The sequence below is a fragment of the Apodemus sylvaticus genome, chromosome 9, assembly GCF_947179515.1.
Source record: "Apodemus sylvaticus chromosome 9, mApoSyl1.1, whole genome shotgun sequence".
In the NCBI taxonomy this organism is placed as follows: Eukaryota; Metazoa; Chordata; class Mammalia; order Rodentia; family Muridae; genus Apodemus; species Apodemus sylvaticus.
Window position 1 is genome coordinate 26,674,312 of NC_067480.1, and position 68,765 is coordinate 26,743,076.

At 49.5% G+C, this 68,765-nt stretch overlaps 4 protein-coding genes across 11 annotated transcripts; all 4 read right to left on the reverse strand.

Annotated features, from left to right (window-relative positions):
• Positions 1–1,454: 1,454 nt before the first annotated feature.
• Positions 1,455–30,637, reverse strand: Eif4e2 (eukaryotic translation initiation factor 4E family member 2). 5 transcript variants are annotated; one of them, XM_052192309.1, is made up of 8 exons: positions 30,525–30,637; positions 24,573–24,687; positions 22,465–22,599; positions 19,277–19,381; positions 17,529–17,681; positions 17,299–17,435; positions 11,288–11,366; positions 3,708–5,983 (listed from the first exon to the last, which is right to left on the reverse strand). In XM_052192309.1, exons 1-7 carry the CDS (start codon positions 30,542–30,544, stop codon positions 11,321–11,323), a joined length of 711 nt encoding a protein of 236 aa, XP_052048269.1. In that variant the 5' UTR covers positions 30,545–30,637; the 3' UTR covers positions 3,708–5,983; positions 11,288–11,320. The 5 variants fall into 5 exon arrangements, with proteins under 5 accessions (XP_052048267.1, XP_052048269.1, XP_052048270.1 ...); XM_052192307.1 differs by lacking the exons at positions 3,708–5,983; positions 11,288–11,366 and adding an exon at positions 1,455–2,034; XM_052192310.1 differs by lacking the exon at positions 11,288–11,366 and having other exon boundaries at positions 30,525–30,636.
• A 2,493-nt stretch (positions 30,638–33,130) lies between these two features.
• Positions 33,131–38,771, reverse strand: Chrng (cholinergic receptor nicotinic gamma subunit). Of its 2 annotated transcripts, XM_052193363.1 has the most exons (12): positions 38,717–38,771; positions 38,385–38,524; positions 38,128–38,172; positions 37,872–37,981; positions 37,125–37,280; positions 36,389–36,486; positions 35,412–35,612; positions 35,051–35,165; positions 34,706–34,820; positions 33,850–34,066; positions 33,585–33,718; positions 33,131–33,304 (listed from the first exon to the last, which is right to left on the reverse strand). In XM_052193363.1, exons 1-12 carry the CDS (start codon positions 38,769–38,771, stop codon positions 33,131–33,133), a joined length of 1,560 nt encoding a protein of 519 aa, XP_052049323.1. The 2 variants fall into 2 exon arrangements, with proteins under 2 accessions (XP_052049323.1, XP_052049325.1); XM_052193365.1 differs by lacking the exon at positions 37,125–37,280.
• A 6,839-nt stretch (positions 38,772–45,610) lies between these two features.
• Positions 45,611–53,916, reverse strand: Chrnd (cholinergic receptor nicotinic delta subunit). 3 transcript variants are annotated; one of them, XM_052193330.1, is made up of 12 exons: positions 53,865–53,916; positions 53,466–53,611; positions 53,035–53,079; positions 52,308–52,417; positions 51,985–52,140; positions 51,668–51,777; positions 49,273–49,473; positions 48,669–48,780; positions 48,468–48,582; positions 46,916–47,120; positions 46,710–46,828; positions 45,611–45,793 (listed from the first exon to the last, which is right to left on the reverse strand). In XM_052193330.1, the coding sequence occupies exons 1-12, from the start codon at positions 53,914–53,916 to the stop codon at positions 45,611–45,613; spliced, it is 1,554 nt and encodes a 517-aa protein (XP_052049290.1). The 3 variants fall into 3 exon arrangements, with proteins under 3 accessions (XP_052049290.1, XP_052049289.1, XP_052049291.1); XM_052193329.1 differs by having other exon boundaries at positions 53,466–53,620; XM_052193331.1 differs by lacking the exon at positions 53,035–53,079.
• Positions 53,917–57,024: 3,108 nt separating this feature from the next.
• Prss56 (serine protease 56) lies at positions 57,025–62,154 on the reverse strand. The gene is made up of 13 exons (XM_052193212.1): positions 62,043–62,154; positions 61,257–61,364; positions 60,893–60,931; positions 60,601–60,790; positions 60,117–60,216; positions 59,869–60,028; positions 59,510–59,652; positions 59,114–59,276; positions 58,810–58,980; positions 58,531–58,695; positions 58,372–58,434; positions 57,935–58,041; positions 57,025–57,599 (listed from the first exon to the last, which is right to left on the reverse strand). The coding sequence occupies exons 1-13, from the start codon at positions 62,152–62,154 to the stop codon at positions 57,393–57,395; spliced, it is 1,728 nt and encodes a 575-aa protein (XP_052049172.1). The 3' UTR covers positions 57,025–57,392.
• Between the last annotated feature and the right edge of the window lie 6,611 nt (positions 62,155–68,765).

Genomic DNA, 68,765 nt, shown 5'->3' on the forward strand with positions numbered 1-68,765 from the left:
TGATTTAAAACATTTAAAAAATGTGTCCATGCCTGTTTTGTCTGAATGTCTGTCTGTCTGTGCACCATGTGCATGCCTGCTACCCTAGGAGACAGAAGAAGCCAATAAATCCCCTGGAACTGGAGTTATAGATAGCTGTGATCCACCATATAGGTGCTGGGAACCAAGTCCTGGTCTTCTGGAAGATCAACCAGTGCTCCTAAACACTGAGCCATCTCTCTAACTACTAAAGACTAATTTTGAAGTTTTGGAGCTAATTAATGTTACAGAGCATGTATGGATGTCAGAGGGCAACTTACATAAGCTGGTCCTCTCCTTCTACCATGTGGATTCTGGGAAGCAAACTCAAACTGTTAGGCCTGGCATTTTTTACCCACTAAGCCCAGAGGCTGCCTCTTCGATGCTTTATGTTTGTATTTACTTCACTTTCTCACACTTTTTTTTAAAAAAAATTTACTTTATTTTCTGTATACAAGTACTGTTACTGTCTTCAGACACACCAGAAGAAGGCATCAGATCCCATTACGGATAGTTGGGAGCCACCATGTGGTTCCTGGGAATTGAACTCAGGACCTCTGGAAGAGGAGTTGGTGCTCTTAACGGCTGAACCATCTCTCTAGCCCCACTTTCTCACAGTTCATGTATTAAATGTTTTGGGCCAGCAAGGTAGCCCAGTAGGCAAAAGTACCTGGCACCTATGTAGAGAACCTGTTCAATCCCAAGAACCCACAGTGGGAATAGAGAACTGATTCCCAAAAGTTGTCCTCACCGCCACACCAGCAAACATTCTCTTGCACTCACAAACACATGCATGATAAAATATTTAAATGTGACATTTTAGCCCTGGAGTGGCGGGAAGAGCCGTTTCTCTGAGTTAGTGAGACCCTGGACTGTTAACAGACACTCCCTTCTTCCTTCCCGTGCTTTCTGCAAAGGGGCACATTAAGGTAAAATAAGAGTGGAAGGCACAGTTCCCTGGATCCCTCACTGCCCCAAGTTCCCAGTGTACTCAGCCTTGCTGAGGCACACCTGCTGGACTTGATGAACATGAGCTCATGTCCTCGTTACTGACGATTCTTAGCTGCCATTAGGTTTCTGCTGCTTGTGTGCACTCTGTAATGTCTTGACAAAGGTGTACTGGCAGGAACCTATCATGCTGAGTCTACGGAATGTTCCACGTATTCCCCCCTGACAATCTCCAGCAACTACTCATCTCCTTCCTGTCTCCATGGCTTTTCCTTTTCCAGAGTGTCATGGGATGGCAATGGAGTTTGACCGACATTTTTGTGTTTTGGGGTTTTTTTTGTACTGATGAATCATATCTTGTTTTGTGGATCTATCAGTTTGTCTAATTTGGGGATTTTTTGTTTTGCTTCAGGGCAGTCTCAACATGTGGCCAAAGTTATCCTTGCATTTGCAGTCCTCCTGCCTGCCTCAGCCTTCTGAGGTGTGGGATTATAAGCATGTGCCACTACATCCTGTTTTGTTTTGTTTTTTTTTAATAAGAAACAACAGCCGGGCAGTGGTGGCGCACGCCTGTAATCCCAGCACTTGGGAGGCAGAAGCAAGTAGATTTCTGAGTTCGAGGCCAGCCTGGTCTACAGAGTGAGTTTCAGGACAGCCAGGGCTACACAGAAAAACCCTGTCTCGGGGGAAAAAAAAAAAAAGAAAGAAAGAAAGAAAGAAAGAAAGAAAGAAAGAAAGAAAGAAAGAAAGAAAGAAAGAAAAAGAAAAAAAGAAAAGAAACAACAATAATTAAAAACAAAAACCCCCAAAACAAAACTCTGCAGTTGGGTTTGGTTGTTCATACCTGGAATCACAGTACTTGTGAGGCTGAAACAGAGTCAAGGCCAGCCTAGGTTATATAGCAAGACCCTGTCTCAACCAACCAACCAGCCAGTCAATCAATCTGAAAAGCCGTTTAGAGAAGGGAGACAAATCTTGACAAGAGTGGAATGCTGTCTCTAGGTTTCAGTTCGGTCTGGTGAGCGGGGAAGCTTGCAGAGATCAGGAAGCCGGCAGAGAAGGGCAGTCCTGTGGGTAGCCAGAGTAGGTAATGTGAGCCCCAGGTCTGGGCTGTCTGGAAGGTTTAGGAGTGTGACAGGTACTGGAGCTCCTGAGAGCTGCTCCTGTTTTCTGTTGCTCTGTGCCTTCAAGACTCCCTGCTAGTCTTAGACACACACCCACCTACCCCCTTTCCACAGCTCCCTGGCAGGCACAATTAGGAAAGGCTGGTCACAGAGCCATCCTTTTATAAACATACTGAACCATAAACTAGAAATTTAGCATATCCTTTGCCAAATTGGCAGTCTGCTTGGTCATTGGAACCCAACTCACCAGCTGATGACATCTGTCTGATACCACTTGTGATGGTTTGTTTATGCTAGGCCCAGGGAGTGGCACTATTAGAAAGTGTAGCCTTGCTGGAGTAGGTGTGTCACTGTGGGAGTGGGATTCAACACCCTCATCCTAGGTTCCTTTTCCTAGCAGCCTTCAGATGAAGATGTAGAACTCTCACCTTTTTCAGCACCAGACCTGCCTAGATGTTGCCATGTTCCTGCCTGGATGATAATGGACCTGTAATTTTTGATCCTGTAAGCCAGCCCCAATTAAATGTCCTTATAAGAGTTGGCATAGTCATGGTGTCCACAGCAGTGAAACCCTAAGATACCACTGAACATCCAAGTGGCAGGTTCATTCTAAAACCCTGATACCATAGCTGGATGAGGTTTAAAAAGCCATCTGGTCTACCCTTATGATTGCTACTTGGGTCCTCCTTGGCAAATGCCCAACAGGTGATCTTCTGTCCTCCCAGGGCCAGCTAGCCAGCCCCTTCGTTTTGACAGCTCAAATGCTGAGGAAGATTTCCCGAAACTAAAGCCCTCCCTGTAGGGTGCTGCTTCTCTACCAAGCCATTTCCATGAGCAGCTGTACAGACATTTATAACCCTTGCTCTGCCACGCTGCAGTTCAGCTAAAATGCTGCTCTACAGGGAATCTATGCAGGTTTCCCAGTCTCCACTTGTGAACAACCCCATTTCTATGAGGTTATTGTTGGGATCTAACATCTCCCAGGTCCTTTGAATCTCCTTCTGTCTTCACTCCAATACTCCTTATCCCCAGTTGAGGATAATTAATAGCATTTTTGTAATGTTAAAAATGTAAGTTGAGGCTGAACACACCTCTAATCACAGCACTAAGGACCAGAGGTATAAGGTTCAAGGTAAATTCACGGCCAGTCAGCCTGGCCAACATGGTTAACAAAGAGTGACCAAATTAGAAGCTGAATTATGGCAATGGCTAATACTAATTAGAGGACTGGAGATGTGACTTAATTGGAAGAGCACTCAAGTAGCACACACGAAGTCCTGGGTTCAATTTCCAGCACTGCATAAACCATCCAGGTAAGATGGCACATGTCTGTACTGCCAGCATTTGGAATAGAGAGGCAGGAGACTCAGGAGTTCCAAGACAACCTCTACCATGTTATGAGTTTGATGACACTAGGTTACATGGAACTGTCTCTAAAAAAGAAAACAAAAACGCCCTAGAGACTATTTTCATACTGAATCTGTCAGTGCTGCCTGCATGGTCTATCCCTCCCCACAAAGTTCTGGAGTACACTGCAAATGGAGACCAGGACAGAACTAGGACCGCCCACGATCCAGTGTCCCATTTCCCTGGTATAGACAAGTCCATAGCCTGCTCTCTTGCTGATACTTTCCATTTATTACTGCAGTAGACAATCCTCTCAAAGTGCAACACTGAACACGCTGCCACAGCCTCTGCTCCTTCCCCTCCCGCACATCCCTGGAAATTCATTCTTGGGAGCACTGACAAGTTTTTCTCTGGATGAAAAAGTACCCCACTGCCACTGTCACAGGGAAAATACACAAATGTGAGCAAAAGAACAAAGAGAAAGGCTCTTGAGAGGAGTGGGTCTCGAGGGCAGAAGGGAGAAGAGCACATACGCCGTCCCCCTTGTCTAGCAGCAGCTATCGTGCTGCTCACACTGGCTCCTGTGGAGTCAAAATAAACGGAGAGATTTCTCCAGCTAGCTTGAAAGAGTGGGTGGTTTGGGCAAACTGTATTCATTCAATTTCCCCTTAAGCTGTTAGGCAGAGCACCTGGAAGAACACTGGGGTTAAGCTGCTGCCTGACAGTGAGAACCCCTCTAATGAGCACACTTTGGATGGGAGGGGGAAAAAAACCCAACTGTCAAATACTATGACCAAGAGGACGGGGAAAGACAAGTTGCTCTAGAAAACATAAGAGGTTCAATTATCTGAACAAATGAGATTAAAAAGGCAAACAAAACATCTAACCAGACCACTAGACCTGACACAGGCCTCACTCATAAACATGTATACACATACACACACACACACACACACACACACACAAGCCAGAGAGATGCCCATAGGAAGGCAAGTCCAAATGTCTGCTCTTTGGAATTTTCGAGGCAAAAATGAGGTTTCCTTAGTCAAGCCTCCAGAGGCAGCCTTTGCCTCCCCGACAGTCAGTGATGCTCTGGTGTTGCTGAGCCCTTCACAACCACCCCAGAATGCATCCTTCGGATTCCTGGAGCTTCAATCACTGTTGGACTTTCTTCTCAGATGGCTTCACAGCAGAAACACCTTCCCTCTTGGCCCTGTACTGTTCTTTCAGGGCAAAGCATCCCCAGACAGTGACTGGAAAGCTGGAAAAGTGTGATGGATACAAGGAGATGCTGTTATCTTCAGAGTTCCTGAGACCTGTAGCCAAGGAACCCCACCCAGGCGTCAGGGATATGCTTTAAGAGAGGCCTTAATTTAAGGTACTGCCATCTTGGCTCACAAGAGCCCAGAACAGAGCACTTGAAGCTGCTGCAGCTGCCCATTTTTGCCTTGATCTTGGCTGCTCTTTTGACCTCTCTGGCCTTAGGCTCCCAAAGTCAGCTTCTCTGATGAAGACATGCCTGTAGGAGCCTTCTGGGCATTGAGGGATCTGGACAATTTGTCTACATCCAGGTGTCACGGACCAGAAGTCTTCCAACCACAGCTGATAGACACAGCCATCAAATGGAGCAAGGTTGCCATTTCTTCCGTTATCCATTTCAGCTCTGTGGGATCTGCACTGTTTTAATGTGGCACTAACCAGCCATTGCTTCCTCCTCCATGACAGACAGGCAAACCCCACAGGGCATGTTCAGCACAGATGGTCTGCTCACATGGGAGACAGGTTTCAGTCACTGGCCTTGGCCCCAACCCTACACGCAGGACCTGCACTTCTGACTGAACTGCATTCTTCTTCAGCTTTTCTTAAAGGGCAGATGCCTTAGGTTTCCTCAGCAAAACCTGTGCTGCCTGCCCGGGATCACAATTTAAGTGCTGCAGTGCCCAAGAAGAGGAGTCCCATTGGAGGTGTAAGGCGCAAAGGGGCTGTCATCATATCTTAACACATGTTCAAAGTGCTGGGCTTAGGGGAGAGGAGTACACAATAACTTAACAGAAGAGCTGGGAGAGGCATTTGGTTCTCTTCAGCTCTAGGCAGAGGCTGTCCCTGGATGTGCAAGCATTCATAATACTGATAACGCTCAACCTAGACCCAGCACAGGGCACAGACATGTGGTCGGTCCTCAAGTCCCTCGCACAGCAGGAGATGCAGCAGGATGCCAAGAGGCATCTGGATAGTACACAGCAAGAAGACAGCTGTACTCCTGCACAGAACCCAGCTAACAAGTGTTTGTCTGTTACATAGTCACACTTTCCCCATTCTTCCCGCCTTATAAGGTCAGCAATGCTGGGAGGTGTCTAGCAGAGTCCATCTTCCAGGAACGAGTGCACAAGGGGAGCTCATGGTTTAGGCACACCCCTCAGTGAACAGACAGAAGAGCTGCCTGAGCCTCGCATCCAATGCAGACAAACACACAAACAGAAAAGGATTACTGCCAGCTTGTGCGCTTTCACAATGTGATTTTTGTATTTCGAAAGCTTGAATTGTCCCTGAAAGAGAAAATGGGAGAAAATAGTTTTTTCAATATATGGGCCATCTAGATATAAGCACACACATATGGGGAGGACTTGACCAGCTCTCCAGACCCAGCCCTTCCCTGCCAGTCTAAAGGCAAATGGTAGCCTGCCTTCCAAGTCTGTGTAAAAACTTCCAGCCTGTTGCTTGGCAAGGTAAAAGATTAGTAACTGCCCTAATGCAGGTGAAATATTAATGCATGCACATTCTCACAGTGGGGTACTGCAGCTTTAAAGAGAAAACAGGAGAAGCTCATATGGAGACATTTCCAAGATTGATTGACAATCTCTGGTACACAACGGCTATCATATGTATGTGTTTGCCTGTATATATAAACTTAAGATGTGCTGAAACACAGTTACATAGGCAGGACAGCAGGGACCCAATGGCAAGTGGGCAGGTGAAATAGGGAGGAGGAAGACACAACCAGACTGTTCAATCAACAAATCCAATGTCACCCACAAGCCCCATTTAAAACAGAACTGCATCTCCAGAGTATACCTTGGTACCCTGGATCAGAAAGTTCTTTCCTGAAAGAGAAACATGGGGATGTGGGATACTCCCAATGTGTCTTATGTGCCTTCTACTGGGTGCAGGCAGCCCTGACAACCTTTCTCACACTAGAAATTTAGCCACAGCTCAGCAAGTCACATTATCTGAATCTTCAAAGATCTCTTGGGTTTCCCAGGAGGGGACTTTAAAGTTCAATCAGTTGCTGCCCTAGCCCAGGGCTTTGCATTTAAATGAGCTAGGAACTCTCATTACTTTGGCTTCTGAAGTCAATTCCCTGTTCATTTTAAAGGGTCACTGTAGTGCCTGTGGTCTTAACTGCTCTCCCCTAACACTGCTACATTAAATTAGGCAACTGGTCCATAGTAAATAAACACTGAAGAGGGAGTTATCTTCAGGCAACCACATGGCCAGTCCCTCACGCTACTGGCTGCTTGAAGCAAGCGACTGAGAATTCCACAACCAGACATCAACTGTTCTGTACACCAAGAGATGGTGAGCTGCTCTAGGGGAACTGGAGGAAATTGGCATGATTTCCCAAGTCCACTGGTTCTTTTCTGACACATTATGACCTTTAACAACTATTTTTATTTAAGGAGCTGAACACAAGCCTAACAGGCAGCCATCTTTTTAGACAGTATATAAACCTATTACAGGACAGAGGCCAACGAAACATGCTATGGAATCTCAGTGGCACAGAAGAAAGAAAGCCAGAGGAGGTAGTGTCCAAGGGTTCTTTCTGAGCTCTTAGCTGGTGTGCTGTGTCACTAAGTCTGCATTTCGGATGACACCTCTTCTACACATGTTGAAGTGACCTCTCAGAGCCAAATCTATGCTCAGATAAAGCTTAACTTTATCTTTCTTGTTAGAAGGATGAACAGAAAGGTGGGACAGTGGGAAAGTGACTGGACTTTCCAACTTAGGAAGAGAAGTGAAAGGAGTCTGTGTCCTGGACAAGGTGGGTAGCTGAGGCTCTGGATCCAGCACAGCTATGGGGCAGGAAGAGGAGCACGGGTAAATACTGATTTGTGCTAGGGTTGGGCCAGAAATGGCTTCCCTCTGTGCAGGCGCACTCTCCTGCAGTAATCAGCACTGCTCTGGTCACTCCCCTCAGGAGCCTCTTCCTGTAAGAACACCTAAGCAGTCCCTCCTGTCACTTGGAAGTCCATTTGCAAGATGGAAAAGGAAGAAGAGTGGAAGGGGCCAGAACCCAGGAGATGCTTCCCAGTCAGTTAACAGGAAAACAAAGAGCAGTGAAGGTAGGTGGCCTGCTCTGTCAGGACTGTCTGAAGCGGGTGGACGGGAGGCACAAGGGCCTATGGCTGTAGTCCAGGCTTTCTAAAAACGGAAAGTTTACAACACTTAGTGCTAAATCTAGCCCGAGGCATGTTTTTCCCCATATAACAGCTAAGAACTACACTCAGTCAGGCCCTAGCTATACAGCAAGAAGTTAGGTGACAGGGAAAGAAAGATGGTGGGCAGGAAGTGTCAGAGGCCATCATCTTCTCCACTTCTGTCCTTTTCTTTATCTTTGTTGCAGTGATTACAGGATCTGTCTATGTGGTCCTTCCTAAACTGGAACTTACTATGTAGACAGGTAGACTTCAAATTTGTGATCCTTCTGCCTTAGTCCCTGAGTGCTAAGACTACAGGTGAGTGCCATCACACCTATCTCTGTGCTTCTGCTCTTAAACAAAACACCACCAAAAGAAAACAAAGCGAAGCAAAAACCAGCCAATCACCTAAACAACAAATCAGCAGTAGCTAGCTGTGATGTATATGCTCAGGGTATATCTGAATACATAGGACACCTGAGTGAGTACTCTGGCCCATAGCTCTAGGACCAATTGGAAGAATCCTTCCTAACCATAAGTTATACTGTCTTGAGATCTCAGAAACACCAGAGATCCCCACCCAAACTGGTTCCGAAATTCATATTCCCAGTTACCTCTGGGAAAACTGTTGTCCAAATATTCAAACGACTTTCTCATTACTTTGCTTCAAAACAGTCACTTTTTAATTTAAGTTCTAACTTTGGAAACAATGGTCCAAGGCAGGAATTAACTCCCTTGGAAAGAGGGGGAAAGTGGTTTCCTCAGAAGGACGTCTTTTTCTCTGAGAGTGTCGTGTAATACTCATACTCCCTGGGTCCTTGGGTGAATGCCGAGCCACCCGAGTTCCTGCTCTGGAAAGTGGCATGGAAGAGGTCACCGTGCCCTATTACCTCCAGTAGACCTGCCCTTACCCCTGGCGATGGGCAGTCTAATCTGGTGACCAGTTTTGGCTGCTTCTTCTCTCCCTGAAGATTCAGCACAATTATAAGCTAGGTTCAAAGAGAGTGACTTTGAATCTCATCTCTTACTAACAAGCATGACAGCTGCACTGGCCTACAGCCTCTGTCCACGCGAGCCTAGTCGTTAGGTAACCAGGATGCTCTCCTTCAGACTTATAATTAAAATTAAAAGCCATGGCTCCATAATGAAAGTTAAAGAAAAAAATCTTAGAATATGCAAACATATAAAACATGTAATTTGGGAAAAATACTTGAAGTTTAAGATGTATGCAAGTAAGGTGTTCTTACTTTTTGTGTTGAGGCAGGGTGCACACAACACAAGTTAGTTTTGAGCTTGCTCTGTAAGGACAATGACCCTGAGCTCCTGACCCTTGGGAGTCTACCTCCCAAGGGCGAGGATGCTGTGCACAAGCTACCATCTCTCTTTGTTACAGGGGTGGGGACAAGAGTCATACTATGTAGCCACACTAGCTTTGAACTTCAGCAATCCTCCTGCCTCTGCCATATTTAGACTACAGGTGTAGGCCACCCCGCCTGGCTAGAATTATTTAAATAGCAGTTTTTCTATCAAATTTCTCTAGAGAACATGATCCATTTGTACAGGGGAATTCACTTGAAGCAAGAAAGGGACAAGCTCAGGTCTTCATGCAGAAGGTGTCTACATCTGAGAACATGTTACCAAGAGCAAGCACAAACAACAGAGGAGGGATATGAGGTCCTTTTAAGCCAGGTAAGGTAATGCAGGGGTGGGGGTGGGGGTCTTCTGGGTATAAGTTAGAATGTTCCTCACAGACACCTAAAGCAGCAAGGGCATAAAGAAGACCAGGAGGGGCCATAAAGGGAGAAAATACATTGTGGTAATTATTAAGGAATATGTCTTCTCCAAACAAGTCAACAGTATTTTGGAAGAATTTAGTGTCTGCTAAAGAAGAAGTCATTTTAAGTTTCTAATGTAAAGGGCTGGAGGCAGGGGAGGACACCTAAGACTTCAACATAACCCAGGCAGGCCCTGAGCTCCCGTGTAGCTCAGGCTGGTCTCAAACTCGTTGCAATCCTCTTGCCTCAGTGTTCCCATTGCTGAGAGTAGAAAGCACTACGCCCGAACAAAACTTAACTTATAACAAAATCAGACTCTAGAGAAGTGATGGGGAGAGGGAGCTCAGTGTGGTGGCTTGTCCCTATAATCCCGCCCTCAGTGTGGTGGCTTGTCCCTATGATCCCACCCTCAGTGGCTTGTCTCTAAGATTCCACCCTCCAGGAGGTATAGGCAGGAAGATCAGAATTAGTGGTTCAGGGTTATCTCAATTACATGAGTTCAAGGCCAGCCTGTGCTACATGAACAGTCTCAATAAAACAAGCTTGGTGTTTGCTGTACAAGCACATGGACTCGGGTCTGAGTTCCCACAACATATAAAAACCCAGCAGATGACACAAGTCTGTAATCCCCATGCACCTCTATGGGAGGCAAACACAGAACAATCTCTGCAAGCTTTTGGACCGGCTAGCCTGGCACATGCAGTGAACTACAAAGAGACTCAGAAGGTTGGGGACACCATCTACTCTCAGGAACCCTGCAGCTGGTCCCCCTAAATCATAGCGGACCACACAGCACCCAGACATGCATTCACCTGCTCCTATTCCTCAGTGTCACCTCTGCTGGCTCATCTGAGGGTGGTAGGTCTCCTGGTCTGGAAAACCTTTACTTCCTTCCTAGGGCTGGGGCGGGAGTGGGGGTGGGGGATGGGAGGGGGCTTCTGAAGCAGTTACTACCGAGGCATACAGAGCTTGCTGTTTAGGAAGAGACTCTCTCTGAGGAAAATATTCCTTCAATTTCAGCTAAACCTACCCAAATTTCTCTGCTAGAGACAGACAAGGGCCAAATACTCCCGATGAACTGCCAATACTCAGGCAGGCAGATGCTGGAGCTGGCCACACCTTCCCTGCTTTGGATCCCATCTCTGTCATGTTGGCATGGTCTCTTATGTAGCCCTGAAATTCACCTGCCTGCTGACTTCCACTGTGGAAATCAAATTTACAATACCGTTTCCCCATAGCTGACAGGCAACAGCGCAAACGAGGTGTACCTCTCATCTAACCATACAGAGATCTACAGAACTGTCCTCTGGCCGCAAAACATTGGCAGATGGCTTTAAAAAGGGCAGTATCTGTACTAAACAAGAAGAGATGATGCATATTTACTCTTCTCATGAAACGTTAGCATCTCAAGATATCTCAGATCTGTTGGTGCACAGAGCCAAACGGGAGAATAGAAGCGTGAGCTCTGGTGACCTTTACAGGGTTACCATGAGACACAGAATCCAGGGAGACAGTTTGGAACTCACGTTTCCCTGAGGTGCAACGCTGGCAGAGGCAAGGCTGGAGGCAAATGGGAAGAGGGCATCCCCTTGGGGAGAGGGCGCCTATAGCTGAGAGAGGTATTGTCATGGGGTTACAGAGAAGGTAGACAAGGCCCTACCCTGAGTGTGAGAGACAGAGGGGGAGCGTCCGATCAGCGGCCGCTGCTGTTCACCAGGCCATGAAACTCCTCCCAGGCCCTGGTAAGCCAGAGACAAAAACAACAGCACATTCAGATCAAACGCTTAGAACAGAGCAGACCATCACCCCACCTCCCACCTTGATGCCCTCCATGCTGACTGGAAACACAGGAGCTGGGTTGAGAATGAGGGTCCCAGCAGGCTTTCTCCGCAGATGGCAGGCAGATGGCGCTTTCAGCTTGCTTTTAGGAAGTCTAGCCTTCACTGCTCCCGTGAGCACTTCCCAGAGCTCCTTCAACAGCAGTAAGGGAGGTCACTGAAGTCAGAGCTGAAGCTCAGCCGTGTCCACAAACATTGTCCATCTTGCTTCAGCAAAGGGCAACAAATAGTTCTTGCCTTTGCTGCATTGGGTTTGGGAAACAGCAGAAACCATCTTCGCCAGGGCTGACTCTCAGGGCAAAGGCAAGGATCCACCAGCATTATGTTGTCTAAAGATGCAACCCAGCTATATGCAATTTTCTCTGCTTTTTTTAAACTCAAGATGGTAAATATGCCAGATTCTATCAGCTTCTGAAAGCATCTGGATAAGTCTTATCTTTAAATTTAAGATGTGTGGGTCATAGTAGCTAGCATTTCCAGGTAACAGAGCTCATTGCAACTTCCATGCTGCTTACCATAAACCCGAGGAACTCAACTCAGAGCTGTGACTAAGGAGGAACTAGGTGTGAGTGGTGGGAGCACGCACACTCACAGCTTACAGCACAGCCAGTGTCTCACAAACAGGTCTCCACACTGCTGTGTGAAGGAGAAAACCAGACTGCTCCAGAGTTGCAGAAGCGCAGAACCTCAACTTCTCCCACCTTTTGCCCCACCTACTTTTCAGTTTGAAATCAATGCCTCTCCTGGGCACTGTATATCAAACTTAATGGTGGTCTAGGACTTGCTCTGCAGACCAGGCTAGACTCAAACCCACGGACATCTGCTTGCCTCTGCTTCCCTAGTGCTGGGATTAAATAAAGGCTTACACTACAGGCCAGGCAATTACTCTCTTCTTGGCTTCCGGCAGCAACAGCACTAACAGCACACCCTGCCTCTCACTATGCATTTAGTATTTTAGCACGAAGGTAGATCTCATTACCAGGTCCTCTAGGCAGCTTTCCTTCATCAGGGGTGGCACACACCTTTTAAGGACTAGGCAATGCTGGCTTCAGTTTCATCAATATTGTCCCTCTATAGAATAGCAGCATTTAGCTTTTGTTTCTTAAATTTTCAGAAAAGCTACTATTTTATGACAAATGGCTCACAGAAAAACCACAACTGTTTAAGAAGTACACCGGAACTTGTCAGTTCCTGAGCTCTTTCTGGAGACACATGATGAACCGTTCTTGTTCCTAAGGGATGCTGAAGGCGGCTTCCCTCTTTACCCTCAGTGAAGACAAGTGAAAATCAAACACTTGGACAATGACCTGGGAACTTAACTGCAAGATTTAATTTCTACTTTTAAGGAACTAAGAGATCCTTTGTTTCCAGAAGGGCTGGTCCCTACTAACCTTGCCAAACAATGGTTCTTTGGGTGAAGACCCGGAAGGCTACAGAGGTCCTCTAGTGCACTGCAGAATAAACTGACTTTCTATTTCTATTTTCTAAGCTCAGATTTGAGGATTCTGGGTTTGGAAATTTTCTTGCATGGATTCAGGGAAATAAAGCACTTGGTCCTGAGCTCTAGTATACTCACTCCTGTCTCCAAAGGCCAGCCAGGTGTGACTTTCTAGTTACTTCTCCTCCACCTGGCATCCCAAACATATCAGGTAACTTCAAAACACTCTTCTTTAAAGAGGAAGTTATCCTAAAACTTGTCTTATGATTTGAGTGTCTAGAAACAAACACACCAGAGATTAACACAGCCCACTGAGAATTGAGTAGATTACAGTGACAACAACAAAGACTTATTAAGGCCCACTGATCCTATCTCACCAGAAAGCAAATTCTTGGAACAGGGAGATCTTCTTTGTTTGTAATTCCCGGCTGCCCCAATCTCCACCCAAAGCCTCCAGACATCAGTGCCTTGCTCTCAGCCAGCCCTCGCCCCTAGAAAGGGGTTCAGCCACCTGCTAGTCTGGGTATAGCGCACAATGCAAGGTCAGGCAGCTCTAAGGTTAACGTGGCCTAGCATCACTGGGTTATGACTTAATGAAGGCATAGTGAGCTGGCTCTCATCTGCATATTAAAGTTCAACGTTCAATGACAGCTAGACCAGGTGAAGAAGGTCTCCACAATTTGGCCTCTCTTCTCTTCACCCTTACACTCTGCAGTCAACTCACACCAGCTTATCCAGCACCATGCTCCATTATGGGAAGAGCATCCTTTTGCCATTCCAGACCAGATGCACAAGGAATACAGTGAGACAACCCCAAAGAGCAGTTTTCTCACAAGACAGTGCTGTGTTAACTGCCTTTGCAGCAGCAGTACCCTGGTGGTTCCAGAATTCTGTGTTATGAGTTTTTTTCAAGTAGAGAATGCAGTGAGTCATTTGATATAAGGACCCAAACCTATGAAAACTCAAAACAAATCTGCTTCATCAAGAGGAGCCCCGAGCTGGGCGTGAGCTGTCATGGTGGCTCACACCTCTAATCCCAGCAGTCTGATGGGAAGCTGGGGGACTACATGGCTGTGACCTGATACAGACAAGGGAATCTTTCTTAGGGAGAGTTAGCAACACAAGGACCAAGCAAAGTGGCCTCTTTGTCGGGCAACAGCTACTTCCTGGTTCATTCAGGTGTGCTGCACGAAATGGCAACAGGCCGGGTGACCAGGGAAGGCTGGAAAGACAGACAGGTGAAGGACACTAGACACTGGGCTGAAACACAGCAAGCTGGAGGAATGCGTGAGTGAAGCTCAACAACTCCTCAAGCCACGCCCTTCCTTATTAGAAGCCCTGATCTCCAGAGTACTCAGGAAACTCTTCCTCAAGTCTCAGTAGATACTGTTCACTGGCTCAAATAAAAGCCACAAGGAACAGACTCAGGTAAGAGCAGTGCTGACATCTCACACGTGGCTGGGATGGGAAGGGGGTCTCAGCTCAGTCTGCCGCTGATAGACTCTCTGGAAAGTGGTCTTGGGTTTGTTAATGCAGTTACAATGCACATGTGCCTCAGAGGGAAAGATAAGGCAGGAGGCCCAAGAAAGCCAATGCCTGACAGGCTTTCTGCATTCCAGCAAATCTCTTTTCTAGACATGTTAGAATGTGATAAAGCAGCACTGACATAAGCACCCCCAGAACACAGAGTCTAAGGTCTCCTTGTGTTTTGTGGACTCCTGGGCACACAGGGCTAAGTCAGCCCATTAGAGCTAAGGAGGGGGCTGCTGTCAGATTGGACGAAACACTCTGGATAAGTCAACCTTGCAGTTACCTCCCATTCAGACAACCCAGAGTTCACAAAAAACGCTTTTTGATTTTTTGTTTTGGGGATGGTTTTGTTCAAACTCTCCATGCAGGTTAATGGTCTAGAAGCCAAGCTGCCCGCACACATAAGCCAAAGCCACAGTACTCACAAAGCTAGTACTGTAAATTCAGATACCTCACAGGCGATTCCCTCCCCCACCCCCAAGATGAAGGCACCTCTCATCCTAGACCCTGGCACAGTAACCCTGGGCTAGAAAGAAGGAAGGACTCTCACCAAGCAAGACTACCAAAGAGGAAGACAATCTACTCTGCAAGGAGAGGGAGGAGGTCACCAAGCAGCTTTGGCACCAGAGAGAATACCCCATTAGCACAAAGCAAAAAGGTATGTATGTATGGCCACAGACAGACACAAGCAGGGCTTTAGCTCCAAGCAAGAGATTTCTATGAACTAAAAGCAAATGGAAGTTAGCAAAGAAAAGCCAAGGATAGCCCTTTCCAACCTTAAGAGACTTTCAAGCTGGACCCACACTAAGCCGCCACTCTGAGTCACCAGCCTAACTGGACGGACACTAGTACACTTGAGCACCAGACAGTTGGGTCTTGAGAGTTAGACGTCACCTCGTTATTTAATGTCAGACCACAACAGTCCTGGAAGAAAGTACCATATGACTACACAATGGGCTTGTAGCTATGAAGCTGCGTTCCCTGAATGGCCCTGCATGGAGAAGTCTGTGTGCCATCCCTTGAAAATGGTGACAGTCAATCCAGAGGCCACATCTTGATGCACCGTAAAGAGCAAGAGCATGAGACAAGCTGGTTTAGCACCATTTATTTGTGATCTCAGCTGTTGTAGTAGTTGCTGCTGTTAGCCTGTTCTCAAAGGATAACATGCTCTTCCGTTCCTCTTGTCCAGGACAGAAGGGTCTTCCAGGTGGCACGCCAACAGAACAAGAGACGCCGATGATGCCAGCTTCAATGATGGTGCCATCCAGAGAGGGAGAGGGTCATGGCACATTCAATCGCGGCTTCCAGAGGTTTTGAAAAAGGAGCCTTTGGGGGCCCAGCCTGCCTGGCATTCTAGTGGAAGTGCAAAAGGTAGCTCATTGGGAGGGGAAAGAGAGTGGGGGCAAGGGAAAGTGGTATCTGGGACTTGAGGAGGGTGCTACAGCTGCAGGGCAGGAGTCCCAGAGGCTCCCAGGTCCTGGAAGGATCTGTTTGTGGGATGTTACGAGTCGAGATGAACTGCCTCCAGGTATCAGAAAGGGAGGACAGTGGGGCTGTGAATGGAAACAATACCTTCCCTTTCCTATCCAGGTTAAGTGGGAACCCATCAAACAAGAATCCTAGGGAACGGCGTAGACCTTCTGAGCTTGGACTAAAGCTAGCGAGGGCAGACACTACCTCTATCCTGCAGCAGAGTGGAAGACAGACCTGTTCTCAGAAACACAGTGCTGACACAGGACTACTGAGACAAGCAACCAGGGCCACAGATGGCAAATGAGTGCTGGGACTCCAGGGAGCCAGAGCCATCTGACATAGGACCAATGCCCATGGCAGTACTCCCAGTCAAAACCTGGCACCTAGCTGGTATAAGTGAACTCCGCCACGACATCATATGTGAACACGTGGGAAAGTCTCAGAGTCTGCCTGCTGATGACAACCACTGCCTGATTTGAATAGGAATGCACGATGATGACACTGTACTAATGAGAGCAATGACACTTGGTCCTGTGAAAGCATTCTTGCTCTGAGGACCTTCAGTTTCAAAGACTAAGCAGCCTAACCACACCTTCCTACTTATCTCTGCACTCCCATCTTTCAGCTGGAGAGACTTGAGTTGTAGAGACATATACTGGCTCAGGGCCATAGGAGACAATAAACAAAGAGACCTGACTCCTGGTGGCTGGCTTTCCTTCCACCTTTGAGACAATCTGGAAGCCACTCCCTGAGCTCATCTCTGTCACTGAAGGAGAAGCCCTCACCAGTGATTCTCCACATGGAGAGCACTCACTGTCTCCAGTGGGATACAAAGCTTCCCTTTCCTGTGACTCTGCCCTCCCTTCTCCTCTCTCACAATCTATAGTACTTCATCTGGACTCCAGTTCTACGTATACAAAGTAGAGTTACCATTCCAGAGAAGAAGACAATCTCCCAAGACAAAGAAAACAGACTAAAGCTAACAGGTTAAATAGACATGCAAAGGTGGGGTCAGGGTGGGCAGGGAAGAGGATTTTATTGTTCAATAATTATCTTTTAAAACAGCCAAGAGAAACTTCTGAAAGATCTTTGTCTTTCATTTTAAAATAGTGGTTAGCATAAGAAAGACAAGACAGCCTGTAGAAAAGAAGCCAGCCCAGGCAGGAAAACTGGGTTTCTGCAGAAGGGCCCTTTGCTGCACAGCACTTCACAGTAGGTCCTTAGAGCCTTCACTAACAAGAACTTCAGCAAGTGGCCAAAGCCCAGGAGGGGGCTGGTATGTCCCTATGCCACCAGTCAGTGTCATGTATGACTCTATCCTTCTGGGCCCAACTAAGGAGCTACTTCTGCTAAGCTCAGGGACCTGCCCCCCCCAAACCCCCCAACACGTACTTGATGCTGTCGGTGTGAGTTTTGTACTCCATAATGGTGTTGGGAGGTAGGTTAAGCACGCGCCGGAGAGTATCCCGGATTCGGGCTGTGGTTGCTTGGTCACTGGCAGTCTTATTCCAAATAGAAATAATGTCCTCCTAAGGGAGGAACAGAATGAAATTATCAAACCAACCAGAAGCAGCAATGAGAACAGCGACAACACAAGAAAATGCTGGCCTGGGCTGACTTACCTGAAAGCGGACAGAGACCACAGCCCCGCAGATCTCCTCCCCAACCATGAACTGCTCCCCCAGCATGGCCAGGATGAGATTCTCCCAGCAGCGGGAGGCTAAGCCCTTCCGGAGTCGAATGATCCACTTGCCCCCATTTTTATTTGCATCATCCTATAAAAGACAGAAAGCATCAAGGTTAAACTACTAGTTCACAATGTCATCTCTGAATACCAAACACTACCTTTGAAGACAGTGAAGTCTGGCCATTTTCCAATTTGACATTATTTCAATGTTAAGGAGAGAAGAAATGGGGAACAAAAAAAAAAAAGGCAGGCATCCTTGATTTAAATAATTTTTAAAAAAGGACTAAATAGATTAAATAGATCTTTTAAAAAGAATCCACAGCCGGGCGGTGGTGGCGCACGCCTGTAATCCCAGCACTCTGGGAGGCAGAGGCAGGCGGATTTCTGAGTTCGAGGCCAGCCTGGTCTACAGAGTGAGTTCCAGGACAGCCAGGGCTACACAGAGAAACCCTGTCTCGGACAAAAAAAAAAAAGAAAAAAAAAAAAAAAAAAAAAAAAAAGAATCCACTTTTATCTGAACTATTTCAGGAATCAGAGTGAAATGGTATATTTCAAACACAGACCATAATCACTTTTTGCTAAAATCTGATTGTCACCAAGTACACAGACAGAAAGCTCAGATCTTAACACAGGCACAATGGAGTAGAGACATGGCAGCCTAATGAGTACTGCTGTGACCGTGCACACAAGACGGGGAAAGCATATGGCAGAAACCCCAGAGGAGCACTGGGGCTGTCACACCCCAGAGGAGCACTGGGGCTGTCACAGGGAAACACACAATAGGTAAAACAAGAGAAGGATGCTAAGGGCACTGGGGGAACATGTCTCACTGAGCCAGAGGAAGGGAAGATGTTTCACGTTTTCTAGAACATTTATTTTTTTCCTTAGAAAACTGCTCTGGCCCTGGAGTAGAAGTGTTGCCACAGAGTGAAGCCAAGCTCTTCAAAGAGATCACAGAGCTCGCCCGGAGCCTCTGGTTCTTAAGTTTTTTCTTGCCACTTTAATCCTCATCTACTAAGCAAATGCACTGCACATACATATGCACACAGACTTGTTCTAAGAAACAAGGACATTTAAAAAAAGCTTACACTGCTATAATAGCACCATTTGAATGTTAGTACCTATGATGGTTTGAATAAGAACGGCGCCTATAGGCTCATATATTTGAATTCACAGTCATCAGAGAGTAGCACTATTTGAAAGAATTGGAGGGATTAAGAGGTATGGTCTTGCTAGGGCAAGTGTGCCACTGGGGGTAGATTATGAGGTGGAAAAGCCCAGAGTCTCGTTCTCTCTCTGCCTGTGAATCAGGGTACTCATCTGCTTTCTCAGCACCACATCTGCCGGCATGTCATTATGCTCCCCGACATGATGACATCGGACTAAAGCAAGCCCCAATTAAATGCTTTCTCTCATAATCCTTGTCTTGGTCATGGTGTCTCTTACAGCAATACAACAGTAACTAAGAGAGGACCATCTTCAAAGCCATAAGCCATGAACACGTATAATTGCATCAATGTGTTTTCCTAGAGGTGCAGGATCCCAAGATTTACCAAATAGTGTTACAGCTTTGAGAAAAAACTTCAAAAGTCTTTTAACCTTAGCAGAACTTAAAATTAAAAGTTAACATAAATAAAGAAAAATGAGTCCGCTCCAAAAGCAGCTAGAGATGCCAGTCCTTACCTCCCACATAGGTTTAATCCCTTCTTTGAAGAGATGAAAGTCACTGTGGCCTGTCAGGTCCCCAGGACGTACCATGTGGCTGTAAAACTTCCAGAACTGCTCCACCTGTAGAAAGAAGAGCCAAGAGTACAAGGACTTTATTTCTCTTTTGTGTGCACACAAAGCCATATTACTGAGAACAGAAACATGGAGACACCTTGACTCAAGTACCTTCTTTGGGGGACACATTTTCATTTGGAACAGGGTAGAAAGAAGACCATCACATAGATTTTTTATCTGGTTTAAGACAAGGTCTCTTGTAGCCCAGGCCGGTCTTGAACTGACCTACCTCCTGCCTCCACCTCCCCGGTGCTAAGGTTATAAGCATGCATTACCATGCTTGGTTAGTATGGTTTAAAGAAAAACAAAACAAAACAAAACAAAAACACAACAGATGGGGGCTGGAGAGATGGCTCAGCGGTTAAGAGCACTGACTGCTCTTGCAAAGGTCCTGAGTTCAAATCCCAGCAACCACATGGTGGCTCACAACTATCCATAATGAGATTGGACGCCCTCTTATGGAGTGTCTGAAGACAGCTACAGTGTACTTATAATAAATCTTTAAAAAAAAAACACAACACATAACACTTTCAATACAAGGATAGGGGTCGGGGCTGGAGAGCTGGCTCAGGGTCAAGTACTCTGGTTTACTGTCCAGAAGACCCGATTCATTTCCTAGCATTCCCCTGGCAGTTCACAACTCTGTGACTGACAGTTCCCAGGGATCCAAAACCCTCTTCAGACTGCACACTGGACTCACGTGGTGCAGATATACATTCAGTCAAACACTAATATAGATAAAATATTTGAAATCTATAAAAAAGTTGGTGAAAACTGCTGGCCTTCGTCAGCAGCTCTGAGGCGGCACAGGAGGCCACACTAAGTACCTACTGCCTCCCATCATGCAGCAACACCACCAGCTCTCCGCACTGAAAACCTTTCATATTGAGGTATGTCAGGAAACACAAGGCCTACAGGGCGGTGGTGGCGCACTTTGGCAGAGGCAGGCGGAGGTTAACCCTGGCTGAGAGACCCTATCTCAAAAAAACAAACAAACAAACAAAAACAAAAACAAAACAAAACAAAAAAAAAACACAGGCCCACCTGCATATACTGCCAAATCTATTTTTTTTTCTTTTTGTTTAGGCACACTAAAGCCTAAGCTGAACTAGGACTAGAGTTTCTACCCCTCCTCTCAACTGGAAAGATTATGTATGTCTCTTCTTTATTTATCTTAAACTTAAGAAAACTAGATTTATAGTTTTCTTTTAAATGTGTTTATACACTTATGTCACCAATAATCAGGATCTAGGGGACATGGATCACTCTGATGGAGTTACATAGTGAGACCCTGCATCAAAAACAAAAACAACAAACAACAAAAACCCCAGAGGCTGGAAATCCAGATGGCTTAGGGGTTGAAAAGACTTGCTGCTCTTCTCAGAGGACCTCAGTTCAGTTCCCAGCACTCATATTGGGTGGCTCAGATCTGCCTGTAATTACATCATCAGGGGATTTAATATTCTCTTCTGGCCTCTGCACGCCTGCACACACACACACACACACACACACACTACATAAATAGGGAAAAGAAACAACTATTAAACTTAGAAAGATGTCTTATTATTTTAAAGATTTATTTTTAATTATGTATCTGTGTCTATGTACATGTACATATGCCCACAAGGCCAGAAGATAATAGATTCCCTGGGAACTGGGAACTGAACTATGGTCCTCTGCAAGAGCAGTATTCTAGTGCTGGGAAATGTGGCTTGTGGCTCCAGGAAGCTGAAGCAAAAGAATCACAAATTCAGAGCCAGGCTGAGATCTAGCAAGCCCTTGTCTCAAAGCAAACACTACCACAATCTGGGCTGGTCCTTGGCTCTGTGCTGGTGGATCCTGGAGGCCCTTTCTTGATGAGAACAGGAGCTGCAATGGCTTTAGAGGTCCTCTCTGGGCCTCTACCCCAAGTCGGGGAAACAGTACTTGTGGCTTACAGTGGAACCTTTGAAAAGACATCTGTGGGGGCCAAGGAGATGACTCAATGGTCAGGAGCATTTGCTGTGCTTCCAGATGTCTGGAGTTTGATTCCCAGTACCCACAACAGAAGGCTCATAACCACCTATAACTCCAGCTCTAGGGAACCCAATACTCTCTTCTGGTCTCTGAGGTGCCCACAAGCATGTGCGCATATTATACACAAACACAAACAAAAGTAAAAAATAAACCTTTAGATGGGCAGAAGTTCAAGGCCAGCCTAGTCTACACAATGACTTCTAAACAGGGAAGGAAGGAGGGGGAGGGAGGGGAGGAAAGGAAAAGAAGAAAAGAAACTTTAAAAAACAAAACACAACACTGGAACTACAGCTTTGGATTTGAAAAAGGTTTCATGTTCTCATTATCTCTCTGGGAGGGATTTAGCATCACAGGCCCTTCCTCCCTTCCTTCTTTCTATTTTTTTCCTTTCTTAAGGTTTTTTAACAAGACAGGGTTTCTTCGTGTAGCTCTGATTGTCATGGAACTTGCTCTGTAGACCTGCAAGCCTTAAACTCAGAGATCCCCCTGCTTCCACCACAGGCCATTTCCTAATGCCAGGAGTTATGACAGCAGACTCCATCACCCGTCCAGTGACTGCTCAGGGTGCTGATGGCAAACCTCTTACTGTCACAAGGAAAACAATGTAAATCAACAGAACCCTGAAACATCTTTCCCAGTTCCTTCTCTGATCCTAATGTTTAACCAGTTGTTCCTGACAGAGGCTGCAACTGTACTTGGAAATTAGCCTAACATTCTCATACAGCAGACAATCAAAATTGTGATGGCTTTTGTGTTAGCTCACATCCATAATCCCAGCACTTAAGACAGGATGTGGCAAGATGCAGACCAGCCTGGGGTTACACAGCAAGACCCACTGTCAGAAAACTGATTATGCTTTTCTGATCAAAGCTACCATTCCCACGCTTAAATTACCTACATGTTACCTACGGATGTCTAACAATTAACCTATGAACTAAACAAACACGACACTCCTTAGCCAAATAAGGAAACTAGAATGTTTAACAGGATGCTAGAAAAGTAGATAAACAGCTCTAGAAATGCAGGTAGGAGCACCTACCAAGGAATATTTCAGCAAACAACCAAGTACTCACAGAGGCAAAGGTGCCAATCTGTTTGATGTTCTGTTCATAACTCTGTGAACTGGTGGGACGGCCAGGAGTTCTCCTAGAGTACCAGAAGGTGTAGTTGTACTGCAGGGGATGTTCTGCTGGTCCAGGAACAACAGCCTGGGAAGTACAGAAGGTATATTAGCTCACAGCAAACTTTTAGTTCATTGGTCACAATGCTGAAAGGCCATTTTATTGCATTATTTATATTATATTCACACTTATATACTTTGTATGTATGTGCGTGTATACATGCACGTGTGCATATGTAGGTGTTTGCAGAGGCCAGAAGAGGGCTTGTGAGCTATCTGGCATGGGTGCTGAGGACCAAACTTTGGTCCTCTGTAAGAATAGCAAGTGCTCGCCACTACTAAGTCACTTCTTCAGCACCTATTTTAAATTATGCTTGTTACTATCATGCATGATGATGATAGACAGCATGTGAGAACATGGATGCTACAGTGTGTGTGGAGGTCAGAGGAGAACATTCAAGATTGATTGGTTCTTCCCTTCTCACTGTGGGATCCAAAGACTGAACTCAATCATCAGGCTTGTGCCTGAAATGCCATTTCTTGATTCCTAATACACATTTTACAGTACCACTCCTACTAGATGTGGTGACACAATCTTTAATTCCAGCATTGGGCAGAGGCAGGCAACTGTCAGTTTTCAGACTGAGTTCCTGGCTAATCAGGGCTACACAACCAGACACTGTTTGTTTTTTGTTTGTTTTTAAGTGTATTTTTTTTAAACCATCTCCACAAGTGAAAAGAATATCATAATTTCAATTATTTGCAATGTGCAGAAGTCTGCTATCACAGAACATTCTTTACTGGTTAGTTGATTCTAAATTGCTGTTGTGCTAAAGGCACAACTTTCTGCCTTTCTCCTAACACCATAGGCATTCATTATCTCAACATATGCCCACTCCAGCACCACCTCTGTAACATCCACTACTCAAGACGGGCAGTTGCTTAACCTGCTTATGCCCCAGCAGCTGTCTGCGACATGGAGGAAATAACAAGCACCTCAAAGGGTCACTGAGAAGAACAAATGACTTGACGCACCAAGTGCTTGCCTGTCACAATGTCAGTGCTCAAGGAGCATAAGTCCCTTCTTTTGTTTCTCTAGACGGGGCTTCTCTGTGTACTCCTAGCTGGCCTGGAACTCACTCTGTAGACCAGACTGGCCTCAAATTCAGAGATCTGCCTGCCTGCCTCCTCAGTGCTGGGATAAAAGGTGTATGCCACTATGCCACCACCACCTGACACCTTTGTGACATCATACCGGTAACCATGCAGAAAATGCCTATTTGGCAGGTATTCAGATTATCAAATAGTGCTGTAATTCTGAGAAACTTGATCTACTTATCTTTCATTCTTAAATTCTCTGTATCCCAAGCCACTCTCAATGTGTGCTACTGCTGACTGAAAAGTCTAAAACAGGACTGTGTAGAATTTAAACTACTGAGTATCCTTTAAAGCAAGTCCCATTTGAGAACCCTGACTTATCCATCTCATATGAGGGGACAATAAAGCAAGACTTCACAGTAAGAGGAAGTTCTAGCTGGGCAGTGGTGGCGCACGCCTTTAATCCCAGCACTTGGGAGGCAGAGGCAGGTGGATTTCTAAGTTCGAGGCCAGCCTGGTCTACAGAGTGAGTTCTACGACAGCCAGGGCTACACAGAGAAACCCTGTCTTGAAAACAAACAAACAACAAAAGGAAGCTATAATTTCCAAAATGAACTCTAGTTATTCTACCATTTTTTAAAACTTGTAATTATGGATGTATAGTAAGGATTTCACTATGACATTTCTATACACACATCAGGCTTTGGTCACACCCAGTGACCCATGCCCTCCTCTTTTTTACCCTCTCCCTCCCTCTCCATCCCTTTCCTCAGTGCTAGGAATTGAACTCAAGGTCTTACACTGACCACGGAGTGGCATCCTAGTCCTTGGTCTTCTTGTGTCTCTCCAGCCCCTCAACTTTGTCTTAAGAACAATCAGAGATTCCAAAAGAGGGATCTGCTCTAGAAAGCTTCCATGAGATAACCAAGGCTCACTACACCTGTACCCTCACCCCAAACATACCTTCCTCTTGCCGCCACTCTGGCTCTTGTCTCGGTCTGTTTTTTCCTTCTCACCATCTTTCTGTGTGCTGTTTTCTTCATTCTGATCATGGTCTCCACTGTCATCATCTTTTAAGCTACATGGGAAAGCAAAATCATGTCATTCCATGACTAAACTATTCTTGTTATCTAACAAAACCAGAAGGTCACAGAACTACCATCTAAGTGGCCCCAAGTCACTGGAACCCCTGGCCTATGAGATGTGTCTGTGAGAAGGGCAAAAGGGGAAGCAAACCAGGAATATAAAATAAAAACGATTAAATTAGCTACCTCATGAACTCCAATGAACAGTTTTTCAGTTACCTGACAGCAGCATTAACAAAGCAGTTAAAGAGGTTTTTTTTGTTGTTGTTGTCAAATATGCTGGTATCGAGAATTTCTGGACAAATAATTCTGCTCCTATCTGAAAATTAAACCTGCCCATCTGTATATATAGCCACGTCCGCTCCTTCCTACCTCTCTCCTAGCTGTCCTTGCTCCACACCTTAGGTCAGTATCCTTCTCCAGTCATCTAGTTCAGCATCAGTCTTTAAGTGAGTCTGATGTCAGTCTCTCCTCTCCACCCGTCCTCTACACTTTCTAGATGTGAATCTGTTATTGAACCTGAGTCCTTAAGATGCCCGACTGCCAACTTCCTAATCACCTATCCTCAAGAGTAGCATACAACATAAAGTGCTTTTCACAAGATTTTAGAATCCTGTCCAGAGTTATACTCCTCTCTTCCCCAACAACTCTTCCCACTGGTAAACACCTCGCTTCCAGCCCAAGAAAATCCATTCCTCCATGCCTGTTTCTTCTTCGAGACAGAGGGTTTCTTTTCTTTTTTTTTTTTTGGATTTGTTTTTTTCGAGACAGAGTTTCTCTGTATAGCCCTGGCTGTCCTCGAACTCAGAAATCTGCCTGCCTCTGCCTCCCAGAGTGCTGGGATTACAGGCGTGCGCCACCACCGCCCGGCTCAGAGGGTTTCTTTAGAGCAGTATCATACCTCATCTCAGCATCACTGGCACCCAAAACAAGATGACCCAGAATAAAGGTTAAATGAAAACAAAAGGAGTGGATGTGTTGTCTCATAAGCAGAGTCAACCATGAAACCGCCTAAGACCCAGCAGATGCAGACAAAACCACGCAGGATAGCACAAAGAGTACATTTGCTCAATCTGCGCCTTACTGCAGGAGATACTCATGTGACTATTCCCTGGGATACAGACCTTCCCATCCTCACTCTGGCCAAGACCCAACTACGTAGGGCAGTCCAGGCTGCCTAGTAACCTATGCCTCGGAACCTTTCTTCAGAATACCATTTCCTCTGTCTACATTGATTTCATCCGAGAGAGCAAAGACCAAGGATTCAGAAGCTGGACCAGCTTTAGGGTCCATGAAAGAACCAAGACTCGGAGCAAAAGGGTCAGACAGTCCAGAGAGAAACGGAACTGATGAGCAGAGCAAGTGGAGCGAGGTGTGCGGACACCGCCATCTGTCTGCTGCTCAGAGGCTTCGCTAGTGCTTAGTAAACTTCCTTCCCCTGGTTAAACTTGTCTTGCTTAGTTTCCTTTTTAAAATGGAGCCTGCTTTGGACACAAGACCCATGGATTAAAAATTACCAACATTTACCAAGCAGTTCACTGGCTACCAGAGTACTTGTCCTCAAAGAACTGAAGAGAGAAATGGTGTACAAAGCCTCGACTTGGTGAAAAGAGCCATTCTGTTTGCAGATGTTTTGGCAAACACCTCCGGCCTCATCCCAACAAACCCCTTCTACTCCTCTGTCCACCTAAGTGCAGTTCCCCATCCTGCCCACTCCTGCCATGGAGTCATGCGTCCACTCCTGGTTTACTGCTCTTCAGGATTCACCTTCTCTTGGAAACATCCTCTACTCTCTCCCAGTGTAGGTTAAAGCAAACTCTCCTCTTCTGCTCTGCATAATACAAACATCTATGTTTGTTCTGGTTGTACTCTCAAGGCCGATCTTCATCCGATGGAGAATATCTCATGGATTTTTCTACTGCTTCAGCCCCAAACAACTCTCTTCTGTAGAGAGCATCCTCTAGGGACACAAGCCCTTTGGTTTTTTCTTCAGCTCCTAATCCCTACTACAACCTCTGAGGTCACTTTTTTAGATTTTGGTTGAAGGACAGTCACCTAGGACTTCCCATTTTTGCCAGACCAAGAAAAGTGCTATATTTCTTTTCTAGTGGTTTTCTTTCAGTCACTGCTAGGAAACAAAAAGAAAACATAAACAGTTAAGGCAGAGAAGAAACAATGCTATTATCATTCTAAAGCCATCTTAGACTCCTTTCTGAGCCAGCAAATAGGAACCTCAAAGGACTTCATTTTATATCTTTATGCTCTTATCTTTTAGTTTTGGCTGTGATGGTAATAAAACTCAGCGCCTCCTTCATGGAAGGCAAGGACTCTACCAGTGAACATTTCTTCCTCCCTCTCTCTTTCCCTACCCCTCTCATCTTGTGAAAAAGGGTCTCTCTATGTAGCCCTGGCTGTCCTGGAACTCACTATGTATACCAGGCTGGCACAGAGATCCATCCACCTGCCTCTGCCGCCTGGGATTTTAAGGGTATATAAGACCATACCTAGCCTGCTTTAACCTGCTCTCTGTACAGACACCTAAGGCAAAGGGTTTACAACCTGCTTTTCAGAAGCTGTTCTTCCCAACTTAAAGGTACAGTCCACACTGAAGCAGCAGCACTACACAGACTAACCTAGCCAATTCATGTTCAGACTAAGTAAGTGACACTTGGGTTAGCTCTCTGAGTTCCTGTCCAGGTACTTCCCAACACTGTCTGAACTAAGCAAATTCTGTTCAGGGAGAAGCTTCATCTGGTTTTCCACTGTTATCTTTAGCATCAGGCACGAACATAAAACAAACATGTTTAATGGATGGATCTCCAAATATCAAATTAGGTGGTTTAGAAACACTTAAAAATAGGCCAAAAGCTAAAGGCTGAAAGGGACCCATTAAACATAGGGACCACATCAAGCCTGCCCCACCCCCCACCCCCAGGACTTGAAAACCAAGTTATCATAGTTGGGACTGTACTTCTTGAGTGGGCATCTTAGGGTTTCACATGTTAATAACATGAAAGGCAACAGACCTTGCCACTTGGTGAGTCTAATGACCACCCTTTAAAGCTACTAGCAGCTTTGGTTGGTTATACTCAGAGGCAGAGCCCACATATTAAAGAAGGTTAGAGGACCTCTTTAATCTGGGTCCATCAGATCGTACTACTGCACTCACTGGAGACTGCACTTTGAGAATGATTCTGGAAAATTCCAGGGAAACGTGATAAAGAGTGCAGACTCCAAATATGGAGCAACAGTCTACCAACTGCACGGTTTCGACAAAAAAATCTGAAATGACAAAACCCGAAATGCAAGGATAAGGGTTCCATCTTTAATTGCTAATTTCAAATAAAAGCAAGCTTTTATTTTTGTCCTTTTCTGCAAAGTTTGAAGGCAGGTAGGCCTGGAGAGATGGCTCACTGGTTAAGAGCACTGACTGCTCTTCCAGAGGTCCTGAGTTCAAATCCCAGCAACCACATGGTAGCTCACAACCATCTGTAATGAGATCTGATGCCCTCTTCTGGTGTGTCTGAAGACCGCTACAGTGTACTCATATAAAAGACCCTCCTCCTTACAACAGCTCATAGTTATTTATAACTAAACTTTATAATTAAATAAATAAATATAACTTTATAATTAAAACCACCAGGCAAAATGCTGATAAAGATGCATGTGAACAAAGTTGAAGAGTGAGTCTGAGCTGGCCCTTTAGGCTATCCTGCACTAGTTACTTAACCTTGACAAGCCTTATTTTCCTTAACCATCAGAAAACATGCCAAGATCTCTTTTGCAGAGTTATTAGGAAGAAGCTAGTGGAAAAGAGAGAGGGATATAACACGTACACTAGGAAGCACTGAAGTGGGGAACAGCTATACAAAAGGAGACAGCGCTGGACAGTGATAGCGCACGTCTATAATCCCAGCACTCTGGGAGGCAGAGGCAGGCGGATTTCTGAGTTCGAGGCCAGCCTGGTCTACAGAGTGAGTTCCAGGGCAGTCAGGGCTATACAGAGAAACACTGTCTCGGAAAAAACCAAATCAAAAAAAAAAAAAAAAAAAAGAAAGAAAGAAAGGAAGGAAGGAAGGAAGGAAGGAAGGAGACCAGCTAGAGGGGACCTCAGGGAGCCTAGAGCAGGGAAGAAGAACAAAGTAATGACATGTGAGTAGGAAGGTGTCCTAATGGAACCTAAAAAGTTAGGAAAAAATCTCTACAGTGATGCCTCTGGGTGGCTGCGGTGGTTAGACTAAGAATGACCACCACAGGCTCTTATATTTGAATGCTTAGTCGCCGGGGAGCAGAACTGTTTGAAAGGATTACAAAGATTAGGAGGTGTGTGGCCTTGTTAAAAAACAAAAACACAACAAAATAAAAACTTGTTTATGAGTTGCTGTGGTCATGGCCTCTCCACATAGCCACAAAACAGTGAGGAAGACAGTGGCCAACAAAACCATCCTTATTCAAGACAGGTGACCTAAAAAATATCTTCTTGGGATGCAGTTTGATTTGTTCCAATAGAAGAGGGAGGGTGGAAGGGCTGCAGATATGGAGTTAGGTATTGCAGGGCTTATGACAGGAGACCAGAAAGATCACTATCCTGCCGGGCTCAGCAAGATGGCAGCAAGATGGAGAAGACATGAGGTGTTTTCTCAAGAAGCAGAGCTCACTCAACCCACCGTGAAAACCTAAGGCAGAGCTGCCCGGACTGCTAGGACCCGCATCCCAGTTCTTCCTGAGTCTGCACCCCTGAACTCACTGTACTGAAAAACTGCAGCTTCACCACCTATAAGAGGCTTCACTCTGCCTTCACAGCTCACTCTCAGCGTTTTACACGGTACCTCTAAGTATTGTGGAGCGTGATCTGGTCCTTCCAGTCCTAACCACTAGGGAGGTGAGAACAATAGCTCGGACTGGAGAACTTTTGCATGTCAAAACAGCTGGTGGGCCTAGAACTAAAAATGTAGGTCTTTGAATGTGAAGCCAGACTAGATCACTACAAACTACAGAGAAGAGGACCACTGCAATCTCCTGAAGGATACAATTCTCGTGAAATACTGACTTAAGTGCTGCTAGACAAAAACGAAAATTACTTTTAAATGCTAAAAGATTTAATCGTTAAGAGGGGGATGCCCCCCGCCAAACACATATTTCTTCCCTGTACTTCCCAACTGTTCGGTGCTGAAACTGGAGATGAGAGTGGGTACTTGGAAAGAAAGCAGGAGTGGGCAGCCACTAGGAGTTGAAAGACAGGAACGGGGTGGGCGGTGGGGGGTGGGGGCGAGGGGGGAGGAAGCAGGAAGAATCTCAGATGAAAAGCATTCCGTACTCAGAGGCCACAGTACTCAGCGCGGCTGCCCCATTACCTCATCGCAGCTGCCCAACTCTACGACACGGGCTCTGTTACCGTCCCCGCTTGCAGAAGACAAAACCGAGGTTCAGAAGGGAGAGGTGACCTTCCCAGGACGCAGAGCGAGTGCGGGAGGGAAGCCGCGTTCAGAGAGAAGGCAGCAAGGCTGCGGAAACACCCGAAGCGCTGAGGTCCCGCCCCTCCACGCCGCCGGCAGCCCGCACCCACCAGGGCGGGGCGTCCGAAAATCTCCTTCCGGGCGGCGCGGCCTCCCCTCCCCCGGCCCGTGCCGCGCCGGGGTCCAGCGGCTCAGGGGTCCCGGCGACCTCGGCCGCGCTCTCCCGGCCCCGTCGGGCCCGCGGACGCAGGAAGGCTCGGGCCGCGGCGGCCCGGGAGCGAGCGGCTCGGCTGAGTGCGCGCCCGGCCCCGGCGGGAGCGGTCCCGGGGGACGGTTGGGGGAAGGGGCCCCGGGGGCGGCCACGCGCCACTCACGCGTCGAACTTGTTGTTCATCCTCTCGCCGCCGCTGTCGCCACTGCCTCACGGAGTGACTTCCGCTCTGCCGGGTCCCATCGCTAAGGGCCCGGCTACTTCCGGTTGGCGAGGCGCTCAGCGGAACGTCAGTGTTCAGGCCTTGGGCGGGGCCTCTTTCCCTGACGGGTGGCCCAAGGGTGACAGCACGAGTCCCGACCAATGTCTTGGTCTGGCCACTTGCACTGAGCATTGTCTACGCAGCCGGCCTTCTGCTTTAACCTCCCCGTGGATTCCAGGGGAAAAGTCAGGCACAGTAACCTTTAGTAAATGGTACTCTCCGAGAGTTGATCCTTTGCTCTTGGTATTTGGAGGGGATGAGAGAGTACTTCAAACAAATTTGTATTTCTGGCTCTTGGGAAATGGAAGCGGGGGTGGGGGGAGGGATCGAACCAGGGTGAGGCCTGAGATGGACTCCCTCATCTTTGCTTCCTCAACTTAAGTCATTGTCCCCACACTCCTTAAGGACCGTCCAAAACACATCACATACACAGGAATAAATAAATTCCCTGGCTGGTGATGTAATTCCAAAGCCACCAGCTGCGAATTTTCCTGACCCATCTGCTGACCATGTTCCATCGATAAACGTTTATTTTTAATCACCAGAGAGGAGAGGTAGAAATTGATGTTCATGCCTGTATTTACAGGTGAGGAAAGTGTCTCAGGACTGGCTCATGGTTGCCTTCTGGTCACTCAGCAAGGCCATGTTTTTTCTTCTCAGGAAGATCTCAGGGAATCATCCTATTTCCTGGTACATTATACCAAGGGAGGCAAGGGAGCTCTTCTATCAGACCCAGCCCAGTGGCTTTGGTCCTAGCCCTGCAGGTACCCTGGCTTTTGAGAAGAGAGAGGAAGAAAGGTGTATTTGCAGGGCTAGGGGCCTTTCTTACAGTGTCTGAGATTGGGTCAGAGATGGAAATTTGGACCCTATAAAGGAGTGTTCTAGAGAGTTCCCCTTACTCTGGACCCCAGCTTGCTCATGTGAAATGTGGATCAGGTGAATAGAGCCTCTTGCCTGTCCATAATGTGAAGACTTTCTAACAATGGAAAAGGGGAGAGATGGGGTGGAGGAAGTATTACACCAACAGAATGGGAAGTGCTTACTGCTGAAGGTACTTATTTGTGCCGTGGCGTCTAGAAGAGACATGCTGGTTAAAATGGGTTGCACTTTTTTAAGCTCTATACCTCACAAAACCCAAGACTCTATACATAGATCCCACACCCCTAGCTCCTAGTACTTTAAAAAAAAAAAGGCTTATTTTCATTTTGTGTATATGGGTGTTCTGTCTGCATATGTCTGCACTATCTGCATGTGTGTTTTGCAAAGCCAGAGGAGGGTGTTGGATCACCTGCAACTGGAGTAACAGATGCCACCTGGGTGCTGGAAACCAACCCAGATCCCCTGGGAAAGTATCCAGTGTTCCTAAACACTGACCTATCTCCACCCCCCACCCCCCATCTTTTTTTGAGATAGGATCTCGCCATGTGCACTGACCTCAGTCTCACAGAGATCGATTTGTCTCTGCCTCCCTAGTGCAAGGATTAAGGGTGTGCTCCACCACATTCAGCTCATGTTCTCTTCTTTTAAGAGAGTTCCCCACATCTCTTACCAATCTTCTAGAGAAAATTCACAAAAGGGAAGATATTGGAGCTGGAAAAATAGCTCAGTGGTTAAGAGCACTTGCTGCCTTTATAGAGGACATGAGTTAGTTCAGTTCCTAGCACCCACTGTCTTATTTCTCGAAACCCCCTATAACTCCAACTCTAAGATTCTGACACACTGCTGGTCTCCAACAGGTACCCTCACTCACGTGCACATAACCCACTCCAGTGCACATGCATACATACATACATACATACATATATACAGTTAAAAATAATAAAATCTTACAAAAAGGCAGGAGGAAATGTTCTCAGGCCACAAAGGGTAAAACCTTGCCCAGTTAATGACATCATGAAAAGCAGAGTCCTTAGGGCTTGTACCTTGTACCGGCTGGTTTTGTGGGTCAACTTGACACAGGCTATAGTTATCACAGAGAAAGGAGCCTCAGTTGAGAAAATACCTCCATGAGATCCAGCTGTGGGGCATTTTCTTAATTAGTGATCAAGGAGGGAGGGCACATTGTGGGTGGTGCCATCTCTGGGCTGGTAGTCTTGGGTTCTATAAGAGAGTAAGCTGAGCAAGCCAGGGGAAGCAAGCCAATAAGCAGCACCCTCCATGGCCTCCGCATCAGCTCCTGCTTCCTGACCTGCTTGAGTTCCAGTCCTGACTTCCTTTGGTGATGAACTGCAATGTGGAAGTGTAAACTCAATAAACCCCTTCCTCCCCAACTTGCTTCTTGGTCATGATGTTTGTGCAGGAATAGAAACCCTAAGACAGGGCTTCAGAGTGACTTATCAGAAATGCTCAAAGTCATGTGACCGCACCCATCGCCAGAAGTCCCTCTCTGACTCTTTATTTCTCTCTCTTCTCCGAGGAACGCTTGGGTGCTTCCCCAGGAGCGCACTCAGGATCAGCACAGAATACAGCCCCATAGACAGCATGACCCACATAGCTGACTCCAGGGCTCAGTCTGGCAGAGGCAGGTAGGGGCGGGGGTCTCCGGGGAATGGCAGGTCAGGCACCCGGTTGTAGTGGGCCGTGAGGAAGATGCCAGCAGTGCCACAGATGAAAAGGGAGAGCATGGCTAGGAAACAGACGCGGTCCAGCACGCGGCCCACCAGCAGCCACTCCTCGTTGCCCTGAGGGCAACAACACAGAGTGCAGCAAGGGTGTGACCAGGGGCAGCAGCTAGCCTGGCTTTCTTTTTCTCTGTCAGGTCCCCACTGGCTTCCATTCTCTCCTCAGCCTTCTCACCTCAGGTCTGGGTACCACCTGTCTTCTTTTATGGTCTCTGACCTGTTGGTCTTTCCACCTCTCACTTCCCACCTCTGCTTTGTCCATCACTGAACCTGAGGGGAACAGCCCATCCATCCTGTCCCCACAGTACACTTGGGTACTTGCCCACCCTGCCCCGCTTACACTGTCAAAGTGACTCTGCTGGTGTCGGGCACGAGCCATGAGGTTACAGGCATCGACACAGGCCTGGATGGCCGGGGAGGCTTGCTTCAGGCTGCCACAGAACTCCTGGCTCTGCCTTATGTCTGGACCATTCTCTGATGGGGAAATAAAGTCAGTGGAGGAGAACAGATTGGGCTGTGACTTCTTCCCAGAGACCCGGGCCCTCTCTCCAACTTGAACACTTCTAGCTGTAGTCACTGGCCAGGATTGACCCGTTGGGCCTCACCTAGCTTCTCCAGGACTGCCTGCACTAATCCATTGCGCTGCCTTTGCCTAAAGAGGAGTTCGCTTCGAGGCAGACAGAGGTCCCCTTCCTCTCGAGTCATGATGGGCCACCCTGAGGAGGAGCCATTCTGGAGTCGCAGCCGGGCATCCTGGGCAGCAGCAGGAGCCAGTGGGCGCACATGCATCCGTAACAGCTGGGGCAGGAGCCTCAGGAACACCTGTAGAGGGGTGGTTGTGCTGGGTCGTGCTTGGGCAGCCAGGCCAAGCCTGGGTGGGGATGGGTATCAAGGCAGTGCCGTAGGGGAAGCAACTGGGTCCTGGCACGGCTTGACTGTTTTCTCCTGGACACAGAACCTGGGCTCCAAGCTTTCAAGACCTCCGGGATCACCAGAGCATTTTTTCAGACAAACAGACTCTTACCCTTCACCCCATGCTAGAATAGTCTAGACTACCTGGGATGTACCTCGGGGATCCACATTTGTAGCATGAGTCTCAGCTGAGCACTGCAGGTGGGCTGCAGAGTACACAGACAGCTGGGACGGAATCCTCCCTTTTCTGCTTTTTGAGAACTGGCTAGTACTGAGTAAGCGGCCTAACCTCTATGTGTCTCTGTTTCCCTATCTGTTAAATGGAGGTGAAACACCAATACCCACTTAAGCATTTTATGCAAAGTAAATAAGTTAGCCAGGTAATATTAATGTCCTGGGCCCGGGTGTTACCATTTGCCTATTTTAGGTCTGAAGATACATTCGGCATAGATTTGCGGCTGAATTTGAGAATAGGGACAGGCATGTGGAGGGAGTCACAAGTGATTGGGAAAGACAGATGGGTGCCCAGTGGGCAGGGGAGTATCTTGCCTTTCGAACCCCCCGGGCCATGGAGTGTGTGTGTGGGGACCGCAAGGACACATTGAGCACGACCACAGAGTTCACAACGATGAGGATGGTCACCACCATGAGGAAGGTCAGGTACCTGTCCAGGGTCAGGCAAGCAGAAGGCTGAATGTCCCTTAGGCCTTAGACCCAGGTGTCATCCACCCTGCTTCCCTTGGGTTCCTGGGTGGAGGGAAGGTCATTGTCAAAAGCCTCAGAAGGGAAGGGGTGTGTTGGGGAACATAACCCACTGATAGGACACTCTTAGCAAGGCCATGGACTTGATCAAGATGGCGAGGAGTAGGAAGCAGATGCGAGGACTAGCCTTACTTGCTGATGAGCGGCACTGCCTGGGAGGTCTCAGGCACCTTCTTAGCCACGAGGAAAAGGAAGACAGTCTGGGCCAGGAGCACGTTGATGGCCACTGTGCACTTCTGGCCGCCCGCTGCCCATGACCAAGATGCCCTCAGAACAGATTCCTCAACCCCACACCCCACTCCCACCCTACTCCCACCCTACCCCTACACTACACACACACACACACACACAAACACACACACACACAGGACCCCCTTATCCTACAGGGAGCCCACTGCCCTTGTCTTAGGATTGCAGTGTCCCGTGCCAGGAGCAGGGCCTGCCCGGGCCTCCCCGGGAGCCTGTGCGGCCGCCCTCCCACAGGCCCAGGTACCCTTGGCAGGAAGGAAGTAGATGAGGATGGCAACCGAGGAGATGAGCACACAGGGGGCGATGATGTTGATGACGTAGAAGAGGGGCTTGCGCTGGATGAGCAGGAAGAACACCACCTTCTGGTGGCCCGCCTCCTCTGCAGGAGCCACAGAGTCCAGGAGCATTTTGGCTGGACGGTGCCGGATGGCCCACTCCCCATTCTCTGTGGGGAGCACAGGGGATGTGACCTGCATAACTGTGTGGCCTGAACAACCAAGTCACAGGGGCAGTGTGCACTTCATTAAGCATCAGTATACAGAACACAGGTGGAGTGGGAGATTGAATATTGATCCCCCTCCCAAAATTAAAGTTTTATAGGAAGAGTCAGAACTTTGCTGGATCCTTTTCAGTGGTATATGTGTGCATGCATATGTACACATACATGCATACTTATACTCACGTGTGTGTATGTGTATGTGTATGTGCATGTGTATGTGTATGTGTATGTGTATGTGTATGTGTATATGTATATGTATAGACATGGAAGCCAGAAATCAGCATCAAGTATCTTCCTTAGACACTCTTCACCTTCTAAGCTGAGGCAGGGTCTGTCACCTGCATCTAGAGCCTTGCCCTAGGAATTCATTGTTTCTGTCTTCCTTGTGCTGGGATTACAGGTAGGCTCCCATTTCTAGCCAGCATTTATGTGAATTCTGGGGATTCAATTCTGGTCTTCATGTATGTAAGTGCTTTACCCCCATAGAGCCATTTCCCAGCCCTCCTGCCTTTTTCTTTAAAGACAGTCTCACTGTGTAGCCTAGGCTAGCCTCAAAATTTCAATCCTCCAGAGGGCTGGGATCACACATGTGTGTCACCATGTCTAGATTTCTGTTGAGATCTTTTGAAAACCATATTCTCTGATACACTGTAGTTTTCACCTTGAAGCATATTGGGGGCAGGGCATGGCCTCGATCGGGCGGGGCTCCCAGCTGGGGTTACCTGTGAAAGCCTCGGGGTCAATGAAGATCCACTCAATGACTTTCCCTTCTTCCTGGCTCAGCTGCAAGTTGATCTCACTGGTGCTGTAAGTCTGGGACCTGGGGGTCCGGAGCCGGAAGAGGGTAAGTGAGCAGGGGAACCTGCCCATGGGGCCACAGATACGGTCGCCTAGCGGCAGCTGTGACAACTGAGCCCTGATGTATGCAGTGTCACACTCCAGCAAGCCATGCAGGGGAACACAGGCTCTTTGGGGGCTCAGTGCTACTGCCTGTCCAAAGAGTTCAGAGCTACCCTGTCTCTCCTACTGCCACCAAAGATCATATACAAGCCTATCAGGAGAGGACACTTGGGGTCCTGCCAGCTTCTCCCAAGACTTTCCTTCACAGCTTATGCCTGAGGAAACAGAGACCCAGAGGTCCCAGGTTTGGCTCAGGTCACATACTGGCTTTGGTCGGGCTTCTCTGTTCCAGGACAGCCTGCCTGCCTATGGTTCTACCTGTATGCTCTTACCCACATACTCAAGGCGTTAGCGTCTCCCCTTGGGACCCAGGCAGGAAGTTGGAGCAATGGAGGATAGGTGAGAGGACCTAGCAGGAGGCTCAGGTGTCACCATCTAAATAGGCGCAGGTGATGGGTCCAGGCCACCCGGCCTCGAGGAGCCGTCAATGCTGGTCTCCCACCTCTGACCAGACCCATCCTAGAGCACCTCCCTCCCCAACACCATCAGCAGTCTCACTGGAAGACGAGGGAGCAGTTCTGCCAATCGAAGGGGAAGTAGGTGACAGAGATGGAACAGGAGGAGCGGAAGATGGCAGGTGGCAGCCAGTAGATACAGCCGTCAGGGGACACAAGCACATTGCAGTAGAGGGCCACCTCGAAGACACCGTCCACACTGTGTGCATAGGCCAGGGTACAGAGCTGGGGGCAGAGATCCCCACAGCCCCAGACCAGCTCTCTGCTTTGTACGGATGGGATCTGAGGGTACCAGTCCCCTGCCTGCCACACTCCTGATGGTCTAGGATTTAATCTCACCCATGCGCTACCCCAACAACCCTCAGGTCATCTCCACTCTGAACCTGAGATGAGTATAGAGGTCGGTGGGAGACTGCACCCCAACAACTACCTCATAATCTTTGTGTCTCTCTGTATTAATAACTACAATAATGGCAAAATAGCTAACATTACTAATCTCTTTTGGAGTGACTGACCCTGAGTGAACCATTTTTATATCTGACCTGATGTCCTCTAATAGTTTCTCTAGTTGTAAAAATTGGCTGCAGCTTACAGGGATGGGAAAAGGCCGCCACCGCCACCCCCTCCCCAGATGGCTAACATGTTACAACCCTGGGCCAGTGTCGGTGCTTGAGATCCCACCCTCAGCCCGGCACCCTACAGCACCCTGCTCTCCTCTTTCTCTTTCTATAACTTTCTTCCTTCGGCTGCACCCTGGTGTCCTTTGTCTCCTGCCCAACCCCCTTCTCACTTGTTCTCCAGCACAATATCCGGCCGCCAGAGCATGGTAGATGGCACCCTCAATATCCACACGCCTTCGTAGTCTTTCGGGTCCCAGCGCAGGCGATAGTCGCACCATTGCTGTGGATGAAGAGGCTGTTGCCCGGCCTCTGACCCGGGCTACCCAAGGCTGGAGCATGGCGGTCCAGCGTTGAGTGCCCAAGAGGTTGAGCGGAGTGGGTGGGGCAATCGCAGTAAGCAGACCTATACGGCAGATGGCATCTTACCATTTCTATCCAGACGTTAGTTGTAAGGGCCTCCTCTCGCTCATTCTGGGGTACAGAAGAGAGTTAGGCTATACCTTCCACCCCGAGACACTGATAGAACCAGGAGACTCTCAGCCTCGCACCTCGTAGCCACAGGGGTTTCGGGAGCCCTGTCCTCCCCTCTGTAGGACCCGCTGCTGTTCTGAGCGCTAGGGTTAGATCCCAGCAAGTCCGGGGTCCTGTGTGATACCCGCCATTCCCCGCCTCCTGTAGCTCACCAGAGAGATGAGGTTGGTTAAGGTAAGCTTCAGGCTGACATTGACCACATCTGAGTCACGCTCAGCCGGCCGCAGATGGGGGTTGTAGTTTCGCATCAGATCCGCAAGCAGACGTTCCTCTTGGTTGCGGCTCTGGGCCCCTGCAAGAGACAGGGGGACTCATTCCAGAAAAGGGGGAGGCACAGAGGGATAAGGTGGAGACTGGGGGTGTGTGCTAGGGTTAGGGAGAGCACAGATAACTGCCCCCAGACCCTCCATCCCCTGTAATCTTGTACTCCTGATCTGTTCCTTCCACACCCCCTACCCCAGGTCTCAAATCCCTAGTATTTCACCCAGGCAGATAGCCAGCAGCAGCAAGAGGAGCTGAGGTCCCTGTCCCCTGTACATGGTGCCTCAGTTCTACCCAGTGCCGAGTAGGACAGTAGCTCTACAGGTCTGAGGGGGTTGGAGGGGGTGGGTTGGGGTGTCATGTGTCAGCCTACACTCCCCTCCCAGCTAACCCTGCCAGCTCTAGCTGGCCCCACCAGCTGTCTGACCACTGCATTGTCAGCTGTTCCCAGGATATGTACAATGCTGGGCTCAGATTACATGGGCCCGCCAGGGAAGAAAGATGGAAGAATTCCCATCAGAGACAGGACACCCTCAAAAGCGTCTCAACAGAGACAGGGCACCCTCAAACTTGGTCGCTTCGGTTTTATGCCTAGTTTTCCAGCTAGGAGTCTCAGCAAATGGCCAAGGCATGCCATTTGGGTGTGGGGGCATGCGGTGGTGCAGTGGCAGCTGGTGGTGACTGATCAGGAACCCTCATTCTGTACCAGGGAGGTGTGAGTTACACACGAGGATCTCCGTCACTGTGCTTTAGCATCTCAACCCTCTGCCACCAGCCTGGTGCCTCGGTAGTCATTCCAATGAACCGAGACACAGGAAGGAAGTACCTACAGGGTGTCGAACTGTTGACAGTGTTGTATCCTGTATTCATTTACAAGTGTGTACAGCTGCATCTTGGGAGGCCTATGACCCATAGGCCACAGGTTGAAGAAGGCTGCGTGTGTATTGGAAGACTATGGTATTGATTGTCAGGGGGCCACAGCACTTCTCCTGTGCCCTGAGGCAGGGGACACAGACTTACTAAGCTTTAGGAGTGTTGAGAAGGGTCTGGAGTGTGTGTGTGTGTATGTGTGTGTTTCTTGTGACTATGTCAGCTGTGAACAGTGCCTTGTCAGTGGGGCTGCAGTCATAAAATTGTCAGACAGATAATGGAAGGTCCTGTACAAAGCTGAGGAGACTCAGGGAGGCATCAAGCTGCTTAGGAGGAGACTCGAGGAGGTGTCCCCCAGAGCCAGAGAAGGGGAACCACAGAGGAAGCAAGGACTGGGGAATGAGCCTCATCTACTTCTAGGCTTGTCCCCATCTAACAGTGGGGTTGAGGCTGACCTAGGAGCAGTGACTTGCTGCTGGCTGTGTCAATCCCTGGGCCACCTGTCATGTGGCCAACTATTTCAAACATTTTGGCCAGTGTGTTTTGGCATGAAGCCCCTAAGTGCTGTCACATGGGCAGCTGCGCCAGGCAGGGTGGAGCACTGGACACCTCTGAGTGCGTAGGAGAATATCCTCAGCCCTGTCAGAGCTCTATGGCATTGCAGTGTGTTTTAGAAACAGGAAGTGAGGCTCAGAACCCGACCCTTCTGGACAGGCCTCAAGTCCTTCACGTCCCACCAGGACTCTATAGGTGGGGTCAAGGAGAGACTGGCCTCAAACTCAGGGATCCTCCTGCCTCTGCCTCTCAAGTGTCTCTGACTCTTTAACTTCCATCCAGCCCGCTTTTACACGTGAAGGCTGTCACTCTCCTCAGTACTCTGGGAGAGAGGTCTGGGAGCTGGCTAGTCATTCTCTGCAGGGCAAGTCACTTAAGAGGAGTGGTGGCTCCCGGGAGAGTCCAGTTCGAAGAGAAATAAACCAGCAAAGAGAAAAGCACAGGCATGGATCTCCCTTCGTTCCAGCTGCTTCTCTCCTGCCACCGCCTGTCACAAAGGCCGGAAGAGCTAACCAGTGACCCCTCCTCAGCACCCACGGGGCGTCATTTCATCATAATGCAGTGCCAGTGCTCTAAAATGGTTGTCACGCTTTATTGATCAATGAATAATAACAAGAAGTCTATCTGTGTGTACAGTCCAGGCACAATATTTTCCTCCACGTATTTTCTGTCTACGGCTGGCTCCATATTGTTACATGACTCCATTGATCATATTGTTACATGACTGCATCGATCCACAGAGGAGCCCTTCAGGGGTTCGTGTTGGTGTTGTTGTGTTTTCTATTTTGATCATTGCCCACTTGACCCAAGTTAGCATTATCTGGGAAGAGGAGCCTCAGTTAGGAAAATGTCTCCAACCAGATTACCTGTCGCAATCGTCTGCAGGGCAGCTTCTTGCTAAGTGATTGACAGGAGTGAGCCCAGCTCACTGAAAGCCATGCCATGCCTGGGTGGGTGATTCTGAGCTGTACAAGACAACAACCTGAGTAAGCCAGGATCCAGGAAGAAGCACTCCTCCATGGGTTCTGCTTCCGCTCCTGCCTTGAGTCTCTGGCCTGAGCTCCCTCTATGATGGATCGACTACAACTGTAAGCTGACATAAACCCTTCCTCACCGAGCTGCTTTGGGTCATGGTGTTTGAGCACAGCAACAGAAACCCTAAGACAAGGTGCTTCAGGGCTTCATGGGAAGTTGGTTTTTGTTTGTTTGTTTGTTTGTTTTTTGTTTAAAGTTTATATTATTAGCTGGGAGTAGAGACCCAGGCCTTTAATCCCTGCATTCTGGAGGCAGAGCCAGGCAAATTCTCTGAGTTTCAGGACAGCCTGGCCTACCAGGATAGCCAAAGTTACATAGAGGAATTCTGTCTTGAAAAGTTTATATTGTTATTGTGTGATTATGTGAATGAGGGACCTTCATATGCCATGGTGTGTGTGGGGGGTGGGGAGTCAGAGAGAAAGATTGGTGGGGGGAAGGGGGGTAGGTGGTTCAAGGCAGGGTTTCTCTGTCTAACCCTGGCTGTCTTGGAACTCACTCTGTAGACCAGGCTGGCCTTGAACTCAGAGATCTGCCTGCTTCTGCCTCCTAAGTGCTGGGATTAAAGGCGTGCGCTGCCACACCTGGCCCAGAGAGCAACATTTTAGAATGTGTTCTCCCCTTCTACTTTTACGTGGGGCTGGGGGATCAAACTCGGGTTATTGGACTTTCATGGAAAAATGTTTTTGCTCACTGAGCTCTCTCACTTGCCCCAACCCCATTTTTTCAAAGCCTACTCTTTTTTTGCAAATAATTAATAAATACATTTTTGGAGACACACTCTCATGTAGCCCAGGCTGGCCAGGAACAAGTTGTGCTTCAAGGTCTCATGTCAGTACTCTCTCAACTGCTGTAGTCACCAGTCCGGATTTTATGAGGTGGTGCTAGAGACCAAACGCAGGACTTTGTGCAGACTAGACAGCTGCTCCTCAAACTGACCTTGTGGGAAGGCTTTGCTTCATGATGAAGGGGGTAATAAATGGTGGGCCACTCTCCTACCAGAACACAGATGTAAAGTATGGAACTGTGGTAGCTAGCTGCCAACTTAAGCCCGCCAACATGAGTCACACTGCCAGTAAGATGTGGGAGTCAGTATTTTTCTTCTCTTTTTACAACTGAGCCAGTGTAACAACGTTCACCATTCTTACTGTGTGAGGGGAAAGACACTCACTTGCTTACCCTAAGGCCATGGATCAGCATTTTATCCTTGCTGCCTACCTAGTCCACTCCTAACTAGTGTGCTACCCACTGAGAAGATGGGCAGCTCTACTGGACTGGGGGATATGGGTTCTCCTACTGGGAAGCTGCTTGTGAGTGTGACATCCAGGGCCAAAAGGAGATGGGGCCCTAAGCCAACCATAGAGGACCAGTCCTCACAGCACCCCTTGGTGCTGATGACACCCTTGGCTGGGTGTGACATTTGGGGGTTGTCACCTCTGCAGAGTCCACAGTCATCTCAACTGGGACAAGGAGGGACCTGCTGCCAGCAGCATTGCCATGTGGCAGGATTCCAGCAGTGCCTTGGTGGCAGAGAGAAGCAGCTAGCGATGGCAGATGAAGACCTCTCCCAGCTCTTGTGTACAGGAGTGACTGGGTGAATCTGGGTGGGTGGGGGGTCCTGGATTCCCTGCTCGTCTGGTGTGTTTTGGATCAAGCTGCTTTTCTGAGACTTCATCTTGCCTCTGTAGAGAGTTCACTCTGGACATAACTAGGATTCGTTTTGGGTTGAAGTGGGTTTTCCTTTTTCTCAGTCACATCTCAAGATTTCAAACCTCACCTGCTGCTGTTAGGACCAAATGATATCAGCACTTTTCTCCAAGAAAACAGTTAAGCAGTGAAGCCGTTACTGCACAAGGAGGTGAGTATGTGGGCCACCGGCCCCTGTGCTTGGCTCTGTCTCTGCCACAGGACTAGGCTGGGATGTAGGAGTACAGGGATCAAACCCCTCTGGTGCATGTCCTGCAAACCAAGCCCACAAATGAGATCCATGGTAAGAAATCAGCCCTTGGGGTTCCCTAGTGAAGTGGAAACCTAAGGGTTCTTTGGGAAGTCAGTTGTGTTGGATGGGGTTTTGCAGGGGCAAACACATGAAGGAGTGTGTCCCTGAAGTGGACACAGGTGAAAGACTAAGGCAGACTGGTGAGGGAACATTTTGCTGAAGCAGACACAGGGGAGAGGATGTTCTGCTAAAGCAAGCACGTGAAAGGACACGAGATGAAGGATTCTTTGCTAACAACATGCATGTATTGGTTCGCCTTACATTGCATAGCTGAGCTGCATGCAGGACTCCATAGAGAGAAAAGTCACCAAAAAACTTCTGGTGGTGTGCTTCTGTTTCTTATCATTTCTGAGGACTTGGGCTGATTGGCAGAATGATACTAGCTGAGGCAAGACCCATGGAGGACACGTGATGTTTGTGGGGTATAAGTAGGGTGTGACAGACAGTGACAGAGACGGAGCTTGGCTTGCTTATACAGCTAGCTGTGCAATGCTTGTGGGTCTCCTGTCTTTGCTGATCTTCGCTTCACTGAATGAGGCACAGCTGAGAACTTCTTCTGTTTCCTTCCTGCTGACTCGAGCCGAGGCTGAGGCCTGGCTGTCTCTGCTGGGTCACCACTGTTGCTAACCCAACTCTACTTACCTGGACTGCAGGTGTATCCGTGAAGTGTTTGTGAGTAGATTGAGCTGCCGCTGCCTGCTAACCAGTGATCTGAGCTGCCAATTTCCAGTCAACACAGATGGGAATTGCTCCAAAGAACCTTTCTAAACAGGTTCATTGCCCCACACACACTCCCCACCCCCACAGCCTTTCTTTCCCACTACCTCTGGTGGGTGGGCTACAAGGGAAGTTAGAGCGTTGAAGAACCCTCATTAAAAATTGGATTTGAAAAAATATTAAAGTTACACCCTAAGCTTCTAGAACACAAGGTACCTTAGCCCCAGTGAGCAAATTCAATGTTAGCAACAACCTGTGAGCAGGCTTCCTGCGTGCATGAGACTGAAGCTAAGGGCTGGGGTGCAGCTAACTCATGGGAACGCTTTTGTTACATTCACAGGGCCTTAAGGTGTAGCTTTAATATTTTTTCAAATCCTATTTTTATTTGTTGTTGTTGGTTTTTCGAGACAGGGTTTCTCTCTGTAGGCCTGGCTGTCCTGGAACTCACGCTGTAGACCAGGCTGGCCTCGAACTCAGAAATCTGCCTGCCTCTGCCTCCCAAGTGCTGGGATTAAAAGTGTGCGCCACCACTGCCTGACTTCAAAATCCTATTTTTAATGATGGTTCTTCAACACTCCCTTGTAGCCCACCCACCACCCACCAAAGGTAGTGGTTCCACTCCTAGTGGTACCATAAAAGACTACAATAGAAGCAGTGGACCCCTCAAGATCATATGACGAGTGAAGCAAATTACCACAAACTCTCTGCTCCCAAACACATTTATTATCCCAATAATAAAATTGTCAAGGGTCCTGAACAGCTCTCATCGAGAGGTCCTACCAGGATAGAAAGACCCCATTTCTAGTTTACCTTCCCGTGTGGCTCTTGCTAGGTGGACCCTTCTGCAGAGTCTTAGCAGCGTAGCTGGCTTCCAAAGAAAGTGGGAGAGTAGAAAGGAGAGGCCGTGTGTGTGTGTGTGTGTGTGTGTGTGTGTGTGTGTGTGTAGCCCAGGCTGGTCTCATCCATCTGCCCTGGCTTCCTAAGTGCTGGGGTTATAGGTGTGTGCCATCACCCAGCAGGAGTAGTCATCTCAGAAGCTGTTCTTTGAAGGAGCACAGCATCGTTTCTACCTCATTCTATTCATTACTCTGAACTGCCAGGTACAGTGCAGGGACTGTCTCAAGGTGTGAATTGAGAGGTGGGCCTTGCAGGCTACACTACGGTCTAGTCTTCCTGTTCCTGTGATTGATGGGACTCAGGATAGGTCTGGATGCCCCTTCCTTTAGGATAGGGTTGAAGACCAGACTCAATAAGAAAACTGACGCATAAATCTTTATCATAAGTGTACCTCAAATATTGCTAGGCAACCCTGCTTTGGAGATCCTGGGGCTAGGGGGAAGGGACTTGGTGTGGGGGTACGTTAGAGGAGCGGGGTTCTGGTGCTCTAGGATGTGTGTGATAAACCCTGATGGGGCTTTTGATGCCAAGCATGATCCTTCCATGCCAGTCCCCCCACTTCTCAGAAGGACCCAGACAGAATGACCGAGGAATCAGGGGCTGATAGGTGACAACCTGGGCAGTCTGCTATCATACAAAACCTCCTTCCCTGGGGATGGAGAGGAGTCCCCTCTCTGGGCCCCAGGTGGGTACCGGAAGGAAGGCAAGGAAACAGGAAGTTCAGATTCTGACCTGCTCTGGAAGAGAGTGAGGCAGAGAAACAGCTCAGGCTGGGGGACCCCTCACAGTGCTCTTCCCAGGAAGCCAGTCCCAAGATCACCTCCCTGGCCCCTGAGTAAGGCCCCTGCTTCTCTTCACAACCCTGGGCCCCCCTTTCCACCACATCCACTCCCAGCCCATCTCAAATGTCTCCCTCCTTTATTTAGAAAGGAATTGTGCCCAGGAGGAGGCTCAGCCCAGCCACACAGCACCAGAGAGGCACCAGCTCAAGGGCAGGAACTAAGTGCTGTTCTCAGACTGCTGTCTGCCTGTTTACTCATGCCTGCTCTAGATGAAGCGCCTGTCCTGTTCGGCATAGGAGAAGGGGTCCCCAGGGAAAGGCTGGGGCGGGGGCTGGTTGTAGACACCCTGCAGGAAGATCCAGGCTGTGCCCACCACCATGATGGGTGTCACCACAAACAGGCAGAGACGGTCGATTGTACGGGCCACCTGACTCCAGTTGTCCTTCTCCTATATTTAGGGTCAAGACACCATGAGGTGAGGGAGGTCTTCAGAATGCAGGCTCATACCCCTTAACTAGGGCCCAGAAATGGAGGCACACAGGATCGGTTTCTGTGTGTCTGTAGGAGCCACCTTGGGCTTACGTCAGTAGGTGGGTCAGGACAGGATGACATCACTCCTAGTAGGGACCCAAGCCACTCAGGGCTGCTTCTAGCCACATGTGAACAGGAGGATATAATGGAGAACTGTTAAAAAGTTGCCTAAGAATACACAATCCAGAATGGATGTCTTTGAAAGGTCTGGTGCTGGGCTGGGGGTATAAATCTCTGGTATAATGTTTTCCTAGCATATATAAGGCACTGAGTCTAATCCCTAGCACTACAAAAGTAACATAATAATAAATCAAATATTATAAATAAATATATAAAATATAATATATATTTTACATAATATGTGGTATAATATATAAAAATATTTTCATATTACTTATTCTTATTTTTATACAATATATTTATATACTATATATTTATTGTATAATAATGTACTTGTATAGTGAGTATATAATATATAAATACACGTATATAATTTATAAAATTATGAATATAAAAATAAATAAATATAATAGATAGATGCTATCTGGAGTATCTGAGTAGAAAGAACAGACCCTAAGATGTACTTAAAATTTGTCCTGATCGTGTAAGGCTGTCTGCCTGTTTGTCCGTATGTGCCCCTGGCTTGGTCCAGTGGGTTGCTGTGGGGTTTCATGAAGGAATCCTGCCTTCCCGGGAGAATGTACGCCAAGGGTCCCTTACCCACCATGCATCTCTTCATCTAAGTGGACACGTGTATATGAGGGGAAGACAGAATTCACTTGACCCCTAGTCTACTTGAACATCTCATTCCATGGTGAGCTTAGGACACCCACCTCATTGTAACTGTTCTGGTCTCTCATGTGGTTGACGATGAAGTTTGCCCCATCCACAGCCGGCTTCATCTCATTGAAGAGCTCCTGTTGGACCTGCTCAGAGCTTGCTGGTGGCCTGCCTGCGGACACAGGTCAGGGGCAGGTGTGATGCCTATCCCTGCCCACCTCCCACACATGGGCCAAGCTCCAAAACAACCAAAACTCACGGGCTGTGGTGAGGCGCCGGGCCAACCCGTGCCGCTCTGATTGCTTCTCAAACATGAGGTCGCTGCGGGATTTAAGTGAGAAATACTCCTCTGCCTTGGAGATGTACCCCAGAGAGCTGCTCCTCCGGATGAGGGCCCTGGGGCCGGGATCTTCCTCTCCTGGGCGGGACATGTGCAGGAGCTTGGGCAGGGTCTCCAGGAAGAACTTTAGCAGTCAAGGGGACACAAGACAGGCCATTTCACACATGTGGAGTCACCTTTACACATTCTGAGGACCCTGGTTGCCACGTAGAGCTGACCGTGCCGCCTGCTTCCCAGAGTCCCCTCTGACTGGTGTAGGGTGCTTTCTTCAACCGTTAGCAACACTAACTATGCTTTCACTAAGTTAGCAACAGCAGAACTCAGTCACTGAAAATAAATCTTAAGAACAAAAAAGAAGCTGAGAATGGGGGTACAGGCCTTTAATCCCAGCTTTTAGAAATCTGAGGAAGGAGGATTAAGAGTCTGAACAAAAGCCAGGAGGTGGTGGTGCATGCCTTTAATCCCAGCACTCTGGGAGGCAGAGGCAGGCGGATTTCTGAGTTCGAGGCCAACCTGGTCTACAGAGTAAGTTCCAGGACAGCCAGAGCTATACAGAGAAACCCTGTCTCAAAAATACAAACAAAAAAATAAACAAAAACAAACAAATAACAACAAAAAAAGAGTTAGAACATATGCTTTATCACTGATACACACCCCAGCCGCCTTCTGCCCCAGACTCTCCCTCCTCCTCCTTCCTTCTTCTTCCTTCCTTCTTTCTTTCTTTTCGTTTGAGTCAGGGTCTCATGTATACCAGATTAGCCCAGAACTCACTATGTAGCTCAGGATGACCCTCCCGATAGGCTCAGGCTGGGCTCACACTCAGCATTGGGCCTTGTGCATGCCGGGTCAGCACTGCGCCAACTAAGCCTTGTACCCATGCCCCCCCCCCTCTTTTTATGAGTTATACAGTAAGACCCTGTCTCAAATAAATAGAAGCCCAAATGTTGAGCTATATTTTCAACCAATTAAAGACAAAAACCACTAAAGGACTCTAGAATCATCATCCAGAAGATGGCTTGTTCCAGAACAAACCCGTTGGCCCACAGTGACTTAGAGCACAGAGAGTCTTGTCCCAAACACCCTGTCCCCTGTGTTCTCTCCTGCTGACTCTTAAATTTTAATTTTAAAATTATACTATCCATGCACACACGTACGTGGACATGTGTGTGCAGGTGTGCACATGCCACAGTGCTCTTGTGGAGGAGGCAGGGGCATCCTGCAGGAGTTGGTCCACCCTTTATGCCACATGGGTCGTGGAGGATCAAACTCAGGCAGTCAAGCCTGGTGACAAGTACTCCAACTCACTGAGCCTTCTCACTGGCCCCTTGATTTTTTTAAAGTTTAGTGGAGCCGAGGCTCTAACCCAGATCCTCATTCTGGGCAACAGGACCGGTGATTCTGAGATCACACCCATCACCCCCACGGATCCTCCTGGCCAGGACTTGGTTTCCGTCTCTGGTCAAAAGCTCACCTTTTTGACCCCCTCGGACAGCACGTGGGTGCTGGGCGTTCGGAAGTGGATGTTGAGCACGATGACACAGATCATTACGACCATGGTGACCAGGACCATGCCAAAGAGCAGGAACCTGAGAACACAGACCATGCCCAGAGCTGGGGACCGAGGGCTGGGGCGTGGGCAAGGCTGGGCATGGGCAGGGCTCTATGTACTCACTTGCCTACCAAGGGGATGGCCATGGATGTGGCAGGCAGCCTCTTGGAGATAAGCAACAGGAAGACAGATTGGGCCAGGAGCACTGAGATGGCCACTGAGGTCTTCTCTCCACCTGGAGAGGCAGACTGGGCTGGAAACTCACACTTGGAGTCCACAAGGTCCCTCCCACCCCCACACAGCAGGCTCTGCCACCAGTGTTCACAATGTCATGATACATATCCTGGGGTGTGACATCTCACGCCTTGCTTTAAATCTTGGCTCCACAGCCTATTCTCTGAGCGATCTGGGCAAGTCACCTGAGCTCAAACTCCCTGCCTTTCTCTCAAAACATTGCAAGTATAGCACTGGTTAAGAGGTCCACACTGACTCTTATATGTTCCCAGCCCCTGGCTCTCAGAAAGCTCTCAGGCATCCTGGTAGAACCCAGCATGCAGCTCCTAACCCAAAGGCCAGCTGGGCCTGCCTGCTCTTCCTGCCTGAATATCTTATACACAGTGTCATCCCCGGTCATCTCTCCTGCCACTGCAAAGAACAGAGGCAGGATGAGAACACCTGTGCTAGTGGCCTTGGGGGAGGCTGCCAGGGAGTGGGGTGTGAGGCTCACAGTCGCCCGGCAGGTAGAAGACCAGGTTGATCATGAAGGAGATGAGCACGCAGGGTACCAGGATGTTGATGATGTAGAAGAGCGGCTTGCGGCGGATGATGAGGTAGAAGGTGATGTCTTGGTGTTTGGTGCTGTCCATCGGGACACTGGGGTCCACGTTGACTTTGGCTGCCCGGTGCACTATCTCCCACTCTCCGTTCTCTGAGGGAGGTACAAGGACAGCTCAGGATCAAGCTGGAGCAGGGAAACCACAGGGCTGAGGAGCCTTGGGACAGGATGAGGGGCTGGGTTGCAGCAAAGCAGGCCAGGGCGCTGTCTAAGGCAGCGGAGGCATGGAGGAATTTTGGGTCCTGTGAGGTCCATCTGTGGGGTCAGTCTTGGAGGAAGGAGGTTTTCTCTGTGGCTTTTTCTGGAAGGTTCTTTTATTTGTTTGTTTATTGTTTCTTTCTCTCTTTGGAAAGAGACAGAAGCTGAAGCCATACACGGTTCAAATAAGGAATGTGTTTTGGCTTAAAAGCTATCACAAGGGGCCGGGGAGATGGCCTCAACAATTAAGAGCACTGACGGCCCTTCTAGAAGCCCTGGGTTCAATTCCCAGCACCCACATAGCCACTCACAATCATCTGTAACTATAGTCCAATAGCTGTAGTCCCATGCTCTCTTCTAGAATGCAAGACATACATGCAGACAAAACACCCAGATACATAAAATAAATAGTAAATTTTTAAAAAGAAAACTACAACAAAAGTAGGTTGCATGCCAGTTAAAGGGAGAGTTTTTTAAATCACTATGTGGAAAAAATGAGATTTTGTTCCATGAGTCAAATGGTATCTGCCAAGCCCGATGACCTGAGCTCAGTCTCTGGGAAGGAGAGAACTGACTGATGCAAATTGTCCTCTGGACACATGTGCTATGTATGGTATACATGTATGCACACACATATACATACAGAGAGAAAATAAAATGTATCACTTTTTTTTTAAAAACTAAAATAAATGCTCTTGGTCCTTGAATTTGCAGTTCATGATGTCAACAGTCAAGGCTGTCTTTGAACTCATGATCTTCCTACTTCAGCCGCTGGAGTACTGGGATTACAGGTATGTACTGCTACACTGATTTTTCTTCACCCCTAATGAGGTATGTGTGAGTGTGTGTGTGTGTGTGAGTGTGTGTGTGTATGTGTGTGTGTGTGTGAATGTGTGAGTGTGTGTGTGTGTGTGTGTGAGTGAATGTGTGTGTGTGTGTGAATGTGTGAGTGTGTGTGTGTGTGTGAGTGAATGTGTGTGAGTGTGTGTGTGTGTGTGAATGTGTGAGTGTGTGTGTGTGTGAGTGTGTGTGAATGTGTGTGAGTGTGTGTGTGTGTGTGAATGTGTGAGTGTGTGTGTGTGTGTGAATGTGTGTGTGTGTGTGAGTGAATGTGTGTGAGTGTGTGTGTGTGAGTGTGTGTGTGAGTGTGTGTGTGTGAGTGTGTGTGTGAATGTGTGAGTGTGTGAGTGTGTGTGAATGTGTGTGAGTGTGTGTGTGTGTGTGAATGTGTGTGTGAGTGTGTGTGTGTGTGTGTGTGTGTGTGTGTAGGTCAGAAGATAACTCACAGGAGTTGGTTCTCTCCTTCCAGCATATGGGCTGCAGGAATTGAACTCCGAGGTCTCAGCTTTAGCAGCAAGTACCTCTACCTGCTGAGCCATCTCACTAGTCCTGTTGTGTCAGTTTTTGAAACAGGGTCTTGGTGTGTAGCCCTGGATAGCCTGAAGCCCCCTGTGTAGAGTAGGCTAGCTTTGAAATTGAGGTAGTTCTTCTGTTTCTGCCTTCCAAGGGCTGAGGCGACCGGCATGTGTGTTACTGTGCCATTTTGAGTTTGTCTTCTAAGTTAAAACCAAAGCTCTAGCGGCATTCTGGGATGTCGCTCCTTGGCCTAGATCTTCGGGAGAACATTAGATGAGTGTCATACTCTCATATGGCATATCCCAGCCCTGAAACTGGAAGACACAGGTTCTTCTGGACAGGGTTGAACAGAGAGCCCCACAAAACTGAGCTAGTCACAGACGGGGTTGGTGATAGCATCCATCCATCCATGAGACCCTCAGGCACAGCCTCAGTCTCTCCAGGCCTCAGAAGGCCTGATCCCAGACGCATCAGCTACGTCTATCCTCAGAGACCTTGCCGTACCTGCAAGCATCTGCTGTAGTGATGAGGGGGGGTCCCTGTTTCCTTCAGCTTTGCCCTGGAGTCTCTTTGGACCAGACACTGTAGGTGTGTGGGCTGTGGCTACATGCCTATCTCTCCCTGTACGTGTGTCGGTGCCCCAAGCTGTGAGTGTGTGAGGTGCTGGTTGTGACTGTATGCAAGAGAACTTCTACAGATGTGCGCGCCTTTGGGCCCATCTACCGTGAAATACCTGTGAAACCCTCAGGGTCAATGATGATCCACTCAATGGGGTATGTGCGGTTGTCTTCCTCCTCCAGCTTCAGGCTGAGTGTGATCTCCTTGGCTGTATACTTGAGTGAACTGGAGAGAGCAGTGGCCATAAGTCTCTGGATGGGGCTCTGAGGGCAGGAGGTGGTGGCTGAGGGGAAGGGCTAGTTGGGGAAGGCTATGATCTGAGGGGTTTCTGCTCAGCATAGGACCACGGCTTCTCTGCCTGAAAGCATTTAGTTCTCAGCTGCCAGTCCCTGGCTGGGTGCCCTGGACCGAGAGATATTAAGGGGGACACACCTGAATTTGAGGGAGCAGTTCTGCCAATCAAAAGGGAAGTAGGTGACTGAGATGGGGCAGGAGGAACGGAAGATGGCGGGCGGCAGCCAGGTCACGTAACCAGAGTCATAAACAAGCACATTGCAGGCATAAGAAATCTGGAATGAGCCGTCATTGCTGTAGGATGGAGACCATAATCACTGTGTGCCCTGGTCGGCCAGGAACCGGCAGGGGCAGGACCAGAGGAGGCAGGAGAGGGGGTGGGCAGGCAGGGCTGGAGGTGCAGGCTGAGGGGCTTAAGGAAGCAGAATGAGGCAAGGGGGGCTAGGAGGGTTCCTCTCAACTTGTTCTCCAGTACAATCTCTGGTAGCCACACCATGTCAGAGGGCAGGCGCAAGACGGTGATATTCCCAAAGTCGTTGGCATCCCACTGTAGCCGGCTGTCTACCCAGGCCTAGAGGTCCAAAAAGGACGTCAGAAGTGGGTTCGGCCGCAGACCACCCTCCCAGTGGTCCCCACTTCTCCAGGAAAGTCTGAACAAAGCCTGAGAGTCGGGACAAAAGAAATTTGGAGATGGATAAAGAACTCAACTTAGGCCCATCGCGGACAGTTGTGCAGGATGTACACTACACCACTAAGGAGCACAATTTCCATGACGGGCTAGCTTGTTTCTAGTGGACTTCTATCAGTTCCGATATTTTGATTAGAAGAGTGACTTCTGATGCAAACAGGGGCTGGTGTCTCTGTGCTTCAATCCCACCTTTAGTCCTAGTGCTTAGGAGGCAGACACAAATGAATCTCTGTGAGTTCGAGGCCAGCCAGGGGAATAAGGCTAGAGAACCCAGTCTCAAACCAAGGACAAAGCAAATCGGACAGAGAGGCGGCAATTTTAGCATGGAGGAACCCCCGCCTGCTGGGACACGTCCTCGGAGCTGGCAGAGGCCTTGGCTGAAAAGGGCAGCTGGGTTCTCTGTAGTCAAGCTCCCCCCAAAGGTGTGTCCACAGGAGCTTGTGGGTTCCTAGCCTAAGTGAGCACAAGGGGACCTGGAACCTTCGGCAGGGCGTCCTTACGTGATCTATCCACACGTTGGAGGTGAGGGTCTCCTCCACTTCTTTCTGTAAACAAACAAGAGGGGGTGTACCCAAAGGTTCCCATCTGCCTTTCACCCAGACTCAGTCATCAGAATCTAATCTGCTGGGTTCTCTGGGACCACGGCACCTGGAAGCGCCAGGGCCTACGAGAGCAACAGATGAGGCAGGTCAGCAGACTATGGAAGGGAAGAGCAGGGGCTGCTGCCATGTTGGGGCATGCATGCCCGGGGCAGCTCGACTGTGGCAGGCTGAGCTGATGGCTTTGGGTGACTGTAGGCCCATGGCACCATCCGGCACAGAAAATAGTCACGCATGTCTCCCAGAAGGGGAGCTAGGCAGGAGCCTTTGAGAAGTTGTCCCTTCTTGCCTTCCTCTCCCCAGCCCAGGCTCTCCCGCGAAGGTCTACTCACCAGGGAGATGAGGTTGGAAAGGGTCAAACTTAGGGCGACATCCACTTTGTCCTCCTTTCGAGCCACTGGCCGGAGTTCTTTGTTGTAGCCCTTTTCCTTGAACAGGTACTGGATCAGCCTTTGTTCCTCATTCAGGCCCCAACTGCCTGGGAGGGTTGGGGAGAGAGACAGGGCGCCGGTCACTGGACCTAGGATGGACGCTTCCCTGTGGGCCTGCTGGGTCAGCCGTGGGCTGGGCAGAGCAGAGGGAAGCCAGCTGGTCCCTGAGGGTGGGATTCCTAGGGTTAGAAAGGGCAGAGTGGTAGTGGGAATTGGGTATAATGTTAGGGAGGGCACCATGCGGTGGGGGCCCAGGTGGGCATAGAAGGCCCCCAGGAGGGAAGTCATGTCTACCCTTACCACACACAACAAGGGCAGCCAACAGCCCCAGTGTAGGCACAGGCCCTGCCATCCCCCACCTCTGACTGACTGGGGTTTATGTCTTTCCTTCAGCCTGTTGGCTGTGGAATGAGACAGGCCAGGGGACAGGTGCGGGCGGCTTAGGGGTTTGGAAAGAAGAGGCCGGAAACGGAATCTGATACTTGAAGGCTGGTGATGGGGGTGGGGTTGCCAGCCAGAGCAGGAGCCCAAGGGCAGAATGCAAAGATCCCAGGCAGGGATTTGTCACAGATAGTTGGTAGGGTGGGGCCTGGTAGGGTAGGGGGGGCACAGGGTGGGGGACGAATGGAGTGTGTGTGTGTGTGTGTGTGTGTGTGTGTGTGTGACATGCTGGTAGCCGTGGATAGGGTGGAGACATATAGGCCAGTTGCTGCCACCCGGGCAGTAGAAGACATGTTAGCAGCTACCCTGCCTCCAGCTTCTTTTGTGCATGTGGTATATGTGTATGGTGTGTGTACATGTGTACAAGTGTGTACATGTGTGTCTGTGTTTGTATGTGGGTCTGTGGAGATCAAAGTCTATTGTTCACCATTTTATCTGTTTTTACATTTCTATTCTATTTAATATTAGTGTGTGTGTGTGTGTGTGTGTGTGTGCCCCTGTCAGAGTTGTTTCTCTCTTTCTACAGAGGATTCTGAGGTGAACTCAGGCTTGTACAGTGGCAACTGTTACCTGTTGAGCCACCTGTACTTGTGTATTTCCCATCCACCCCCATCCCCATCTTTAAAAATATTACATTTAATCCAGGTGTCGCAGTGTACACCTTTAATCCCAGCACTTGGGAAGAGAGGGTGGATCTCTGTAGTTCAAGGCCAGTCTGGTCTATGTAGTGAGTTCCAAGACAGCCTGGACGTTACACAGAGAAACCATGTCTCAAAAAACAGAAAGTAAATAAATACGTAAACAAATAAATAAAACCCATCCATCCATTCATCCATCCATCCATCCGTCCGTCCATTCATCCATCCATCCGTCCGTCCATCCATCCGTCCATCCATCATCCATCCATCCATCCATCCGTCCATCATCCATCCATCCATCCGTCCGTCCATTCATCCATCCATCCGTCCATCCATCCGTCCGTCCATTCATCCATCCATCCATCCGTCCGTCCATTCATCCATCCATCCATCCGTCCGTCCATTCATCCATCCATCCATCCGTCCGTCCGTCCATCCGTCCGTCCATTCATCCATCCATCCATCCGTCCATCCATCCGTCCATCCATCATCCATCCATCCATCCATCCGTCCATCCATCCATCCATCCATGCAGTGTGTGTCTACTCAGTTCATGGCATGTGTGGAAGTCAGAGGAAACTTGAAGGAATTAATATTTTTTCCTTTCCCTGTGGGTCCTGGGAATCAAACACAGATCACTACCAGGCTGACCAGCAGGTGCTTTACCTGCTAATCCATCTCACCAGCCCATTTCTTTTCTTTCTTTAATTTGTACTGAAGTCCCCTCATGGTTCCTGTGTCTATGAATAGCCAAAACCAAGGGGAAAGGAAGGGGGATCTACTGGGGCAAGGAGGGGTCATTTACACACAGAGTTAGACGTGCCCATTGTAATGACTGTGGCTGGAAGTCAGTAGTAGGGATAAGAGTGTGCTTAAGAGAAAACAGCCCATCCTCACGCTGGGCCCCGGGGCACCGTGATCTGCTTCTACCTAAGAGGAATCAGAAAGCCAGGAATGGAAGGAGGAGGCCCTAGGTGTGGGGGAGACTTTGGCGATGGGGTGAGCAGATGCCCGTAGGGTCTGGGGAGAGACCGATGCAGCACACACTGGCAAGTCTGAGCCTGTTCTAAAGAGAAGTTTGGAGGTGGCCTCATAAGGGCTTGCCCTCCAGGTGACGGCACTGTCACCTTCGTCTGCCAGGGTGCAGCGCTTGCTGAGCTCCTCGTACTCCACGTCGCACCTTGTCAGCTTCCTCATGGCATCTGTGGAGCGGACAGTGATCATTTTGCTCGTGTGTGAGAGACCCTGGGATGAACGTCAGGGCATCCTTCCTGCTTCGTTGGTCTCATAGGTTGAGTCACTGAGGGCAGAGTGGCAGTCCTGGCCTGGCAGAGTCTTGATATAGGTTTGGGCCATGTCACCTGCTGAATCTTCCAGGATGGTGTCCTGGTCCTCGCTCAGGCAGAGGAGCACAGCCTCTCTCTTCTCTCCCTTTGACATGGTTGACTCGCATGCCAAATCACTTGCCTTGTCACTGATCACTTTGAGACGGCCACACCAGAGGCTGAGGTTTTGGAAGGGAGAGGGGGACTAGGAAAGCCACAGAAGAACTGAGGCTCTGGAGCTGCTGCTGCTGGGATCCAGCTGATCTCCACTCTATGTTTCTTTTCTTTTCTCTTCTTTTCCTTTCTTCCCTTCTTTCTTTCTTTTTTTTCCTTCTTTCCTTCTTTCCTTCCTTTCTTTGGTTTTTTGGTTTTTATAGCCCTGGCTGTCCTGGAACTCACTCTGTAGACCAGGCTGGCCTCGAACTCAGAAATCCACCTGCCTCTGCCTCCCAAGTGCTGGGATTAAAGGCGTGTGCCACTCCTGCCTGGCTTCTACTTTATTTTTCAAGATGGGGCCTCTTCACTGAACCTCGCCTGGAGCAGCTAGAATGGCCAGTGACCTCCTGAGGTCTGTCTGCTCCTCACGGCCCTGCTCCTTGGCCAGGGCTGCAGTTCACAGGTGCACTCTGCCCCTGTGGTTTTTACCTGGGTGCTGAGGACCCAAACTCAGATCCACATGTATCAAGCACTCTACCCACTGAGCTATCTCTTCCAGGCCCTGGTTATGTTTCTTTGGGTGTGTATGTGTTTGGGGGGGGGAGGGGCTCTTATTTTGTAGCCCAGGCTAGCCTAGAGCTCACTATGTAGTGCATGTTAGCTTCAAACTCATTGTAGTCTCCAGAATGAAGCATCGCCAGCATCACAAGCAGGAGCCACCACTTCTGGCTCCTCCAGCAACGCTGTGCTCTGTTGACCCCTGCTCCACTCCTGTCTAATGCCAGCCACTTCCCATCCCACGAAAGCTCCAGATTTTTTTTAAATTTATTTTTTATTATATGTAAGTACAGTGTAGCTGTCCTCAGACACCCCAGAAGAAGGGGCCAGATCCCATTACAGATGGTTGTGAGCCACCATGCGGTTGCTGGGAGTTGAACTCAGGACCTTTGGAAGAACAGTCAGTGCTCTTACCCGCTGAGCCATCTCTCCAGCCCAAAGCTCCAGATTTTATGTAGAGTATAAATAACATTTATTAAAGCAGCCGTGAGTGTCGGGTGACACATTTAGGAAGATATGTGAGGTGCAGGATCCCCACTCTATCCACACATTCAAGATCAACTGGAATAGAGAGACTTTGTTATATCTCACACAACCTCTTTAGTCCCCAGGACAGTGTGACCATCACAGGGTTGCCTGGTTCAGGGAACAGGAGGCTGGAGTTAGCCCCGGCACTCCTTTCCCAGCCTCTGTTCTTGCTCCACACCTATTCAGGGTGCCTGGGGCTCTCCTTCCGTCAGGAACGCTGAGCGGAAGGCCTTCAGGGCCTGCACTAGTAGCCGGGGGAGACTATGAGCCAGTGTAGAAGGTTCCAGGCCCACCAGACCACTGAAGACCACATGCTGGTCCCCTAAGCCAGCCCTCACCCACGCTCTGAAGAGTCCAGTCAGCGTCTTAGAGCCCAGATCTGCCAGCACCTGCAGAGGGAGGAGGTTAGGACCGGAAAATCACTCCTGGGAGTTTTTGACCTGGGGGTTGTTCCCTCCTCCTGGAACTTTAGAGCCTCTCCCGGAAGGAGCCTGCCCCGCCCCTTCCTCTCCCGGAAGTCTAATTTCCTGATCAGGTGAATGCCCTAATGAGCCCCTTCCAGCTCTTACCTCTCTACCGCCCTTCTTCATCGCCACCTGTTGCCCAGCTCACCCCACCCAACCCTCACCCCTGCAAAAGCTGGATCCCTTGCAGTGTCTCTTCCTTGCACTGAGCTCCAGTCAGGTCAGCTTTTACAGGAGTCTGGGCAGCCTGGGGAATCTACCTCGTGAAAGTTCATGGCCAAGTGGTCAGCTGGGATCTGTAGGATCCAAGCATGTGCTCGCTGAATAGCCGCCAACTTCTGTTGCAAAGGCTCCAGCCCAGGGCAGCCTGCAAGAAGGGGAGATCCCCAGTCTATGAAAAAATTGACAGCAGAGGGATATCCCAGGGCCCATATCCTCTGCGTGCTCTAGATGGGGAAACCGAGGCTGGCAGAGGTTTTGTGTGTGTGTGTGTGTGATCATACAAGGCAGAATGCTTCTATCTGACACCAACAAGGGCTCTGTGCCACATGTCTCCCTAAAAAAATGAATCTATTTTCCTGGGAGAGCGGGTCTTCTCAGTTGTCATTTGGAATTTTTTAGCAGACAATTCCACCACCTGTCTAGAAACAGCATCTTGGCTGCTCCTCTCCAGCAGGCCGGCAGGGGGCGACATTACCCTTCGTTTCCGCGCGCCGCTCCGGCTTCTGCTTCTGGAACCAGGGTCCTGCAACTCCGGATCCTGGAGGAGACGACGGAAGTTAGTGGGCACGCCTCGGCGAGGGTACATGACTCCGCGACTCTGGGGCTTAGGCCTGGCTGGGGGCACTCAGGATACCTGAGTATAACCGCTGTTCGCGGGCATTGTGACCGGGAAGCTCCTGGAGCGATGGAGCGGAGCGAGCAGACGAGGGGACTCCACGCCGCAACCCTGGCCGGGGGCCCAGCAACTCCTGCGCGCCCCGTAGCAGGCCAAGCAGCGTGTGCGCCAGTGATCGCAGCTCTGCGAGTGGTTCAGAGGTGTAAGCGGCCCACCCAGTGGTGGGGCCCGTCACCCATCTCCCACCCTCCACCCTTACTCCCCTCCCCCACCCCGGCCTGGCAGAGCCGGACTGACCGCACCGTCGCCGGCGCTGTTGACATTGTTGGAGCGCTAGGCGCGCACAGGAGCTCTCGGACCCTAGGCACTGGCGCGCATAGAAGGCACAGAGGCCTGTGAATGGTTCCTCTTCCCGAGCGTTCCAATTTAAAAGTTCTCTGCAGCTAGGTTCGCGAGTGGAGGGGCCCGCTGCAAGCAGATCACCCCTTGTATGAGGGTCTACAAGCCACCCATCCGCAACCTCCACAGAGACCCGAGCAGCGGGGTGGAGACCGGCTTGCCCAGAGCTGACCGAGGAACCATTGGCTGGGGCAATGCTCACCGCGCATCTGCTCCTGCAGCCAGTCTTTAAACACGGCCACACGGGTGTAGACTCCAGGCTTCCCTGGCTCCCCACAGCCATCTCCCCAAGAAGTGACTCCAAAGAGGACCTCTCTGGGGCGCGGGCCGGGCTCGGAACAGGTTAAAGGGCCCCCGGAGTCACCCTAAGGGACAGAGTCAACAGAGTGCAATGCATTCATCATCTCTCTGAATTATACCTGCCTAGTACCTGGTAGGGAAGGCGGCTCTGGCTGCGTCCGTGGTGACTACTTGTTTCCATTTTATTTAGGAAGATTTAGCGGTAGGGAGGAGCTTTCATCTGGACCCTAGAGAGAACAGGGTTACCTTGCCAAGGGGAGCTACGCATCCAGGGCCCTCTGTCAGTTTTAGTTCATACCTGGCATGAGTCGATGCCCCCCGCCAGGTAACCGGCGCAGAGCATGGTGCTGGGACGCAGGCCAGGTCCCAGGGCTTTTTGACAGGTGTCTGCACTGAGCAGCGGAACGCGGGCCTCCCTCACCGCCTCAGACTCAGGCCCGTCTACAGGAAAGAATGTAGGGGGTCCGGGTTTGGAAAGGCAGAGGCTGCGCCTCGAGACGTCCTCTCACTTGACCTCTCTGATTCCGGTTTTGAGATGCAACGTCATCCTAACCTCCCCAAACTGCATCTCTACAGTTTACATCCATCACCACCACCCCGCTCCCAGTGGTTGGTTCTTCACTACGACTTGCTTATCCAGGCCCTAGCTGGCAATACCTTCGAAGAGAGCCCCCCAGCCTGCAATGGCGCAGGGGGTGCCGGCAGGAGGCTCCCGAGAACCCTGGGGTAGGCAGATGGGGCGCGCAGGCCCCTCTGGGCTCACGGGCGTCCACAACTGCACCAGCGCCAGGTCATTGTGAAAAGTCTGCGGGTCAAACTAGAGAGCAGGTGGCGGTTCAGGGTCAAGGAAGAGGGTTTGGGATGCCTTTCCCAGCTCTGAGGACACACAGGGCGTGTCTTCTCACCTTGGGGTGGGGCAAGATGCGGTTCACCTGCACTTCCTCCGCTTGCTCCCCCTGGGGCCCCTCGGCTAGCATCACAGTCCACAGAAGCTCGTTCGAGGCACTGCAGTGCAAGTAGCGGGTGACACGCATCAGGGACAGAGGTGGCATGAGGCCCCCTCGGAGGCCCAGCCCCTCATGCACCCACGCCGTCCAGTGAACCTGTAAGTGTGGCTGTTGTGACTCTAGTGGCAGAGAGGGGGACCCGGAAAGGGGCAGATTCCCTATTGTGGAAAAATCCAGGGTGATGTTCTTCTTACACTGGGATTCTCCCCTTCCCTGCATCACCCCACCCCCGCAGTCTGCATTTTGAGGCCGGAGGTTGGGAGCCAGCTCCCGCTAGGGGGCAGCAGAGACCTGCTCTGCTGCGCTTTGGCCCCTGGGTGCTTAGACTCTCATCAGATTATGTAGCCCTGCTGAGCAGGTGCCTGGGATCTCGACGACGTACCCGGCGAAGCAGTGTGCAGCCGTGAGCACCCAGGACGCTGCTACCAGGACGCCCCCGCACAGAGGCAGCCCCCCAAGTTGAAGCCTCACTAGCCAAGGCCACGCCCCCGATGGAGCGGTGCTGCCACCGACTATGCGGCCGTGAGCCCGGGTCGTGTTGGCAACGTCTTGCCGTCTTTCTCCACATGGTCCTAGAATGGCAGAAACGGTGACGTGAAGGAAAAGTTTTAGTTGTCTTCACATTGAGGCCCATCTCGCTCTCGGCCCGGCTCCTTGGAGTCTTTTAGTCTCACCTGGCTCGGGTGGGTCCTGAGGTCTAGGGCGTCCAGGTCCTGGTGAGAAACAATTCTTTGAGCCTCGCTGCCGCCCTCTTGCGGATCATCCACCCTATGCTGGGCCTGGGCCTCGTCTTTCACCCACCCTCCACTTGGCCCACCTTCCAGCACACCGAACTATTTGAGCAGCCATGAACTGTGACCATCGGAGCCCACACTCTCCCCTCCTCCCTGCTGTGTCTCAAGTTTGGCGTACCCCTTCAGAGTCTGACCCCAAGGACGATGGAATCTAACAATAAGGGCCCGGCATGGATAGAAGAAGGGTCCCCTGTAACGGTGTGAGTCTGCTGGGGTGTGGGTGGGGTAACACTTCTGGTACAACCTTGGCATTCACGCAGTCTGTGCTGGATCTCCATCAAAACTCGCTTTACGGCCCACTGGGCACTTCTCTGGGCAGTCTGCAATGCCTGAGTCCCCTGGGCAGACAAAACTGGGGGGGGGGGCACATGGGACACAAAGTCACATCTTCAGTCTAAATCTTCCTGAACCCTGGGGAGTCCTAGAGAATCGCGGTGAGCTCCTGAGCTTCCAGGGATGAAGAGATGGGGAGAGGAGTCAGGGCCTGAGGACCAGGGCACATGATGCTAGGATTGGGCTGGAATCTCCGAAAAGTTCCTTTCTTAAAGACTTCAGAGGGCCAGGCGGTGGTGGCGCACGCCTTTAATTCCAGCACTTGGGAAGCAGAGGCAGGAGGATTTCTGAGTTCGAGGCCAGCCTGGTCTACAGAGTGAGTTCCAGGACAGCCAGGGCTACACAGAGAAACCCTGTCTGGGGTCGGGGGGGGGGGACTTCAGAGGAAAACCACTGCCCACCGACGACGCCCGGGGAAGGTTGGGCCTGAATTACCAAGGCGTGCCGCCTGGAGTCTTCTAACATTGTTATCTCTGGAAGCCCTTGGTAGCGCTTGCTGTCTCTGCTTCCTGAGTGAGGCCATCTGCCCCCCCCTACCCTATCTCCCAGTTTCAGGCTCCTCCTCCCAGCAGGTGGGCAGAAGGACCGCAGATTCTCACGAGTGTGAGAGACAAGCTCATGTCCCTTGTCCTTCCTTGACCTCACTTTCCCTATGCCCCTCCCATCCCAGGGACTTCCTCAGACCAGCCCGGCTCACCTTGCAGGGTGCTGGGAGACAGGCGCATGTACAGTGGATGCCCGTGGGCAGTCTGGGAGTCTGGGGACAGTAACAGCAGCAGCAGCAGCAGCAGCAACATAGCCAGCGGCATGGTGACCTGGGGCCAAGGCGGCAGACCCTGCCCTCTTTCTTCCTGGGCACAGGCTTTGAGTCCTTCAAACCATGTGATCTCACACTAAACTACCCACTTCTAGTGGTGCGCACCTCACCTGGTCCTCACCTCCTGGGAGCCCTCAGAGAAAGGGTGCTCTGGGAGCTATATAGAGGACGGAGGGGGTGTGTGCGTGGGAGGGAAGCCAGGACTGGGGGAGGGAATGAGGTAGTGGGCTGGACCCTCACCTTTGAAGTCTCATCGTCCCACACTGAGTCTCCCCACGTCTGTGAAAGCAGCCCTTGTTACTGCGGCCGCTTCAAAGGGGTTGAAGGGATGGATGGAGAACTGACCGTTGGGCTGGGGGCCAGGCAGAGGGAGACTGGTGGGCAGGGGCGGGGAAGGGGGGATCCCCATCTGTTTCTGCCACCCTGGGGCGTCCACTGCTCCGCTGGGGCAGGCACTCTCAGAGGGAGGAGAGCTAGGGAGAGGGGTGGGTGTCCTGGGCATTCTCACCCCCTAAGCAAGCTATTGAACTTCCAGCCCCTCTGCCCCTAATTGCTTGGCATCCTCGCTCCTCCGTGTGGCCATTTCTAAAGATGATCAAAGCATTCTAATTTGCGCCGTAATTGCTGCACTGGGGTAGCGAGCGGGGCGGGAAGAGGCAAAAGCAGGCGGGAGATGAAAGGCCCCACTGTGGCCCACTTTGAGGAGCGCAGGACCCGGCAGCTTCTGAGTCTCTCCCAGACCCCTGTCCCTGCCGGCTCAGTGTGCCCAGCATTGTTTTCAGTTGCTGTGACCCTGATCTGGCAGGGGGACTCTTGAGAGAAGGGTCATAAATAGGCAGCTGTCCTGATAGCCAGTCACCACCTGGGGTAGGCCGGGCCTTTGGGTACAAACAAAACAAAACTATGCTTGGCACCTTGGTTTGTGCTGGCAGCGGGGGTCACGTTGGTTAAGGGTTCAAGTGCAGGAATTGGGACGTGCTGTAGCCAGGGGCTGTGTTCTCTTCAAAGGGACTGCTTAGCACAGTATGTACGTAGCCTGTCTCTTACCCTCAGGAAGGTGGAGAGAACACTAGGTATAGATTGTTGCGTGGATTCAGTGACACCAGGGATTGGAGTTTTATCTCTGCATACCATAGGTCAGTCTTGTGTGGTCTCTAAGTTCTTAGCACGGTGTGGCTCTTGTGGCCTGCTGAAGCCTGGCCAGGCCAGCATAGAACCATCTTTCCTCACTCTGCCTTTTCAGCAGAGCTCAGGCTTTGAGTCCTGTCATCAGACAGGAAGGAAGTGGATCTTTCTCTCACCCACCCAGCCCAGCTCCCCACGCCATCCCATCCTTGTCTCCACTCCTGGGATCCTACAAATTGTTGGGGGCGTTCATGGAGACAAGACTCTCCTTTGGCTGCCGTCAGAGCAATCTTTCTTTTCTCCTGGAATGAGATTCCTGGGCAATTTTAATTCCCAGGGGTAGGGTGGTATTTTTGTTTCAAGAGTCTCAATGGAGCCTAATGGAAGGCCATAACTCTTCCTCACCCTTCCTAAAGGCTGAGACAAGCCCTTGGGCCCAGTACTTCCACTCTGAAAGATGAAAGGCAAGAGAGGGGGCAGGGAACCCTGGGGTTCTTCGATATATCTAGAAAGCCTTAGTGGGTTCTCAGGAGTCTTCTCTGAGTGAGTTCAGGGGAAGAGGAAGGGTTGGGGTGGGGAACATGGTAGGAGGGATGGGAGGCTGGGCAGACTGTGTGTGTGTGTGTGTGTGTGTGGTGCTCCCCTCCCTCCCTCACTTGGGTCTCCACATAGTCACAGAGGGTCCGCCCCTCCCCGCACCACAAAGTCTCCTGACTGTGAAGTGTCTCACTCACGCATTTAATCCCAGCTCATGAGTAATCTATCTTCTATTTAAACCTGAATCAGCAGAGGCAGGTTGATTATGGTGAGTTTGGGGCCAACCTGGTCTACATAGTGAGTTTCAAGCCAGCCAGGAAATACACAGTGAGGTTTTGTCTCAAAACAAAGAGACATGTCTCTTGATCTCCATGCTTTTTCGGGAGAAGGAGCAGCAGGGGAATGGGAGGATGAACAGGCTTAAGAAGGCTCCAGGCTGTCTTTGAGGACAGCATCTCTGTTTACCACAGTGACTCCTGCATCAGCACCAGCTGGCCCAGTGGGCACAGGAGTGGCCGTGAGCTGATGTCTGATGCAATGAAATCTGAGAGGAGCCTGACATCAGAGCCTCCGTGGGATGAGAGGCCATTCAGCTGTGACTCAGACAGGCCTGTGAGGATGACTACTCCTGTGTGAGCTTTCGTGAGTCACTTCCTGCCAGAGCCCAAATCATCCCCCCAAAATATATGCTGGAGTTCCAACCCCCTTACCTCAGGATGTGACCTGATTTGGGCTATGCAGCAGTGAAGACATTTGGGTGCTCAGTCCAACGTGACATAGCGACAGAGGCCATAGGATGCAGGAATTGAAGGGAAGCTGACTCCAGAATGACAAGACTTCCAGAAACACAGGAAGGAAGGAGAAAAGCAGGGAACAGGTTCCTGGCAGCGACCAAGACTCTCCTGAGCCCTTGGTCTCAGAAATGTGACTCAATGTCTGTGTTAAGGACCCAGTGGGTGCCAGGTGGCACCAGACTCTCAAGGATGGATGGCCCACTCTCTGCCCTGTTAGGAAGGTCCACAGAGTTGACACAGTTCAGCCTTCCTGCAAGGGGGTGGTGGGGTCATAGCTCTGGGTCCCAAAGGGGTCACTAGGAGGCTGTTTAACTGAATGAACAGGGAGGGAGCCAAGGAGCTGCGGGAACCCTGAAAAGGAAGGATGCGGAAGGTGGCAGTAGGAGGGGCTTCTCAGGGAGTGGGCGTGGCTTGACTTCAGAGGATGGCTGAGAGGAGGGCTGTGAGGTCCCTGCAGTCGCTTCCCACTCTGACCTTCCCAGTTCCCCTGGGCTGTAGGAGGGACCTGGGGAGGTGGGGTCCTGTCTGGGAGTGTGGGGTGCTGAAGCCAGGCTGCCCACTGCCTACGCATGGACTGAGAAGCAGGAAATCTGTCTGAAGGGCTGTGGGGCGACGGGTAGACAGACTCTACCTCTCCCTTCCCTTCTTGCCAAGGCTAGCCTCAAACTTGAAGTGATCCTGCCTTAGCCAGCCACAAGACATATCCCGACCACCACGCAGATCAATGGAGGTCACTGTCCAACTTGATTGAAAGAAAACAAACCATTTCACGGCCAGAATTCTATTTTTTTCTCCTCCCTCCCTCCCCCTTCCTCCCCCTCCCTCCCCCTCCCTCCCCCTCTCCCTCTCTTCCTCTCTCCTCCCCTCCCCCTCCTTCTTGTTACTAGGAATTGAACCTACAGCCTTGCCCATAGCAGGCTAACTACTTTTCCACCAAGCCACATCTCCAGCCTTCTTTTTATCGGTTTGTTTCTCCTTTTTTTCTTTCCATCTGTCTGAGACAGGATCTCAAGGAGCCTGGCCCCAAACTCACTCAACACAAAGGATCACTAAATACATCTCAGCCTTCTAAACTGCTGGGATTACAGCTTTGTCCCGTGCCTGTGCCTGAGACTCTCTATTTTGGTTTTGAGGTCTCACTACTTTGAACTCACTTCGTAGCCCAGGTTGGCCTGGATTTATAATCCTCCAGTCTTAGACTCCCCAGTAGCGAGGATTACAGGGCTGTGTAATCTTTTTCTCTTCCTCTTCCTTACCTCTCCCCCTCCTCCCTGTCCTCCTGCCTCACCCCTCTCATCCTTTTTCCATTCCCGTCAGCCATCTCTCCTCCTGTGCTTTCTTCCTTTTCTCTGAACATGGTTTAAGCTGTGTTTCTCTGATATTTGGTAACTGAACACCTTCATTTCTGAGATGGGATTTCCGTTATCCCCTGTGATGGTTTAATACTGACTGTCACTTTGACAGGCCCTGGGATCACCTTAGAGACAAACAGATGGGCGTGTCATGAGGGTGTTTCCAGGAAGGGTCAAAGTGGTTGGGAAGACCCACCCTAACTGTAGGTGACACCGGACTGGAGTCATGTACTTCAAATCAAGGAAAAGATGAGTACCCAAGTCCTCCCAGTGTGAGCAGTGCAGCGTGAGCGGCTGCCTGTCATCCGTGTTGCCATGACGACCCTGCCGTGATGGACTGTGCTCTTGGACCCAGAACCAAAGCAAACCCCTCTTTGAGTTGCTGTTTTAGGTACTTTGTCAAAGAGAAAAGCAACAGATACATCCTACCTTCTGTGTAATGTGTTTTTCTTGATTAGAATTTTGGAATTTGTTAACAAATTTGTATTTGTTTTGATTTCTTTTTTTAGCTTTTCTTTTTTTCTATTTTTTCTTTTCTTTTTTTATTCGATATATTTTTATTTACATTTCAAATGATTTCCCCTTTTCTAGCCCCCCACTCCCCGAAAGTCCCATAAGCCCCCTTCCCTCCCCCTGTTCTCCCACTCATCCCCTCCCACTTCCCTGTTCTGGTTTTACCCTATACTGCTACACTGAGTTCTTCCAGAACAAGGGGCCACTCCTCCGTTCTTCTTGTACCTCATTTGATGTGTGGATTATGTTTTGGGTATTCCAGTTTTCTAGGTTAATAACCACTTATTAGTGAGTGCATACCATGATTGATCTTTTGAGACTGGGTTACCTCACTTAGTATGATGTTCTCCAGCTCCATCCATTTACCTAAGAATTTCATGAATTCATTGTTTCTAATGGCTGAATAGTACTCCATTGTGTATATATACCACATTTTTTGCATCCACTCTTCTGTTGAGGGACACCTGGGTTCTTTCAAGCTTCTGGCAATTATAAATAGGGCTGCTATGAACATAGTGGAACATGTATCCTTATTACATGCTGGGGAATCCTCTGGGTATATGCCCAGGAGTGGTATAGCAGGATCTTTTTTTTTTTAAGATTTATTTATTTATTATATGTAAGTACACTGTAGCTATCTTCAGACACACCAGAAGAGGGCATCAGATCTCATTACGGATGGTTGTGAGCCACTATGTGGTTGCTAGGATTTGAACTCAGGACTTTTGGAAGAGCAGTCAGTGCTCTTAACCACTGAGCCATCTCTCCAGCCCCGTTTTGATTTCTTGAGACACAGGTGTACACCATAGTCCAGGCTGTCCGAGAACTCACTATGAAGCCCAGGTTTACCTCAAACTCAAAGCAATCCTCCTGCCTCACTCTTGTGAGTGTATGGGATTACAGGGATGAGCCATTATGTCTGACTTAGATGGTCTTTTTAGGAAAAAAAAATCTCTGGGGCCAGGGAGTGTTTGCTTGGCATGCAGTTCTCCTAGGACTCAGGAGGTGGAGGCAGGAGGATCAGAAGTTCAAGATTGTCCTTGTCTATACTGGGAGTTTGAAGTCTGGTGAGTCTGGGGTATGTGAGACCCTGTGTGTCTGTGAGTTGGGGGAGACTGAGAAGAGACACACTATAGTCATGTGACTCTCTTCAGGGTCACTTCTGTTCCTGCTTTCCGTATAAATTAAAATTAAATTTCATCAATCCTATTAAAAATCTTCAGTTAGAGTCCTTCTAATAATGATATCAATTTCTATCAGTTTGTCTCTAAACTTCTTTCTGCATCAATACAAAATGAGGTTTCCGAGAAGAATGGCCTTCATTAATATTAATAGTGCTTAATTTCTTTCTTTCTTTTATTTATTTTCTTTAAAGACAGAGTGCCACTGTGCAACTGAGGCTGGACTCAAACTCCCAGTCTTCTAGCTGGCCATCAGATGCCGGGAGGACTACAGGAGCGTGTAACCATGCCATGTTGTCCAGCGGGCAGTGTCGTCCAGCGGGCAGCATCGTCACTTGGGAGCTGAGATTCATTTTTACTTTACTTTAAAAGTGCTTGTGCTTCCCTGCATTGCTGGGGGGTGGGAGTAGTCTCTAAAACCAGCAGGTAGCAGTGACCAGCACAGGGCATCAAGAGTGTTTTTTTTTTAAAAGTATGAGAGGTAGAAACTTTCTCAGTCATATAGTGTCTGTTGATGTATTATTTCATCCTCAAATATTTATTAGTGTCAAGCACTGACCAGACAAAAGCAGTTCCATGAAACTCAAGGTAGTATAATGGACCAAACCTTCACCACAACTGTTTAAGGCTGCTATCATCCCTAGAGGGGAAGGCATCAAATCTGACTGTGCCTGCTCCTAAAGACCCATGTCTGTCCTGCCCTCTGAGGCCTCCGCAGGGGTTTCCTGGGGGCATTTACACAGAGGTGGAAGCTTCTAGAAAGGAAGGGTTGGTATAAGGGCTTTGCTTTCTCCTCAGCCATGAGTCTGGCAGTACGGAAGTGGGGAATCAGATGGAGAATTAGGGGAGCTGCTGTGGCACCCGGGGTGGGGCCAGGGCCAGGGCCGGGGCCTGGAGAAAGCAGGCGCTATGCTGAGGGACTAGGATCCTGAAGGAAGATGAGAGGGAGCCAGGGCTACCAGATTTCTTCAGTGTCTCATGGGAATCTTGTCCCCTGATTTCAGAGTAGGAGAGAATGACGGAGCATGGGGACTGCTGCTCTGGGACTCCAGGGAGTTGGGGGAACCCGGATGCTGCTCTGGGACTCCTGGGAGGGTGTGT

Bases quoted from the DNA above. Each gene is read 5' to 3' on its own strand.
- Prss56 (XM_052193212.1), bottom strand. From the start codon at position 62,154: ATGCCGCTGGCTATGTTGCTGCTGCTGCTGCTGCTGCTGTTACTGTCC. The intron at 60,932-61,256 runs GTTGTACCAGAA...GTTTCTCACCAG, and splicing joins CAGACTGCGTGAATGCCAAG to GACCTGGACGCCCTAGACCT. The intron at 60,029-60,116 runs GTGAGAAGACAC...CCTGCTCTCTAG, and splicing joins GCATCTTGCCCCACCCCAAG to TTTGACCCGCAGACTTTTCA.
- Chrnd (XM_052193329.1), bottom strand. From the start codon at position 53,916: ATGGCAGGGCCTGTGCCTACACTGGGGCTGTTGGCTGCCCTTGTTGTG. The intron at 47,121-48,467 runs GTGAGCTTTTGA...TGACTGCTAAAG, and splicing joins TGTCCGAGGGGGTCAAAAAG to TTCTTCCTGGAGACCCTGCC. The intron at 45,794-46,709 runs GTGGGTGTCCTA...CCCTAAATATAG, and splicing joins ACCAGAACAGTTACAATGAG to GAGAAGGACAACTGGAGTCA.
- Chrng (XM_052193363.1), bottom strand. From the start codon at position 38,771: ATGTACAGGGGACAGGGACCTCAGCTCCTCTTGCTGCTGCTGGCTATC. The intron at 36,487-37,124 runs GTGAGACTGCTG...CCGGACCCCCAG, and splicing joins AACTGCTCCCTCGTCTTCCA to GTCCCAGACTTACAGCACCA. The intron at 34,067-34,705 runs GCAAGATACTCC...ACCCCTCTACAG, and splicing joins TGGCCCGGGGGGTTCGAAAG to GTGTTCCTGAGGCTCCTGCC.
- Eif4e2 (XM_052192306.1), bottom strand. From the start codon at position 30,544: ATGAACAACAAGTTCGACGC. The intron at 19,382-22,464 runs GTGAGTACTTGG...TTCTTTCTACAG, and splicing joins AGATTGGCACCTTTGCCTCT to GTGGAGCAGTTCTGGAAGTT. The intron at 17,436-17,528 runs GTAAGTCAGCCC...TTCCTCCCTTAG, and splicing joins TGGTCTCTGTCCGCTTTCAG to GAGGACATTATTTCTATTTG.